Source organism: Gasterosteus aculeatus, chromosome 11, assembly GCF_964276395.1.
Source record: "Gasterosteus aculeatus chromosome 11, fGasAcu3.hap1.1, whole genome shotgun sequence".
Lineage (NCBI taxonomy): Eukaryota > Metazoa > Chordata > Actinopteri > Perciformes > Gasterosteidae > Gasterosteus > Gasterosteus aculeatus.
In genome coordinates, this window is record NC_135699.1 from 14,614,352 (window position 1) to 14,682,729 (window position 68,378).

The 68,378-nt window shown below is 46.2% G+C and overlaps 6 protein-coding genes and 1 pseudogene across 9 annotated transcripts in view; 4 read left to right on the forward strand and 3 right to left on the reverse strand.

Moving 5' to 3' along the window:
- Positions 1-2,263: 2,263 nt before the first annotated feature.
- LOC120827905 (uncharacterized) lies at positions 2,264-5,643 on the forward strand. Its single transcript, XM_040191072.2, has 3 exons — positions 2,264-2,442; positions 3,868-4,182; positions 4,263-5,643. The coding sequence occupies exons 1-3, from the start codon at positions 2,364-2,366 to the stop codon at positions 4,613-4,615; spliced, it is 747 nt and encodes a 248-aa protein (XP_040047006.2). The 5' UTR covers positions 2,264-2,363; the 3' UTR covers positions 4,616-5,643.
- Positions 5,644-11,754: 6,111 nt separating this feature from the next.
- On the forward strand, positions 11,755-15,880 carry LOC120827384 (ras-related protein Rap-1b pseudogene; annotated as a pseudogene). Its single transcript, XR_013451341.1, has one exon. The product of XR_013451341.1 is annotated as a ras-related protein Rap-1b pseudogene (transcript).
- Positions 15,881-16,853: 973 nt separating this feature from the next.
- On the reverse strand, positions 16,854-23,852 carry LOC120827381 (phosphoribosyl pyrophosphate synthase-associated protein 1). Of its 2 annotated transcripts, XM_040190225.2 has the most exons (11): positions 23,220-23,743; positions 22,986-23,038; positions 22,683-22,749; positions 22,430-22,602; positions 22,209-22,324; positions 22,066-22,121; positions 21,786-21,931; positions 20,937-20,978; positions 19,072-19,142; positions 18,731-18,877; positions 16,854-18,537 (listed from the first exon to the last, which is right to left on the reverse strand). In XM_040190225.2, exons 1-11 carry the CDS (start codon positions 23,300-23,302, stop codon positions 18,379-18,381), a joined length of 1,113 nt encoding a protein of 370 aa, XP_040046159.1. In that variant the 5' UTR covers positions 23,303-23,743; the 3' UTR covers positions 16,854-18,378. The 2 variants fall into 2 exon arrangements, with proteins under 2 accessions (XP_040046159.1, XP_040046160.1); XM_040190226.2 differs by lacking the exon at positions 20,937-20,978 and having other exon boundaries at positions 23,220-23,852.
- Positions 23,853-25,065: 1,213 nt separating this feature from the next.
- Positions 25,066-29,324, forward strand: akt1s1 (AKT1 substrate 1 (proline-rich)). The gene is made up of 7 exons (XM_040190227.2): positions 25,066-25,253; positions 25,734-25,825; positions 25,989-26,407; positions 26,499-26,754; positions 26,846-26,929; positions 27,027-27,202; positions 28,077-29,324. The coding sequence occupies exons 3-7, from the start codon at positions 26,033-26,035 to the stop codon at positions 28,212-28,214; spliced, it is 1,029 nt and encodes a 342-aa protein (XP_040046161.1). The 5' UTR covers positions 25,066-25,253; positions 25,734-25,825; positions 25,989-26,032; the 3' UTR covers positions 28,215-29,324.
- A 122-nt stretch (positions 29,325-29,446) lies between these two features.
- LOC120827383 (tripartite motif-containing protein 16-like protein) lies at positions 29,447-34,606 on the reverse strand. The gene is made up of 5 exons (XM_040190229.2): positions 34,466-34,606; positions 31,032-31,058; positions 30,831-30,896; positions 30,409-30,548; positions 29,447-30,195 (listed from the first exon to the last, which is right to left on the reverse strand). The coding sequence occupies exons 1-5, from the start codon at positions 34,518-34,520 to the stop codon at positions 29,785-29,787; spliced, it is 699 nt and encodes a 232-aa protein (XP_040046163.1). The 5' UTR covers positions 34,521-34,606; the 3' UTR covers positions 29,447-29,784.
- A 4,101-nt stretch (positions 34,607-38,707) lies between these two features.
- Positions 38,708-43,061, reverse strand: emc10 (ER membrane protein complex subunit 10). 2 transcript variants are annotated; one of them, XM_040191711.2, is made up of 8 exons: positions 42,855-43,061; positions 42,644-42,710; positions 42,138-42,250; positions 41,854-41,967; positions 41,038-41,222; positions 40,719-40,812; positions 39,749-39,846; positions 38,708-39,283 (listed from the first exon to the last, which is right to left on the reverse strand). In XM_040191711.2, exons 1-7 carry the CDS (start codon positions 42,945-42,947, stop codon positions 39,760-39,762), a joined length of 753 nt encoding a protein of 250 aa, XP_040047645.1. In that variant the 5' UTR covers positions 42,948-43,061; the 3' UTR covers positions 38,708-39,283; positions 39,749-39,759. The 2 variants fall into 2 exon arrangements, with proteins under 2 accessions (XP_040047645.1, XP_040047644.1); XM_040191710.2 differs by lacking the exon at positions 39,749-39,846 and having other exon boundaries at positions 42,855-43,007.
- Positions 43,062-57,852: 14,791 nt separating this feature from the next.
- The window catches only part of mybpc2a (myosin binding protein Ca), an 18,687-nt gene continuing 8,161 nt past the window's right edge, over positions 57,853-68,378 (forward strand). The window contains exons 1-13 of the mRNA XM_040191885.2: positions 57,853-57,856; positions 61,528-61,611; positions 61,705-61,853; positions 62,106-62,223; positions 62,390-62,438; positions 63,933-63,989; positions 64,070-64,242; positions 64,477-64,609; positions 65,677-65,801; positions 66,717-66,822; positions 66,965-67,134; positions 67,685-67,850; positions 68,237-68,343. Coding sequence (XP_040047819.2) covers positions 61,746-61,853; positions 62,106-62,223; positions 62,390-62,438; positions 63,933-63,989; positions 64,070-64,242; positions 64,477-64,609; positions 65,677-65,801; positions 66,717-66,822; positions 66,965-67,134; positions 67,685-67,850; positions 68,237-68,343 — 1,312 coding nt within the window. The 5' untranslated portion in view covers positions 57,853-57,856; positions 61,528-61,611; positions 61,705-61,745. The remainder of the gene's footprint in view (positions 57,857-61,527; positions 61,612-61,704; positions 61,854-62,105; positions 62,224-62,389; positions 62,439-63,932; positions 63,990-64,069; positions 64,243-64,476; positions 64,610-65,676; positions 65,802-66,716; positions 66,823-66,964; positions 67,135-67,684; positions 67,851-68,236; positions 68,344-68,378) is intronic.

Genomic DNA, 68,378 nt, shown 5'->3' on the forward strand with positions numbered 1-68,378 from the left:
TTTTCAGTCTTAATATTTTGGGCCTTGGCTCTGCCGGTTGTTTTGTGCCTCTCGGCTTGCAGCCCAAACAGATTTCATTATGGCACTGGAGGACAGAAAACCTCGGCAAGAGTAAGCCGTGTTTATGTGTCAGTGATGCACAAGAATCCTTTTCCTTCTTTGTTTTCTTGTATGTTTTTAAGCAATATCATGACTTTCTCTGAGCAAATGAGCAAAACGCTAAGAAAAATAAGTGTTTATTGAATCGCAGATAACCTCTCACCCTCTTTTGATGGAGAGATGAGTCATATTGCCACTTGGACAGATGTTGCTGCTGGCAGGGAACTACCAGCAGCAACATCGTGTCAAGAAACGTCTCCTACCACGTCTTTTTCTCTCTTGTGTCCCCTATTTCATTTCCTCAGGCCAGTAAGCCTTCTCGTCTACATGTTCTTATTTTTTTATCTTGTTCTTATTCCTTCTCCTTCACCTCTTAACCACTGCATTATCCACCAATATTTGCAATCTGACTCACATATTCTGCCTCTCTGTCTGAGCTTGTCTGTCTCTGCCTCGTCTGCCCACTTGTCTCTCGGGTGCAGTTTCTTTTCCCCTCACACTGTTTGGTTTGGTCTCTGCTTTACGAGGATTCACGGAAGCAGACGCCTAAGGACAAAGAACTATAATAAATACTGTATGTATCTGGGAAAGTGTAAAATGCAGGTTTCTCTGTTGAGAAACGAGAGGAAAATCAGAGGCGCTTAGCAGCATTGTAGCTAAAAGAGAGTAAAAATACTTTTAGTGAGTTCTTCTTTGTCCAAATGCTGCACCTGAAGCAAGTTTTATTTAAATACGACCAAAAGTTTTTCACTATCAAGTGTTGTTACTGTCACACAAAATTATGATCACTGTTCCTGCTCACTGCTCACTGTGGATCCCCTCGGCCGGGAAGGAGCTCTCTATGATTATCCACAAATTACGCAGTAGAAATTTTAACTGCTTTTACTTGTAGGGGCATGTCGGCACAACCTGCTCTGACTGAGAAGCTGTTGAAACACGTCTGCCCACATGTTATCCCACACCAGTTTTTGCATTAAAAAAAAGCATTTGTTGCATTTTATAGGCCTCGGGGACACTCTGAACAGATGAGTTTTCAGTCTGCGGCGGACGATGTGTTGAGTGCGCTCTCCCGCTGGGAAGCCAAGAAAACAAACATCTCCATAGAGATGTGTCTTTTAGTAGAGAGGGAAAAGCACTTTTAAACTCCTTACTTCTCCCTCTGCGGCCTGCTGCTCTCACAAGCTTTACATGATGAGTTATATCCCACAGAGGAGCTCAGCCAGCAGATATCGGACTGCTCATAGATAGATCACCTGCTTTACCCTGCCATAAATGTCCTGGGCAACCATTAATGGAACCGGGAGAGATGGTACTGCACTTGTAACGCTCTCATGTTGGTGCTCAATGTGCATTTATACCGTTCCATCAACACTCAGTTGCATTGAATTCGCAGCAGTGTCTTCCTGCATAACTCCTCCCTCTGCAAGGGGCTTTCAGATTTACGTAATAAATCAATAAAATACACACTGTCTTATTTTGATTGATTTACCGATGAATTGTTCAGACAACAGTCACCCAGTGAGTGCACAGTATTGAGGTGTGGTACACGTGGGGGCCTGTACCTGCACTCAAAGCACCTCACAAGAGAATCAACACTTAGTGGATGATTGACAGGAGTCGGTGTATCCGTGCAGTACAAGTCTAGTGGATTATTATCAAGAAGCATTGTGGCAAGACAGAGAGAAGCTGGAGCCTTAAATCACTGGTATAACTCTTTAAAGTGGGTTCATGGGAAATATTGTCAGTGTGTGATTTGGCTCTATGCAATATCTTGATTAAGTCTAAAGGGACTCACTTTGAACCTGTTTTACGTGTGCTATAACAGGAAACAGTTCTAAACGTTTTTTTTCAATCCCGTTGCGGACCAAAACAGTGCTGATCAGTTCATTTATATTTCATTGACACATCAATGAGAGCTTTTCATCGAGGCTCGCATTTCTCTCTTCTCGCTTCACTGCTCACGAACAAAATTACCTTTGGAGCCAAAAAATGAAATGAAATAAAAAGATGCATCAAGGCATAATCGAACAAAGGGTTATGAAGGTTCAAACCTACATTCGTAAATGAAAGTGGTGGATAGTGAGAATCCAGTGAAGCAGGCCAGAAAGTTTTTTTCTTGCTCCAACATTCCAATGGCACGTCTGCTCAAGTCAGGACCTGACGTCCCACGACCGAGAGCGCCTGAGGTCTGCTCAGTGTGCGTTCCTCTTCTCGGTTGTATCTTCAGCCTTTTGTCTGGTTCATCTCATTTGCTGTTGACTCCCATGCAGATGATGGGCTTCTCCTGCGACGTGACGACGCTGCGTGTTTCTAGATGGGTTTCCATCCTCGGGCTCATTGCTGGTGAGGTTTTTCTTTGTGCAGAAAGAAACCTTATCTATATATCTGTATCTTTAATATCTTTTCCTGTTTGAAGGATGTACAGCTTAAGCAGAGTCGTTGTGTAAAGGTTGTACGCTGTATTGTGTTTTAAGTACTTTGAGAGAAAAGTGAGACCTCGAGGTGTTTCAGTGTAAATCCTGATTCTTCAACCTTCTCTTGTTTGTGGGAAACCCCCTTTCCTGAATTTAACATGTGATATGTTGCTGAGGCTTGGATCAATAATACCATCACGCAGGTACAGTAGATATGTTGCTACAGCGACTTCACCATAACTAAGCCAAGCACGGTTCTTCCTGATAATAGTCCAACATGTGACCCGCTCTATTGTCTCTAGCTCTAGTTTCTTCCTGATCCCAGTCTTTTGCTAAGCTAAGCTAACTAGAGTGACATTGTGTTGGTAGTGATACATATACTAGTTTAATAACCATAACTTCAACCCTTTTTTTAAACGGTTTGGCTTGTTATAAACGTCAGATATGTATTTATAACACTGCATACTTATGAATAATGTTCGGTTTAATATCATTTTCGTATCAAAACACATGGTTATAATTACTCAGTCGTTTTTTGGGTTCGGAACAGATGAAACAAAGTGAGTTTTAGAGCTGCTGGTAGGTGGATTGATTAGCTGATGCTTTTATCCAAATCCGTACATTGCATTTTTAACCCACAGCTTTTACATTTGCTGGGGGAGCAGTTTGTAGTGCCCCCGGGGGGGGGGTTGAGTGTCTTGCTCCAACCAACCCTGCGGTTTCCCGCCGCACCTCACTCTCCTCCATGCGTCCCCGTCGCTCCTGATCCCAGGCTTTGTGCTAAGCTAAGCTACCTAGAGTGAGGTTACTCTTCTTTAAGGTTGCCACCCGTCCGCTAAAATACGGATTAGTCCCGTATTTGAGAATAAAATAGCGCGTCGCGGTTTGAATAAATACGGGACAGGGTTTGTCCCCTATTTTCCGAGTTGTTTTCAATGCAGCATCCCATGCAAATAATCCCCCCTCCCCCCCCTCACGTTGGGTGGCAACTCCATCCATCCATCCATTGTCAAACCGCTTATCCTGCATACAGGGTCACTGGGGGGGTTGAATCCATCCCAGCCAACTGCGGGCAATATGGGTGGCAACTTTACTCTTGTTATCTGGCTTTTGTCCCTAAAGTGATCATGTATATTGCCCAAAATGTCTCACTATTCTTAACCCAACCTCTAAATGAAAGGTATCAAAGGGACAAAAGGTCAGATCAGAATACGTTTTCCCACGACTAACATTAGTTTAACCCTGAACACAATATTGACCATTGAATAACAAACGATAACTATGTAGATAACACAATGTTAGCGGTAAATCCTCAGATTCTGTTTTCAGATTCTCTGTTTCTCTGATAACTCAGTGAGCCGCGGCCTGGAGCTGAAGACAATCCCCCACGTGGTGGCTACATGTGGAGAGAATCTGACGCTCCCGTGTGAAGTCAGCGCCTCAGACCAGTTGAATATCATCTCATTTTCCTGGCTGGCAAAGAACGAAAGTATGTGTCCTCACGAACACGGCCGACCCGATTCCGGGGCCGCGTGTGAAAGCGCCACTCAAGACCACAAACTCACGCTGACCCTCTATGACGTGATGCCGGTCCACCAGGGCAAATACTTCTGCAAAGTACGCGCCAACCACGGAGCAAAGTCCTCCACCACCATGGTCACGGTACAAGGTGAGCTGCAGCTCTTTCTTTCTCCCACGGGTGTCTTTTTGCCGCGTTCTTCCCTTCGTCTCAGTCCTTGTTCTTTACAGACTGCATGGGGACCCCCGGCTCCTCGATGAATGAGTCCCATGCCCAGTGCTGGTTCAGTGGAGTTTATCCCATTGGCTCCATCAGCTGGTCCCAGGGAGGCCTTCCGCTCACACAGCCAGCAAGCACACGGGAGGAGATGGACCCGCGTGGACGGTACACTGTCTCGAGCACGATAGAGGCAAGGAAAGGGGAGTCGAATGAGCCGTATAAGTGCTCGCTGTGGATCCCCTCGGCCGGGAAGGAGCTCTCTAGTCAGGAGCTGCCTTGGGTCGGGAAGCAGAGGTCCTCGGGAAGCGCGGTGCATCTGGCGTGGGCCTGCGCGGCGGTGGCAATGATGAAAAGTGTAATATGACGAACAGGGATGTGAGGCTGCACTTGTTGCTGAGATCTGCCATTTAGTGGGCATTTATTCCAAAGGGAAACCTTAAGCAACACGTGTTACTCAACTCATAACAGTGCTCGATTACAGCACATTATGATTTGTTATCAAGAAATATTTTTTTTAAATGTCGATACACAGTGTTGCAGAATGTCGCAGTAATCGTGAAACATTTTGAAAATGCTTTGAATATTGTCGTGATCATATTGTTCATTATTAGTACTTAGAGTCAAAGTAACTCTAAGCTGGTGTTCATATTGTTCCAAGCTCTTCAGTGTCGTGTGAAGTGTTAACAATTTAAGGGTAGACAGGGTGCGCTTGCAACCACAAGGTTGACGGTTCGGGCCCCGGCTGCCCCATGTTGTAGTGTCCCTGAGCAAGACACCTAACCCCTAACTGCTCCCTGGGCAAAAAAGTGTAAAAAGCCATGGGTATTAAACCTTCAGTTCCTCCAGGTGGCCAGAAGGAGGCAGTCCTCCCGTGCAGAACGGTCACTTTACTGCCTCTACGCACCTTATCCATTGTAAACGCTTCAAATGACTTTGGTCCGTTTTCTGAAAAATACAAACACTGTCGTAGATCATTACCCCCTTTTTTAAAATATGCTTTGTAGTTATGCTGCATACAAGTATTAAATGTGATGAATTTTATCCGTGAAAACGGAGACACATCGTTCATGTTTGTATGTTGTGTTCCTAAAAGTTAGGTTCCTCTTCCAGCTACATGTTGTGTGTCTGGAAAGAGTTGCACATCTGTTTACCGTACAGATATTTAGACCTTCAGGCCATCAGTCACGAAGAACGCAGTTTGTTTGTTGAACTATTTTGTGTTTGTAGCAAAGTTGCTGTTGTTGTAAGATGCTTTTGTATTTCAGTATTGAGTGTGTTGACATTTGCTTTGTGATGCAACATTTACATGACACCCAGGTTTTGGGTCAAACATTTATTGTACCAGTACCCATTTCTTTGTTTGTGAAACTGAAATAAACTCAAAAGACCAAATAGAGTCTCTCGCATTAGTGACAAAATGAAGGTAAGTTTTGCCAATCGGCATGTGAGAGAACAAGCGAGGACATGTGCAGGTCTTTTATTACACAATCACTTTCTCTCCCGTGTGTTTGCGTCACAGTAGAAACATGAACAGGAACAAAGCCACCAAGACAAACCTGAGATTAACCTCCAAGAGCAAATGCTCCTCCAAGCTGCTCGTGCTGCGCGCAGCCAAACACACAAGACCTCCTTCCCCCGGAGGCTTTGAGTAGGAGAACCGGGCTACCGGAGCGAGCGGCCCTGTGGAGGGACAGATGCACACGGCAGGTTAGCTAATAAGGACGGAACACAGAGGAGACACTCAATGATTCTCTCCAGTAGAGCAGCAACACCATTGGGATTGACTGCAGATCAACGGTGATTCAGCCGGGACACTGAAAAAAAACCCAAGTCTATGCTCGTTGAGGTTTATTACCAGCAGTATCAAAGCCGACCCAAATAACACTGTAGACTGTCAAAGAAAATCCAGATGTTTGAACTCCTTCAGCCTTCGGGACTACAAAGACAACGGTGTTGAGCTGATGAAACACTGTTGCCTTGGTGAACTTCAGCTGCTGAAGCCTTTCGTTGCCTTTATCTCTGCGTGCAGGTTTGGCAGGTACTGATGGTCGCACAGCCTTGAAAGTAGGAAGTGAACTATTATTACTAAATGCGAAGCAACTGGTTATTTTACTTATGCACCGCCTGTTTCCTCATAACCTGTCACTCAAACGTGACGTTCTCTGCTGTGATGCATAACAAGTGCAGCCCTCCTGACGAGAAAGGCCTTCATGGGACAAAGCTCGCGTGATTCCATCCGTTAAATACGAACAGGAAACCGAGTGCAGCTGAACAATTAAAAATGTGAGAAACACAAGTTGCACTCCCACGGCACGAATACCTGGGCAGCTTCCGTCTACGTGACGTGAATCCAGACGAGAGAGAAAGGTCTTCTGTCTGCAGAAATGTACGTGGAACTTGACAAACGGAACAACCTGAATCCTGTGTGCCATTCGCGCAGCAGACTGCATCCGCTAGTTACAAGAGGAGAAAGGAAGACATGAGGAACGTCTGCATATGTGCAACATGTCGTTCCCCTTTGTCCTCCCGCAGCCTTTGTTCTGTCGAACACAACAATGTCCAACTTTTCTCTTTTTCTAAACCCTGTTGCGCTTGTTAATGAACCCATTCAACAAAAAGTAGGAAAAAAAGAAATTCTCTTTTCATTTCATCTTCCAGCTGAAAGGCACCCGTATCATTATAGACAGATTATCTACCACACTGACACACGTTTATGTGGGAAGAACAAATCAGCAAAGGTGCCACACGAGCACAATCAAAACCATCCAGCATCACAAATTGAGCACTTATACAACCTGCCAATTTATTTATGTAAGCGGTTGTCGAGGCTCTGATCATCTGCATTTCTCCATCCGTGGATCTAAACGCACACTGCGTCCACAACGCTCACTGTACGCACTCACACGGTGTGCAGCGCGGGGGAAGATGTGGAAACCAGGAAGGAATCGTCTAGTAGTAAAACAGTTCCATTAACGTTTCCATCAAATTCAAAACATGTTTTATTTTAACTTTATTTGCAATATTTGCGCCTCAAGTTGATCCAGCCTGAGATGTGGTCTTTCACATCTTGACGTTGATGTATTTGTGCCGTTCTGGGTGTGAGGGGATTGTCAGTGGAAAGGTGAGTATATGCGGTTTGGAGCCCACATGTTTGGTACAGACCCGAGGAACCGAGGCTCCGTCGCCATGGGAACAGCTAATGATGAACCAAATAAACAAATCTACCTCTATGAAAATGAATGCAATCTTTTTTCATTTTAGCTTTTACTAATATTCAGCGGTGCAGGACACAGATAAGAATAAACACAGCAATCGAATGCTAGTCAAGTGCAACATTTAATTTCCCTTGGACTCTCATTAGTATTTTGAAAAGCCATAAATAAGTTTGTCTGTTACAAACATCGATATTTTATAACAATTATGCCTAAAGATACAACAGTTGATATCTTCTAATTGCAGTTGGCTGTTTTCCAATAATAATCATTAATCCTGATGACAAACAAAAGAAGGGAAAAGAATCTTATTATGTCTGATTAGGTTGCAGTATATTGGCTTGTTGTTTTGGTGTTGTTTATTTATCAACTATAACCACTACTTTTTATATTTCATCAAATGCATTGTTTTTATCATATTTCCTTTCATTGACATTTACTTTTTTACACCATGTTATAATGTGTGTGTGTGTGTGTGTGTGTGTGTGTGTGTGTGTGTGTGTGTGTGTGTGTGTGTGTGTGTGTGTGTGTGTGTGTGTCTGCGCTCTACACCTGATTGAGCCAAAGGTCAGGAGCTCCACAGAGGATCCAGGCTGAAGGTCACAGCTCAAACTAAAAAATAGATCACGTCATTGATTGTGTAAATTACACGAGCAATTTCTACTTGTGAATTATCATCATGAAAGTTTTTTTGTTGATGTCCCGTTTAATCTGGCGAGCTCAACGTCTGCTGCCAGCAGATGGAACCAGATGAGTCCCACAGCGTCACCGCGTCTTCTCAAACTCTTTCTTTGCGGTCAGATGTTCAAGATATTTAAAATGTACATTTTTTAATGTTTATTGAATTCCCATTTTGGCAGTAGCTACTTTTCTGGCTTGTTCTAGCTAAATAAATACAATTAGAATTCGGTTTACAAGCCTGTGTGTTTATTCAAAGCAGCAGCTATTCAGTATTATTACTTGATGGTGAAACATAATCATTGTTTTTTTTGTTCCGAAACATTGTAGAATAAAATGATAGGACAGAAATACCGTCTTCATCTCAGTCCAGGGGATTCGTATGTAACCTTGTTTGGTGCCCGGAGGTATAAAGTGGTTGAAGAAGGAGTAAACCTTGAAAAAGGCACAAACCAAAGTACTTAGATTAGATAATGTGTCTGGCTTGCACAGAGATGGAAAACAAAGAGACGTCTATGAAGTAATTCTCCCCGTGGGACTTAATACTCAATTTCCCCGAACGTAGCATGTTTGCATAAGTTGTCAATGATCTAATAACTTCACAGAACCGCCATCGTCTGTCTCCGTCACCAGCTCCCAGCACGATTTTTATGAAAATAAAACATCCATTTCAGGAAAGAACTGCACTGAAAAGGCAACGGGAGTCAAAGGTGGACTGAAGAAAATGGCAGACGAGTGTTACACGTCGTGTGCATGTGTGTTTTCAGAAATGTGAATTATTTCTGGCATCCACAGGCCACCGCGCAAACCGCTGCTGTCTCTTTAGGTCGGTCAAATTGATCCAGCTTATGCTTGTTTATCTATTCCTACATGGTTACCACCGGCCCCGGGGGCCCCGGACAGCTTGTTGTGCACCGGGAGGGGTGGAAATGTCAATGTGAGGAAAAACCCGCTGCTGTGACACTGTACAATAATGTCATGCAGGTGTATAAGAAACCAGGCTTCCATTTCATCGCAGGATTCTGTCTGGATGATTTTAAACACATGTAACTGCATATATGCGCCATTGAACCTACACAGGGGGCTTTCGGTGTGTCTTCTTGGAGCCGTTTAGGATCTTCTCATATCCATGTAGCTGATGGCTGAATCGGAGGAAAATGTCCGCTAAGAGACACATTTTTTTTTTTACAAACAAACAATTTTATTTCCCGTGGGATCATATTCAACACACGATTGCGTAAAACCAAGCGCCTACACCAACACGAGGGAGCAAAAACGAATGAGTAAGAGGAATGAGCAAAGCGTGCGTGACTGAGGTTTGACACCACCTTTAAAAACAATCCATGAACGTCAGCGGTTGCACAATGTGATTGAGCTCACTTCCTGTGACGGAATTTGAACGCAGATTAAAAAATAATTACGGTGGTACTCTAATTTATGTATATTAACATGTAGATTAGAAATGTAAATAAAGTAGAAACCTTCTGTGAACATCTGTGAGAAAACGAATGGAACCAGAGGACTGAATGTCGTTACTGTTTGACAAACCGAATACTCTTTACTTCTCTCTCTCTCTCTCTCTCTCTTTATCTCTACTCTCTCGCTCTCTCTTTATCTCTCTCAGGAGCAGGTTATCCTCCCCGCAGCTAGTTTTATGCTAATGCTACGCTCATTTGCATATGGCGCTCATGCTGTTTTAACTGGTAACGGAGATGGAACTCAAAAGAAGGGACATTTTTTCTTCCGTTACACGCGAGACTAAAATGTTACCAGCGTCTGAACCTCTGAACACGATTAAATTCCAATTTGGTGTCCGGAGAAAAAGTGTTGATTCTATTGAACGGTATCATAACAATTAGGCGTGACACCATTGTTGTTGGGCTGGTGGCGCTAATCGAAAAGCACAGAGTGGGGGGAAACCACTTGGTATGCCGTGCAGCCGCCTTGGTTCTCACCCGCTGGCGCTTTAGGTTTGGTTCGAGGATTTAAAAAATGATTTTTCACCAAGGTCAGTTCGCTGAACCCTCCACACCAACCGCCAATAATTACTTAGCAACCACAACTTGGCCCAGAGCGCTTTGGATTTTGCCACATGTTCATGCGCACGTGGGTGCGTCAAGTCCTGTGCTCAGCATACAGTTTGGGTGGGGATGTTTGTTTTGATCGCCTTTGCAAAAACAACGGGACGAGGACCAGATTTGAAAAAATGGGTCTTCGTCTGCTCTGCTGCAAGACGTTTGCGTCCAGGTTTTAGCTCAAAGGTGGTGACAGTGGGCCTGAAATGAAAAGCCTGCTTTATTAAATTATTATTTATTATAATAATAATTCTATAATTCATTTAATATAATAATAATACTTTTTTTAAATAATTTTTTTTTTTTTATGTTACTGCAAATTTAGAGAGTAAAATCTGCCACCATCATCAATGTGAGAGAAACGGGGTGTTGACCAGGTGTAGCAACAGTAACTAAGGGGGACGAGGTTTGGGTGTCCATTACTCACCCATCATTCTGAAACGTGAAGAGGAGTTAATTCGGACGTTTACCTTGTTTTTGTCACATCATAATCTGTTGACGTCAAGCTTTATTGGAGAGATAAAATAAATAAACGTGTTACATGACTGGCGTGGGTGTGCCCTAAAGGTTAATATCTTCATTTAGAATTAACTACAAGCACACACACACACACACACACACACACACACACACACACACATGCGCGCATGCACAGGCAGAACCTTTTAAACGAAAACAACTAATGCCTCCCCAATGGAAAGAACAGCTTCTGCTGCAGCGAGGTGACCACACTGCTGGCTGCATGTTGTTGCTTCAGCCCCCACCACCACCTCTTATCCAGGACATGGTGTCCCGGAGCCAAATGGCCAAATATCAGGGGACGTGTCGGCCAATTTAAGAGGGAGGAGGCGCTTGGAACGCGCGCACTCATTAGAGTGGCGTGCATGCGCGCGCTCTCAAAGTCACAAAGCCCCTGCATGAAAAGAACGGATCAGGAGAAATTAGTGGGCCGGTGTCAGGGAGCTTTCGTGGTCCGTGCACAAAAAGAAGGGTCTGTGCTTCACGGGATGAGCTCCGGATCGTGTAAATAGTCATTTGTGCTCCAGTGAATGGGAATAATAGCCCACTTAGGAAATCCACCTCACATTTCATCCGTCGGCAAACAAGCCGCGTGGTTCAGACTTGTTGTGTTCAAAAATGAAGAAACGCCGGACGGACAGAGGTCCTCGCTGATCGAAAGGTTAAAATCAAATGTATTTAATAAAGGAGATGGTGTTGTGGTAAAAAGAACATCTCCGCTGAGGAGCCGCTGGTCTCAGCGACCAACAGGCCCCAGGTCAGTCCTTTGACCATCCCTAGTGCCCGTCTGTCGCCTCCACCAGTGAACTCTAGAACAATGGTTCCTACAGGTATTTATACCAATGCTTAAAGGTGTGAAAGTCAGTGTCCACACCTCTGGGAGTGGTCTTCTGGTGAGTTCAATGTACTGTAACTCGGATTTCGAATGACCCTCAGTCAATATCAGTTGTTGTTCAAGTATTACATGCATGCATTCCAGTTGATTACATTACATCAAATACAATCATAACTACATTGGTATTATTCTATTACAGTTGCAGAATTACAGTAGTTTTACAATATTGTCATTACTTTATGGATTACACAGTTTCAGAATCATGGCTGTATTCTGGTGTGCACTATATGCATTTTCATTCATTTTATGAACTGGGTCGTATATTTGTTTCTAATATCCTACAGACTTCACCCCGGAGTGCGGTGCTTGAATTGGGCACTTGGCTCGGCCGCAAAGAGTAAATGACTTGGCAGCTTGGTGCAGCGTTTGGCGGGTCAGCGTCCGTATAACAGCTGCGTTTATTTACGTCGGCATGCTCGTGTTAACAGTTGGTACAAGCCCCTTTTTGCAAAAATGACAAAACTACAAGTGCCACATATTGACAGGATGGCCTGTCGCCCGAGTCACAACGCAACATGGATGCGTGATCGACAACTCGTTCCAACACACCCTGCTGAATACACACAACCCACACGGAGACACACATTGCTGACGAGCCCTTCTGTTGCTTTTTAGATCCTCGCAAACTAATATTTGCTGATCAAACACTGCTGAGGTAAAGGTTATCTTACGCACAATAAGGGGAAGCCTTTATTCTACAAAGATTATTCTTTAATTGGTGGGCAGCGCACAAACCGAGTCGGTTGCCCTCCACTGTGCCGAAATAATAATAAAAAAAAGCCTTGTACTCTGAGAACAATTTGTTCCAGCCTTTACCAGCCAACCATCATTAGAAAACTAGCACCTCGGAGCCAGTGAGGGGGGGGGGGGGGGGGGGGGGTGACCGGCAGCCCAGCTCGTGTCAGCGAAAATGAATGAAATAAAACATAACGAGTGAATATTGTCTGATGGAAGATAATTGAAATCAATCTCTCCCTGCAGAAATTTGGGACACCGTTGTGACAGTTTTAGATTGAGATTTTCATTTAATTGAAACAAATCAGTATTTTAGCAGACGATTAAATGATCGTGAAAGTGGTCGCCTGCAAGAGTCCACCGAAACTCATCATCCGGATGTGGTTTCTCATTATTTTGGTTTTTATAAACCTGCTACTTTCGTGTTTTGATTGAGTCCCGCAGCTCTTTTTTTTGCAGAGCTGTTTTCTGAGAAGAAAAAAATGGCACCAAATGGCAGCGGCGTGTTCTCCCATTGTTCTCTTAACCCCAAGTGACCAGTAAAACCAGTTGGAGCTGCTTTAAAAGACAAGGTTCCACTTGCACGTCCTGCACTTCCTTCCTTCACAGTGCACATTCACACAGTGGCACTGCACTGTGGCCTACGAGCCGCCATGCAGACCCCGTCCCTCTGTGTGTGACGAGAGACGGAGACACGTGGCTCAAGGGCCTTGAGCCTCGGTTCACGGACCAGCTCCGTCGAGAGGAGGAAGCAGAGGTCAGGGACACGTGACGTCCCGGATGCTGCTGCTGGCTGGCAGCTCGCGAAAAGGCGGCCGGGTGCGACGTCAGCAAAATGGGCTGGAATTGGGATTTATTTTCAAACAGAAACAACGTGTGCAGCATAGTTAGCGTCCTCCTGAGCGAACGGTTGGGTTCTAATGGGTGACTGCAGGTGGGGTCTTAGCAACAGTTGACAAACCGAGAGCGTGCGAGAGGAGACGATGTGCGTGTTATCAGTTTACTTTTCAACTAAGTGTGTCTGAAACGAATGGAAAGCATGAAGCTTTCCACACATTTGACAGCTCGGTGATGGAGAAAATGGTTTGAATTCATCTCGTCCTTCAGAGGCTCAGAACACCCGGACATGTGAGCAGTGCGTGGATTGACAATGAGGAACCTCCCTACGGGGGACGTGAAGCGAAATGGTTCAATATCTTAAGACAAGCTTAATTGTTCCGCCCAATTTGTTGTTTTTTACTTTCTTTTTTTCCTAAATTTGGGGCTTAAATGTGCCTGTGGTTATAAACTCTACCGTCCAGATTCCTCTTCACTTGACACAACCGTCTCCCCAAAAACTTTTAGCTTCTCTGCAGCTTTCCATCAAACCACCAGATCTTCAGATGGAGTCCGTTGATGTCTCTGCACATTCAACCAACTACTACAACGGTGATGTATTATGGAGATGAATGATTGATGGACGATTGGCTGTATTGATTATCCACCACCTCTCACTGGAGCAGAAGACTGTCTTTCACACACAGGTCTTTTTAGTAAAATCACTTCTCTCATCCATTTTTTTTACTCTTCTTGACTGGCACGAGCGTCTGTGATTGGCCGCTGCAACCTCAGGGAGAGCGAGACACTGCGCTCACCTGATTGGCTGACAGCAGAAAAGGGGGCAGGTGATGTGTAGAGATAAATAAAGAGCGGAGGCGTGCAGGGACGCTCACATGCATGTACAACCACCATCCAACTGAACCCCTGCTGACATCCAAACACTTCTCTGCTTCCACGGGCTGTTTTTGGAGAGAAACAAAAAATCATCATGTCCTTTGAGGTGAAGGAGAAGACCGAGGTGCGTCTCGTCTTTCTGGGGGCGGCTGGAGTTGGGAAGACGGCCCTGATCCAGCGCTTTCTCCAAGACACCTTTGAACCCAAGCACCGGCGCACGGTGGAGGAGCTGCACAGGAAGGAGTACGAGGTGGGGGGCGTCAAAGTCACCATCAACATCATGGACACCAGCGGCAGCTACTCCTTCCCCGCCATGCGCAAACTCTCCATCCAGAGCAGCGACGCCTTCGCCCTGGTCTACGCCGTGGACGACCCCGCATCCCTGGACGCGGTCAAGAGTCTGCGCGACGAGATCCTGGAGGTCAAAGAGGACAAGTACACGCCCATTGTTGTGATAGGCAACAAGGTGGACCGCCACGACGAGCGCCGGGTGTCCAGCGAGGACGCGCTGTCCACGGTGGCGCTGGAGTGGAACCACAGCTTCCTGGAGTCCTCCGCCAAGGACAACGTGAACGTGCGGGAGGCCTTCAGGGAGCTGCTCCAGCAGGCGAACCTGCCCAGCCGGTTCAGCCCGGCGCTGTGCCGGAGACGGGAGACCATCCCCAAGGAGAGCCCCAAAAGACCCCCTCTGAACAAGAACAACAGCTGCCTCATCGCGTAATGACGCGCGGCCGCTCGGAGGGCAGAGACAGAAAGGAGGGGGGGCGCACATACCAAGAGGCTGCTGAGAGACTCTGAGGAGAAACACGTCGGTCTGTCAAACTAATGCTACGGTGTTGCCATGACAACCAGATGCCCACAGAGAGGAGAGTTGAACCGTTCCAATGATGCAAATCATGAGACGATGCTCCAATAAACCGCGTCAGAGAGGAAGCAGCTGCATCATTTTCACTGAAATGTGTTTCGGGTTAGAAATGCGCAGCAGCTGTGAAGTGATGCGTGTTGGTGACAAAGTGTGTGTGTGTGTGTGTGTGTGTGTGTGTGTGTGTGTGTGTGTGTGTGTGTGTGTGTGTGTGTGTGTGTGTGGTTTGCTTTACGAGGTGAACAACAGAGAGACATCGTTCATCTTCTGAAAGCAGCGCTGCAAACATTGTGTTGTGAATTATTGTGTGTCACTTGGGGTTTATTGTACTGACATTTTTAAATACATACCTGCAGGTGGTGTCTTTTGGTCTTTGTGTGTCCGACTGATAAATCATTTTGTCCTAGCGGGAGAATTAAAATGTCATTTTCACAATAAAAGCACCAGAGACCAAGGAGATATTGGATCATCTTCTGGAGTGCTTATTTGAAATAAAAAAAATTAAAACCTTTGGTAATAACTTCAGTCACATTGATGCTCATCTTAGCCACTGTGAATGTTAATGTGGGCGGTTCTGAGCCGACCAAAAGGAAACGTGTGTGTTTTTATGTTGTGATTAAAATAAATGATCGGGGTATGTTTTAGAGTAAGTTATCGCAGCCCGAATAAAGAACAAAACAAGTCAGTTTGGAGCAGTAAGACATTTTTTATTGTTGTGTGCCGACAATTGTATAATAATTCATTCTGTGTTGGCAAATGGATCAACTTGTCCATTAAATGGCGTATTTGATGAAAGTGACACGGTGTTGTTATCTTGAGCGCTGGTCTGACCAGAAATGTAAGTTTTAAAAGTGCTGAGTCACTTTGCCAACATGTCTGTGATTGGTGTTCATTGTGATCAATGATCCCTTAATAAATGGGTAATCCTGGTGAAATAAAAGTAAATTATGGATTCATTGTATCGGTCTAACACGTCAATTCCCTGATCTGTGTTTTAATGAACGTTCGCAATACATCGAGACAAGGAAGCAGATATTTTGAAACAATATTTTTTAAAAAGACAAAAAGAGAACTGAGGAATCGATTCGTACTTCCTCAGTGTCTGAATCTAGTGACAAGAAAACGAGATACGCTGCTCAAACAGTCCCATGAATCATGTTTTGTCTTACGGTGTTTATGTTACACACAATTCAAATAACTGAGTTTATGAAAGTAAGAAATTCTCCACCTGCCAATAGACACAAAGGATCAGTTCATTTAGTGCATCACGCTTCCGTGTCCTCTAAAGAGCACTTCATGAGCCCAAAAGGCCAAACTGGCACAGAGAGGGCGACAAAAAAGGGTGCGCTTCCTCTTTCCAAAGCAGTTCAGCTACAAGGTGCATTGTCTCCACAGAGGGGGACGAGGAAGTCCGCTGCCCTCGTCCGATCCCTGGTTCCTCTTTGCGTCCCGTTTAAACTCGAAGCAGCACGAGAACACTTGGTTTGGGCACACGGACGGACGCAGATCGTCTCCTCACAGGCTTCAGGAGACAAATCGCTCCTCTATATTGGGGGGGGGATCGGTTACGTTCAGGGACCGCCCGAAGGCGGATTTGGTCTCTGCTCCTAGACTTGGTCAAAGCTCCTCAGTGTTGTTTAGGAACCTGGGGAGCTTAGAACAAGTGTAAGATCTCCGACCGTCACATCAGGGGTGTTGATTGATGACCACACACGCGTTGCTGCGCGTGGAACTGAAAAGGTAGGCCTTTAAAAATCCAAATGTCCAATCAGAAATAAGTATTTGACCGATTTAATTGGCATGTCAAGATTAATGTTCTGAATCTTTTCTACAATTCAATATGAGAAAGTTCCTCATGTACAAAATGCGGCACTTTTCAAACGGTTCCTTACGGAGTGGAGACGAGGCACAGCGAGAGGCAACGGTTTTATTTGAATTCACATTAACAAACGCTGCAGAGCTTCACAAAAAAACAGGACGGGACACGTCCCGCTCTCCGGGAGACGCACACGGGGACAAACGCCAACAGTACTGCTGAATGGAAGACACGTTTCTCCACAATTGGAACAAACCCTCATAAACACAAGAACAAATAATTGTGCACGCGCCCCTCAGAGGAGGAAGACACGCATTTCCTCCGCAGCATCACTTTTCAACGGGAAAATGCCACAGCAATCTGCACATGATGTTATCTGGGGTGAAGTGAGCGGCCAAAAGAAAAGATCAATCCATAGTTCCACTAAATCCGCTATATTCATAAATGCAACCGCGGCCGCTGCGATGGGGTTAAATACACGAGTCCAAACGGGTTGAGTGGTTTACTTTTGATAAGCTGCAGCTGGGAGAATTAAGTTTCCAGCAATGCAAGAGTAAACGAGCAAACCACAGGAGAACTGTGACGATGAGGAAAACCAAGCCGGAGGTTAAACAAAGCACTTTAAAAAAAAATTTAAAAACTGAAATCCACAAAAAAAAAATAAAAAAGACGACGAGCGGCTGTGTTCACCTCTCGTTTGTAGTTGATTGGCTACAACAAACAAACGGGACCATTTGGTATTTTATGCAATTCAGTCAGTGTACACATCGTCTATTTAATGATGAGCACTGTGTTCTGTCTAGTGCGGATCGAGGATATTATCAAAGGGTCAGTCCATCCAAAAAAATAAGCAAACAATAGTTTTAATGAGTCACTTATTGCTTCAGTACAAGTTAAACCTTTGATGCGTTTACATCTTAAATACCCACCGTTCCAAAAATATTAAAAGGTTCTCTGAATAACCCAAAGACCTCGTCGTTAAATACAATTTCAATTATTTGAGCCACACATTTGAAACATTACATTTTGATCATTTGCATCTGAAGTGAAATGACCTGAAACTCAAGTGTGTTGCGTTACAGCAGCAACCAGACAGGAACAGCAGCAGGAAACCAAAGCGATCCTTCGAGGTCATTCGACCAGTAAGTAGGAAGGAACTGACCCTAAAATATACAATATAAAATGACGATTCCTTCGTTTTTAACAGACCTAAAATGACCAAACACGTTGCAAAAACCGCTGCGTGAAAATGTAATTTAGGCATCAATGAGCTTTAGTCCCGTTCTCTTCCCCTTTGCAGCTGATGCTCAGTCATTAGTCACGCGGTACCTCAGATCACTGATTTAAATACAAAGCATCTATTGTTCAAGTTGGAGAAGCAGCGAGGCGAGAAGCGCTTTTCCAAATATGACAGAATGCATGAAAGCTGCGCGTTGTTTGTTTGCTCCTTCATCAAAAAGAACCAGACGCATTTCTCAACCTCTGCAACACCATTTCACACCTTTAGCTTTACTTCAATAAGTCGGGAGTGACTCTTACTATTCAAACGCGCTTCGATGAATTTGGCAAAACATGTAACCTGACACAAGCACACGGAAACACGGCGTTAGCGTGTTGACCCTCTAGTCGTCCACGGTGATGTTGCGGAACAAGTAGGCCATGGACTCCCCGTTGTGGATGCGGCGGATGGCCTCGGCCAGGATCATGCTGACGTCCACCGTCTTGATTTTGGGACACTGCAGCTTCTGCACCTCGTGGGGGACGGTGTTGGTCACCACCACCTGGGAGCGAGGGGGGAACAACAGTGGAGAAAGGTTGCTATAGCGACGGTTTTCTGAACAATTGATAAGTTAGACCGTAACGCAGCTCTAAACTCGTCCACTAGGAGGACGTATCAACTCTTTATTGTGCTTAAGTTAATTTTTTTTAAATACATTAAAAAAAAAGTAATAAAACACGCAGAGGCGTCTTCACCTCGTCGATGGCCGACTCCTCGATGAGGCGCGGCGCGTCGGCAGACAGAAGGCCGTGCGTGGCCATGATGTAGATCTTATAGGCTCCTCTCTCTTTCAGGATCTCGGCAGCTGCCACAAAGTCCCCCACATCATCTATGATGTCATCCTGGAAGAAGGAAGCAGAGACGAATGAAAAAACTCCAGTATTTTGCTATACTGAATAGAACATCTGTGTTTTATTGTCTGTGAATTAAACCGTCTTGTGACACAAAGAAAGTTTGATTAATTCTACCAAGATGAATGGAGCATGAATGAATGTTGTATTTCTAAAGCCGTCCTGCTGCAGAGGGGGAATCTTACCACAATGATGGCGATTCTCCCGCCCACGTCTCCGACCACCGTGATGGGAGGTTTCTCCTTGGCCATCATCACTGGGAAGGAAAAGCACCGCGGGTCACGTGAAGCAAAGGATCAGCGCACCGCTGTCAGATTGGGTAAATTGGGTTGAGAAAAGGTTTTTGCAATTTTGGAAAAAAAGAAAATTGGAAAAAGTAAATAGATTTGTAGAATTAGTCTAAGAAGTTCAAAACGGTTTCAATTATTTCCCCCCATTGTACCCCACCTACGCTTCAGCGGCTTAAGTCAAATGCCAAACTTAGTACTGCACATGCAAAATCAAATGAGGGTTTTCTACCCAGGATACCCAATCAGAGCAATGTAAACACACACACACACACACACACACACACACACACGCACACGCACACGCTGGGGCAGGCATATGGCAGCTGTCTGCATATGAACCAAAAGGGACCAGACATTATTGTTTCAGAGTGGCTGACGAGGCTTCTGCATGAACACACGCGCAGCGATGTTCTGGGGTCGGTCCTCAGTCGCACATCGCTGCTGGCAGACGCTACTTTTACATGCACACAACTCTCCGCCGCCGCCACCGTCCCACATGCCGACAACGAGAGATGCGGGCTGCATCCGCTGGACCGCCATCACGCATCACGCGACGACTTCACTGTTCCCATTTACACGGCGTCCTTTGTCACTGTGGGCGGATCCCCGTCCACCAATAACAACACAGCGGCATGATTTCCCTGAGACTTGTTTAGCGCACCAGGTGTCCAAACTGGATCTAGGACATTATTATATATACACATTTTAAAAAGTAGCAGCAATGGCAGCTTTGTTGTGCATGTAAATGTAGCTATTCAAGGAAAACAGTCCACCGGCAGACAATCAGGCAGTGAAGCTGATTGTGAAGGAAAAAAGGGTCCAGAGAAGCAGTCGGGGGGGAGGGCGGGGGGGGGGGCATGCCTCGCAGAGCCCTTTGCTGAATGCCGCGAGTCCCACAGCATCAGACAACCTGCCGCAGTCACATTCAGGCTTCAAGGCCCCATTTCCAAAGACAACAAGAGCCACGTTGTTGGCAGAGCACACACACGTGCTGCAAGACATCTTGTGCTTACAGCTCGCCGAGAAACGTTTGGTCAGATAACATGAAAGTGGTTTAGGGTAGAATATTAAATCAACGTTTCCCCAAGAGAGATAAATCGATTTTAAATCAGCAAATTTAAAACAATTTTATCGTTTTAAATACCATCAATAAAAGTACTATACTTGATTTTGAATTTAAATCTAATTCCTAAAACATTCCAAAATCCCAGACGTTAAGTTTCTTCTCACCAACTTTAAAAGCATGCTTCGTCATCACCATCATCACATGCAGTTAGGACCAAAAGGTTAACCAGCTTTTCAAGAGTGGGTTTGATATGGATGCACCATGTGTGGATTGGCAAGATGAGTACAGATAAAGGAAAACAACCAAAAAAGGATTAACCAAAACAAATGTCTGCCATGGTTCTGCTTGGATTAATGGCTTTTTTCAAATAGAAATCAGAACACCACAGAACCAAAAAAAAAGGGGGGGGGGGTTTGTCTTGTAGAACAACTTTCTGGAATCTTTGTACGGCGCAGAGAACGTGTGAGCTGCTTCTCCAAGAGCGGCGCGCGCCGGACGGACGGACTCCAATTGGAAAAGCAAACCGCCCGAGCACCAACATATATTTGTTTTTTCCTAAATTTCCCCAATCAAGAATCCAGACTGCGTTTCCACAAGACGAAAACAAAAACCCTTTTCACGCATGCACCAATCAAGGAGCCACTTGAAGAGGAATCATTTCAGAGTCAGATGGGAGTTACGTTTACGGCCGTACTTGGGAGCTCTATGCCGGGGAACGGAGCTTGTTGTTTGCCTGCTATTACCAACAAATAAACACCACGTTAACACAAAAATGCACAAATATTTGACATGACAAACACATGATGCCGAGACTTGGAAAATCCTCTTACGTCGCTGCGGAACAACTCCTGTCTTTGTTTTGTTTTTTTAAATCAATTATCTGTTGCTGTTCAGTAAGAGGATTTTTAAAGTCAAGGGTGAGAATAAAAACAAGAAATATTTTTGCTAAATTAAATGAACACTGTGCTCACAGTAATTTGCCAACGACACAATAATTCAATATTTCCATTGAGATTGCTTAACCGAGAATAAAACACAGCAGCTATGTTCAAAACTACACGTGTAACGTTAGTATTTCTCACCAAAGATAAATGACGCCGTGTGCCATGAAATGGCGCAGACTACGGGTCCGTGATATTTAGGCAGGTTAGGCGTTGCAGCCTGGATGCAGCATGAGTCAATGTAGTGGATCTTTGTAATTAAAACATGCAGCAACACAGGAAATCGGGTTTTTTGAAGTATGGTGGATGGTGAGAGTGAGGAACAGCAGAATCGTCAGCTCAAAACAGGTCAGCACAGAAAGAAGCCGTGTTGGTTTGTCGCCAGGACGGACACGTGTGAATGAACTGAGCACGGAGTTGTTAAACTAGCAGGAATAATCAGAAATGTCGGCCTCGATTTGACCGCGGTATCACACACGAAAAGCGATCCAAACCGTCAGAGAAAATTTAGCAGGGAAACGTTTGCTGTAATAAACATCAACCTGCCAAAAAAAAAAAAAAAAAAAGCCAGAGGTGGTCAGAATGTGTGTTTTTGTTCTTACGCGGGAGCTCCAGACCGGTGTGTCCCGTGGTGTTGCGCACACACGGCGGCGAGTGTCTTCCGTCGGCCATGTCGGACTCCGAGCACTGGGCCTCGCCGTGGATCACGGCCAGGCCCAGACGCAGGCGCTCAGCGTAGGACTGGGCCCTGGACACAAGCAGACACAGCACACGCATTGCAAACAACATCCGGCGTCGAATAAAGCCCACACGGCGGCCATGTTAAGACCATTGAAATGTTATTTTAACACGGAGGTGATGATTAGGTTTAGCCATCGCTACCTCTTGGCTGCCGACGGGGACTTTGCCACGATGATGGCGTTTCTGTAATCAGGAATCTGACAAAGACAAAGCCAAACGTCAATGTCACGTCAGGTTGATGTGGTCACCACGACTGCAGTCAAACAGTCCGCCGCGCTCGTCACCTCTTCTTGGATGTACTGAATCAAGAAAGGAGAAGCACGCAAATTGTCCACGGGAAAGCTGAAGAAGCCCTGGATCTCCTTCTGGTGCAGGTCCATGGTGATGATGTGCGTCAGTCCTTGGGGGAACAAAAGGAATATTAAATCAAACGAATCCCTGCAAAGACGAGGTAAGAAACAAAGCACACAGATCGCAGGTAGAGAGTTGTGTTGTTCCCCCGTACCTGCTTTCGCCAGCATCGAAGCCAACAACTTGCTCACTATTGAGCCCCTCTTCCTCATCTTGCACTGTTTGCTGTACGGGAAGTAAGGAATGACTCCAATGATGTTCTTTGCACAAGACGTCTTGAGCGCGTAGGCCATGACCAGCAGCTCCATGATCGCCGTGTTGACATCCCTGGTAAAGTTGGGGGGGGGCAGACATTTAGACTTTATAGTGATACAAGATCCTTGCCAGAAGGTCTCACTGAAGCTCACCTGGGTATGGTCTGGATGATGAAGATCGTTTGTCCTCGGACGGATTCTTTCACATCCACTCTGGTTTCTATTGTGATGGAAAGAATTCGGTCACGCTGGGGGGGGGGGGCTCAGCTCTTCTGGTGGTCCGCGTGGCAGCTGGCCGTTCAGTTAATTACTCAAAATCAAAACCAGTTAACGGTTTTACTTACTTTTTACCAGCTAAGTGACTCGATAGAAGAATTAAGATAGGTCTACTTTCCCGCTTTGCGTTACGCGCCGTACACTACGCGCATCCACAGCGGGTTGAAGCGCTCCACTCACCCCGGTTTGACTCCTGGAAGACCACCGACTTCCCCAGTTCGACTCCCAGCCGCCTGTGAAGGGAGCGCACATGTAACGCACCCGATCGGGACATTTAATGATTCATTCGTTCGTGTAATGAATCATTAAAGAAGAGCTGCATCTTTGTGGTTGAAATTCACTTGTTTTAAGTCGCTTTGGATAAAAGAGTCAACTAAATTACACGTAACGTAAAAAAGACTCAGCTGTGCTTACTCTGTTATCTTCTTGGCCAACTCCGTGCACGCTACAGAGGAGTTTGCGGAAAAGACGCGATATCCACTTTTAGCGATATTCATTCTTGCACCTGTGGTGGTTTACGCCGCAGACACCCGCAGCCTCGGCACCTTAAATCGATCCGCCAGCACGTTTGTTTCCCACTTTCTTCTTATGGCGCTGCCGTAAGCTAACTAGCCAGTAAGCTAGCTAGCTAGCTCGCTGGCTAGCTCTCTGATTTAGCAGTCAACTAGCCGCTGGGCGAGATAACCACACAAAATACCCTCAGGTGTGTGTGTGTGACGTAGACTAAGCCACCGCACAGCTACAAAGGCCTTTTCAATTGCGGTCCTACTTCCTCCAATTTGTCCAGATGTTTGCGGACAAACGGCTGATAACCGTTGGTAATGTAGCACCAGAGGCGTCCAATGAGGCGCTCGTCTTCTTCTGCTTATTTAATTCAGCTGCAGTCTTCAAACGTTTACGGTGCACGGCGCCACCTACCGCCCCGGGGAGTGTGGTTTCTAGAAAGTTCAGGAATAAAAATAAAGATGATTATTCTTGCTTCTATTAATAATATTAATAGTAAAAAGGGAGGCATGGGGCTTTCCGCTTCAATTTCTGTTTGCAACCAAAGTAGTGACCCTTTGGTGACTTTTAGAAACAATGCATTTTCACATGGTCTTTACTTTTACTTTTCAGAACTGGAGGTAGCAGCCTTGTTGTTTGGTCCTAATTCAAAGTATTAGACAGATTAAACCTTCGACCTCACAAGGACATTAGATGGAAACGTTATTAGGATTCATATCTGTTAGATTCATATCTGTTAGAAAAAACAGATGATGTATAATCCTGCAATCTGCAATCCAAACACTGGATGCCACTAAAACGTCACACAGGAAGGAAGGCAGGTAGCTGTAAGCATAGTCCGACAGGTACTTCCTGGACAACGGAACAATCGGAAGTCATGAATCTCATAATTCGATATTTAAGAAGTTTGAACTTCCGCTGACGCAACCCTCTCTTTAAACTGCTCTGGATGGGCCAAGTGGAGGTTTAGGTGGGGTTTACACGTGCACGAGAACGAGGCGAGCACGAGCCCGCCCACAAGGCTCGGTTACGTGAGCAACGTGCGTTGGATTGGATGTCGGCAAACAGGTGACGCAAGAGCTGCATGAAGTTAGTCAGCCAAGTAAACAAAACCGGATAGGACTTTATTAGCCTTCAAATAAAATAAATAAAGACGAGCACGTGATGCATTCAGTATACTTTACGTTCAATTGCGTCCACATGTTTAAATGTATTAAAAAAGGGCATTGAACACAAAATAAATAAATATACATTCACAGATTATGTTGAATGTGATCCGGTCTATAATATTGATTAAGTGAACATTTTTACAGATCCCTAAAATGTTCTATACTTTATTTCGTTGTTAGAAGGAAACATGTACTGTAAATCAATTTTTTGTAAATCTAAACATGTTAAAAAAATAACAGGATTGATTGCGTAGACATTTTCTTGTTCAGCTAAAATTGTGAACCACTGACCAGCTGGGCTCTGACTAATTTACACTCATCTAGATTATCACTGTCACTACCTGTACTAAACTATTTATTTATCTTTATTTCCTAGCATTTTTGCCATTTATTGAACTACATGTAGTTATTTTCCTGGAAGCTTTTCTGGAAAAAAAAGATCATACATTAAAGACCCATTGCATAATACCGTTGTGTGTACCTTGTGGAAACAGAAGAAACCACATTTGACTGTCCTTTATGAAAAATAAAAAACAAACATGAACCGATATACATTCCATTGACTTTCTTTACGTAGCGCTGCGCGGGTGACACGACCTTTATTTTGAAAGTCTCCGCCGGAACGGCCGCTTCGCGTTGCTGCAGGCTTGCTGCTTGTGGAGAGCCTGGCTGGGGGAGAGAACCGTGGGAGAATGTGGAATACCTCTGACAAAAAAAACAAGTAAAGTTTATGATTGATAAACATCGGGCGGCGTGGACGCAAGACACCGAACAGGTAGGCGAGCGGCTCACCTCGCTTCCGTCATTTGTTCTTTTTTTGCCGGTCTCGGCTCCTGTTAAACGCCGAAAAATGGAGGTGAAAATGTGGTCCCAGTCATGAGGAGGCTGCACACAACACTGAATAAACAACGGGAGCAGCAGCAGCAGCAACAACAGCGACAACAACAACAGCTGCAGGCAGCGACGGCGACCGTGCAGGACGAGTCCGCGGCATGCGGAGCAAACGGAGACAGGAAGCGATGCGGGGACACGTCCAGAGGACAGACCCGCCGTGCGGCTGCAGCACTTAGCTCGGATCGCCCTAAAGAGGGACAATGCGACACAGTAGTTTGAGCAGGGCTAAAGGTTCAACGTCTCAAATCACGGGTTCTTATCTTACATAAGGAGCTAAATCACTTCTAATGATGCGTATCACGGTGTGAAACGGCACATGGGACATGTTCGTCAACACTTTGTTCTTTTATTTTTTTTGCAGGTATCACCAGCAGCTTGGCAACATCTCTTCTCTCCCCTGGCTCGTGTGAGGACGGATAGTCACATCTGTAGTCGCCCGGTGCCTCCTTCCTGGTAGATCATTCGTTTTTCCCTTCACAAAACTAACACCGGCAGCGCAGGAGAAAGACGACTTCCGCTTGAGTTCAGCGGCCCACAAATCCGACCTTATCCGAGCTTCTGATAAGCTTCTAAACCTTCCAACGTCTTCATCGGCATTACTCGCTCCTCTCATCAGGTCGTTACCGTTTCAAACATCTGTAAAGACTCCTCCGCACCGCCATGGCCTCCGTCACCCAGTCCTCCGAGCCGGAGATCCCAGACAACCACAGAGAGAGCTGGCTGGCGCTGCTCTCCGCCGCCGAATCGTACTGCCAGAAGTCGGGCAGCGATCTGGCCATACTCACGGCGTGCAAGAAGTCCCGTCCCCCGGCCGGAGGCGGGACCAGGAGATGGGAGGGCAGCGGCGTCTTCCCGAAGGAGTGCGATTTCTCCTACAGCGCGTGGGGTCAGGGCTTTCTGGCCGAGTCCGCGCGCCGCTACATGGACGACATCGGCGTGTTGCACTCCACGACCATGCTGACGGCCCAGAAGCACACGCGCCAGGCCGGGACCAAACTGGTGGTCGACCTGACCTCTGACCCCGGGACCAGAGGGGTGAGTGACCTGCCCGTGCTGCATGCTTCCCCGCGACATTTCCCCAGCGCGAGAAGTTCCCGTTCATTTCATTTTTGCCTTGTTGTTCCAGAGCTTCACGGGCGACGGCGTGGTGGGCGGAGTCAGTCCCAATGACAGGCTGTACTCCCAAAGCTACCCGTCAATCTACAGCTCGGCCGCTGCGACGGGGCCGGGCGGCGGGCAGAACTCCGAGGCGGAGCGGGAGAAGTGCGTCCGGGAGGCCGAGGAGAGCAGACAGAGGTCCGGCATCGCCGACCTGGAAGAGGAGGACGAGGACGAAGAGGAGGACATGGACGAGAGGAGGCCTTACGGGAACGAAAGTGCCGGTGAGGAGCCGCCCGGTCGATCCGCGCGCGCGTCACAGTGCCACGCCAGTGCGTACGTTTCTGACGGGCTTTTCTCGCCGCTTTGCTCCAGGTGTCTTCTCCATGGACGAGGACTCTCTGTCTCGGGACTGCGAGCCGTTCTTTGAGTCCGACGGGGAGGAGGAGAGCACCGACGGTAGGGGGGCAGGGGGCAGGGGGGGGGTGAAGGCAGTCGCACGTTAGATCCACACCAGTGCACCAAACCCAATGCTCTTTTCCCACCTGCCTGCCAGGCTCCATGAGCGAGGACGCCCCGCCGCCGCCGCCGCGCGGCATGGCCATGGGCCAGGCCTCGCTGGCGTCCCGCCACGCCCACTCCTTGGCCATGGCGCGCTCCCTGCCCGTGTCGGTGCCCGTGTGGGGCTGCGGAGGAACCAGAGGTCAAGGGGAGAACAACAGCGGGGAGCGGGTGAGCGCGCACGCCGAGGAGGTTAAAATGCTGGGCGGGTCAGCGGGTCGGCCGGCCGTCTTTGGGCTCAACTTCCTTTCTTTGAATGGGGGAGGGAGGAGGGGGGGGGGTGGAGGTGGATCACCATGGTAACCTGTTCAGCTTTGGAAGTTAACTTAACAGAAGTTATCACATTACATGTCATTTAGCGGACGCTTTTATCCAAAGCGACGTACAATAAGTGCATTCAACCATAGGGTACAAACTCAGCGTCACAACATCACGTAAGAATGCAAAGTATACAGTCAGGGCTGTAAGTATTTGGACTCTGACACCATTTTTCTTTACGTAGCTCCGAAAGATTGGAACTGAAGCCGTCAATATTTGGTTGAAATTTAGACTTTCAGCTTCAATTCAATAGATACAACGAAAACCGAATTACAGGCTTTTTTTCCAAAGTCGTCCCATATTTTACGAGGCTCGGAAGTAATTGGACCGTTGTTTGCCGATGGACCAGCTTCCAATCCTCCTCAGGTAAAGGAAATATAAAGGGAAAGAGTTGGGGATTAAGCAAGCTGTTTATGTTTTATTTCTCACGCTGTTAGTGGACCAAGGCGGACGCTATTCAGTCCTCCGTATCCTGATGCGCCAACTAATGACCGCAACCCCTGCATTAGTCCGTGTGACCATAACGGTGTGCGTAACAATTGCGCAAGGTTATGACAGGCCGATATTTTCCACAAGCAGTCAGCGTAACGACCGCTGACACAAGATTCGGTCGAGATTTGGTCCTTTTTTAACCGCCTGGTATGTGAAAGCCTGCACGCTACGACCACACGCCAGCGGTGGCGTCCCCTCCTGATCCACGTTAACCTGCAGCGTGTTCCTCCTTCAGATGGGCGTTGCGGACCTGGACCACATCGCCGCCAGCATGAAGGCCCTGTTGGCCCCCCGAGCCACGGACGGGACCGAGATGTTCGGGGCCCTGCCTCGGCCCCGCCTCAACACGGGGGACTTCTCCCTCAAGCACTGAGCGAGCAGGGGGGGGGGGGCAGTGGAGGGCAGGAGGAAGGGATAGAGGGGCGAGGTGAAGGTCGTCCTGACCAAGGAGAGGTTGGGATGTGAAACAGCGTTAACGCTTAGCGGCTCCGTTTATTTCCCTCGAAGCGAAATGTACACGCACTTGCTTTTGAGGGAAAAGAAACGTTGTGAACACTATTACCATTTTCCACATGACACCACCCGTCACTACACACGCCACAGTACACAACACTACATCCGGATTGGCCGCCAGGACGTGTGTGTGTAGCGCCTCACGTTACGGAGCATCAAGGGCACTAAAACGGTGGATCTGAAACTTGAATCGGCTCAAAGAAACGGTTTTAACATCGCTATTTTTTTTTTTTTTTTTTTTGCGAGAAGTTTGGAGCTGCACTTGGGAGATGCTTAGCTTAGCTTATTTTATCTTAGCTTAGCATGGATTGGGAGCAAAGGGAAACACCTAGCCGGGATTCTATGATGTTGAAAACACCTCTAAAAAAATCACATTAAATTATTCTTTTGGCACACACGTTTAAAAGTGTTGGTTCAGAGAGAGCCAGACTAGCGGTTAGCCTGGCTTCCGGTCCTTATGCTAAGCTAAGCATCTGCCTGCAGTTTTAGCATTAGCACAGGAGCCGGTGATCCGTCGGGGTCACATGGGCGTCTCGCCTGCCTGCTGCTATAGTTCACTGAGGAAATTTACAGGCTGTTTATTTATATTTTACACCCCCCACAAAAATACAACATATTCCTTAATATGAACCAAAGGAGTTGTTGACTTGACACGAACCTTGTGGCTTTTCCAAATGTTATTGGAGGACGCGGCACCGCCTCCTAACACGCCTAACATGTACTTTTATTTTTGCCAATGAATGACTGATAGAATGATTGTAAATCAACACTGCGTTAACGGTTGCTCCAGTTATCTTGTTAAAATGACTGATTTTGAATGAGAAAGCGACTGTACGAGAGCGGGAGATACAGAGAGTGATGGGTTGGTTTTAAAGAAACAAATGTCCGTCTCTGACATTTTCAAAACAGATAAATGTTCCGTTAAGTACTTTAATGTTTGAAATAAAGGAGCGACACCAAGAGAAAGAAAGACTCGTCGTATCTTTGTTCGGCGGTGTGATGTCATCAAAGGCCTCTAGAGGGCCTCACTACTCCACTGAGGGAAGGAAAGGAGTTGATTTGCATGATCGTGCAGAAATAATGTAATGCCAGTCATATTACATAATAGTTTATTGACTACATTAAGCACATATAAAAAGATGCCTTAGTTAAACAAGCACACCAGTACATGCGTTTTATAAAATCATACATGAGCTATTGTAAACTGAGTTGAATAAAACCAATAAATACACACAGGATGGTAAATAAAAGGAGAAGCCGCCTTTGTCTACAGTATGAGATGAACAAGCTTCCTTCATGCAACCACAGAAAGCAAATGTCACAACGTGCTTCCATTGTTCCCCAAACTTCTCAAACTCTCCACCTCCCTCCTGACCCCCCCAGATTTACACCATAAACCGCCTCGCCTCCGCGCTCGACTCTTTGCTCCGTCACTGATCCTTTTTCCGCAGAAGGCAGAACGAATTTGTGCCGACCCAGAACGCGGGGAAGATCTTCTCCTGAATGTTGGCCTTGAACTTGTGAATCAGCTGGACCTCCTTCTCCCCCTCGCCCTCCACCACCAGGAGCTTGATGATGCCGGCGGGCTGGTCCACGTAGACGCCCATGGTGGAGGACAGGGGGAGCTGGACGTCCACGTTGTCGCTGTTGTGCCACACCTGGTAGCAGGAGCCGGACCAGCCGGCGCCCCACGAGCTGTTGTTCTCCCCGAGGCCGCATGAACCCCGGGCGTCCGGGCCCTTCCGCGGAGCGCTCTCCAACACCACGCCGATCACCACCCAGCCGTCGTAGTCCACCTCCCAGTACCCCCGGTAGCCCATCAGGCCTTCTTTACACAGCACCTGGAGGAAGGCAGGAGGAACACAGCAGGGAATGAGCCGCAGCTCGAGTCCCAACGTTTAAGGGGATGTGGATTTGGGTTTCTGGAGGTCAGTTTATAACAGATTTATATATTTATAATTGTATATAAAAATGTATGAAATGTATTGCTTTAGGTAGCGAGCCACATGTTGGCCGTGACTCTTTCCTCTGACCAATGTAGCGTGTGTGTGTACCTGTGGGGAGTGCTCATATCTCTCGGGCCTGGTGGGATACGGGCAGACGGCATCGGAGGTGCGGGCCACTTTGGATCCCCCCTCTGAAATCCACAACAGCTTCTGTGCAGTTCTTTCATCCAGAGAGAACGGGAGCCAATCTGAGAGGAGGAAGGCGAGGGAGGAAGCGGTTGAGAGGCAGCAAGGATGTGACCCGCGAGGAGGAAGGAGGCCAGGAGGTCCGTCCGCACAAATCAGTAAAGTGTTATTTACAAAAAGAAGAGCACAAAATACATAACAATCACACCAACTTTTGTCATTCTCGCTTGTAAAAATGAATTTAAGAAAAAGACGATTCAGCTTTCTTCTTTACACACTCTTCATCCCCCCTACAATTTAATTTAATTTGGCATATTTCATTTTGTTTGTAAAAAATACCGCACATTTCATGAAGTCAGCCCTGGTGGTGGGTTCGGGGATATTTGGCTCATATGGAGGCGGCTGATTCTCTGAGGCGACAGATGGGAGAGATAACAAAATGAATAGAAGGAAATACTTGGTGGTCGAGTGGATAATCACATTTACATTACGCCTTCCACCTCCATGTAATGGGTCTCTTCATCCCACAAACAGTTGATATTTACCTTCTGCTGCGCGGCTGTTTTTCCTTCCTGCGAAAGAGAAAATAAAAGTTCCTTCAGCTGCATTTATGTGAAGAGACGGTGTATGCCGATGTATTTATTTAGTATTTATGGATACGTATTCTCTCTAAAAGGCAAAATAAAATAAAAGCTACCATAACAGGGATAATAGTAAAGTTGTACAACCTAAATACAATAGAATACATTTCTAAAGCCAAAGAGAATCTGTGTACCGCTCTATGTACACAGACTATATTCACGGCTTCAGATGAACTTGCTCAACGCGTTTCTTTAATAACCAGCACTGTTCAAGGTGGCGCCGGCCGTGTCTGTGAGCGCGCTTTAAATCTTCTCATCTTTCTCCGTCGCCTCCCTCCATCGACGCTCCTGTCGGGCTGCCATTCTCCACACGGAGGAGATCACACAGCAGCATGCGGGCTCAGCTCTGACTCATCAAGTCTTAGGTTTCAGCTCAAGGAATCCGCAGGCCAGATCCTCCTTGTGAGCGGGACACACATCACGGCCTGCTGACAGCAGAGAGTCTTATTCTGGGGACATCTGTGCACCGTGCCGTTACTTCACAGGGCCTGTTTGTCTCCCCCGGGGGGTGGAGGAGGGTGGTGGTGTAATCTCTTTTTGTCTGTTCCTCCTCCAGCCCAATACTGGCCGCCCAGGTCAATATTGGTCCCCCCTACCCCCCCCCCCAGCTTTAGTAAGTCATTCTCGCTGAAGTCGCGCTTTCTCACAGATAACCAACTCATGGTTCGGGCTGTTACATCACCATTATGTGCTGTGTCCTTTGCTTTTGGCAAAATTAGAAATAACAGCTTAAATTTTCTTGCTTCCATATAAGGACGCTTCCTATACGACGTATTCCTAACCACTCGTTCAGAATAGCCATTCATTGAGGCTCACCCGGCGTTGCATATTTGTATGGTTGCATCATAAAAGCAAATGGAAGATGGCTATATGTCTTTATAAAAGGGGCAGGATTTAATGGCCTCTTGTGGTGCGGTCACAGATAACTCAACACCCCTCTCCTCACGCCTCCATTTCCAACGCCGCGGTAACGTGAGCCGCCGGGTGCAAAACCGTGGTAACACCCGGTGGCCGTGCTCGCCGATCATTCATACTGAAATAAAACTATCAACAGGCAAACGAAGCCGGGCAGCGGCGGGCCGTGCCGCGGGTTTGACCTCTGCGGCTTGTTACCGCCGCTTCACAATCAAAGAACGCTGGTTAGGGTTGAAGGCAACGGTTTGTCCATTCTACGAGGCTACGAGGGTTTCAGGTTCATATACGCAGATGAGAACTGAGCAGTGAACGCTACATTCCTTGCGATGCCGCTGAAGCGTGAGAGTCGGCGCTTTCAGGTGGGATGATTTATCCCACGACATGTGTTAGCCTGAGGAAACCCAGCCTCAGCGACCCTCAGCCAGCACAGCGACCGGGAGGACGGACTCAAGGCCGCTTTAACATCTGCAGTCGTCCGATGTGATCGAGTGGGCCGCCATTCCTTTCCCTGCGGTCCTTCTAATTGTGGCTAACGTTTTGCGAGGGGGCCGGCGTTGATGCTTTTGGCTGTCAAGGCCGAGATCCTTGGCTCCTCCATTAAAGTCGGGAATACCATACTGTCATTCAAAATCCTGAATGGGACCATAAGCAAACAATTCCAGAAAAAGACTGAGCATGGAGGATTATTTATTGGACCCACACGGAGGCTTGCAGTCTAAATACGGAGCAGGTTGGAGTTTGGACATTGTCCTCATGTTCAGCAGCGAGAAGAAGCATTTGGCAGGACAGAGAGGGACGGTAATGGAGCCCTTCGGGAACGCTGGTGACAGGTCACACAATTCGTCTCGTCGTACATAAAGGAACGCAGCAGGTGAGCCGGGATGAAAAAGAGAAGCCTTGTGGAACATCGCTGGGTTCACTCGGGCTACAGGACTCACTGACGCTAGATGGATGTATAAAATCAACAGTCACTGTGACCTTGTGTAGACCTGGATGGAGATATGAGCCTGGCAGTGAATCTGGGGATGGAGGGTGGGTGGTGTTGGAGAGAGGCCAGCTCTGAGGAGGCTACGCCCTGACGGATGCCCGTCCACGCACAGCGGGATCAACAGGAAAAGCCCCGAGGAGATCAACAGATCACGGTAATAGACACGAAGGAAGCAACGAGGGGTGAGGGGTGAGGCATTGAAATAGTATATATAAAAGACACCCTCAGAATTCAGTCGAACATATTGAAGCTGTTGGGAGACCAAACAAAGGAACCAGGTCGGATTAGAGTTTAACTTCCAAAGACTCGAAGTGAGACGGGTTTCTACGTGGATTCACATCAAAGCCAAAAGGTCAAACGCTGGTTCTCAATGAGGGCTGTTCGGTTTAGACGCCGGTTTTAGATCGTTTTACCTCCCCAAATTCCCATCTCAGTGGGACAGAGCAACATTATCTGTGCAGATCAGGTTCACAGGATCCCACTGAGACGGCAAGATCGGAAAATAGTAAAAGATGCGGTGGCGGGAGAGAGATGAGCATCCTTGGCCGCGGTCCCATCTCATCCATCGGGTTCCTGTCAAGACGCTCTGCGGGAAGCCCTGCGCATGTGATGTGGAGACGCCAAGTGAGAAAAGCACATGGAGCGACAGAGCGGTCAAGGATTCTGGGAAGAGTAATTCAAGAGAAAAGATATTTTAAAAGGGCTGGAACAAAAACAAAAGCTGGCTGATCTATAAAATGTGAGTCCTGCTGCAGTTATGGAAGCTGTCATGGACCAGGAAACACCAAGCTTGGGTTCTAAGTACGCCAGAAAGGAGCAAGGGAGCGACAACACCTGCAGCCGTGGAAAAGATGAGAAAGGCGTCTCGATTGGGGGAAGAAACGAGACAGACGTAGAAGTGCTGAAGTTGCAGATGAGGCTTTGACATTAAGAGGAATTTTGTAGGAGACAGCACAAGCTCAGAAGAAACCATATACGTCGCTGAAGAGAGTCGATCCTGCACCGCGTCAACATGACTAATGATCAAGAGAAAAATGCTAGGATCCAAAGTGAGGTGCTGCCTTACAGCGATGGTCTGGACTCACATTAAAATTGAACCCCACATGATGAAAACTGGTAATGAAAACAAGTGATAAATAAGTTTGATAGCATAGTGGGATGTCTCTGTAGTTAATGCACATTTATTTGCTCTCAGTGTGAAATCTGGACATTTGCAAATACAGTACAGAAAAATAAAGACCCAACGTTTTTGATTGTCGGTGCAGAATAAACGAGAAAGAAATACAACTACGACTTGCCGGTTCTTTGTTTGACATATTACCAACAACTGTCATTTAGTTTTCAATGATAAGAGACAATCGGGTGTTGCTTTCACTCTGCTTTTATGTCCCTCGCGGGTCCCCGTACAGAGACCCAGGTGAGGACGGCTTCTTACCTGCTTTCCTGGGCACAGGCATGATTCCCTTTGTGGTCGCAGCGCCGTTTGGCATCAAATGGGGAGGTCCAGTGATAGTGAGGGGCTGCGCCTCTGGAGGGTCCCTCTTATTGACTTCAAAATGAGGAAGGGCGGGAGGGTCGGGGAGGAGGACGGGGGGATGAGAAGCGGTTGTCCAAAGGGATGGTCCTGTCACATGACACTGCAGATCATTTCTCAGAGAGTTGGAGACGAGCAGATACCCGGTATATCTCAAGAATGCCTTTCCATGTACACACACACATGGGCCGAGTATGTGCGCGAGGCACACAATCCACGTCTGGCAGGCACATTCAACAAATTTGACTTATGGAGAGATGATTTCGCAGCTCTGTGGGGTTCAAAGGTGGAGTGCACGTATTTCACATTCGTTGCAGTATCTTTACTTATGCTTTGTTTTGTGACCTTTGCAACACGATGACCTCTGACCCAAGAATGAGCGGCCACTGAAAAACGCAACTTAAAGGGACCCCGACACAACTTATAGCTTTGCGTTTCTGCGAGGGGCGGCCAGTATGTAAGATGGCAGTCAGCGGCTCGCCGGAGAGCTGTCGTCAATATCAGAAGCCATCAATCAGCAGCTGCTGCAAATGCAATCTAGCCGAGAGGTTGAAGCTGAGAGTTGTGAAGGGCTGCTGTGGTCAGAGCTTGAGAAAATACACCAAAAAAAACAGAACCTAAAAGTGTGAGCCAGAATGGCACCTTTTAATTATCATTAATAATGAATGTGTATCCAGGCTGCAGAGGGAGGATCAGTCAGCTGCTGACTGCTGAGACAGGGAGAGTTCAATGATTTAGTCTTTAATAGAGACGTTGTAAATGGACTCATGTGTCCAGATCCGAGTTAAGGACAAACATATTGTAGTCAACAGCAACTTTGGAACTTTAACAAGCTGGCAGAGGAGGTGTGAGAGGAGTCGGTCTTAGCGACGAGGGAATGCGTGGCTGCAGAGTGTTTCCTTCACTGATGCGTCCTAATGGATGAAAGTTAAGACAGCGTCCAACTGCAATCAGAAGAAGAATTTTAATGAAGTGTAAGTCCCAGCTTAGCTCCTACTCCTATAATACCAGATACGCCCTGTGAGGCATGAAAACACATTTCAACACCTGCCGCTTACTGCTGTCAGTGAGAGAGCCTAAATAGTTCCCCGACCCGTGTTTGTGTTTAGCCCAACATCATACAGTCAATGACCCAGTGTACATTACCCCCCAGCCGGGCCACTGAGCCCCCTATCGCGTTGCCTGATTACATGTTAACATGGTGGTGCTGTGGTGACATGTGAAGCATGATTGGGCGGAGTAAGTGTGAGGCTGTAATCCGTGGAGGCTGTTCAGGGGACGTCTCCTTGAAGTTGCCTCTGATCGACAAGGCAGGTGCTGCCCCCCCCCCCCCCCCCCCCTTACCCACACTGTTGTTTTCCTCCTATTGTGTTCAACGGCGAGTCGAGCCCCAGAAAAACCTGATGAAAATTCGCTCTTATTGCAAATAATGAGAGTGACATTTGAATAACCTTTCTCCCTTTCTTTCTTTGTTTTTTTATTTTGCGAAAAAACGTTTAATAATCACCTTTGCATTTAGATTTAACATTTAGATTTAGATTTAACATTAAGATTTACATTTAACATTTAGATTTACATTTACATGTAACATTTAGATCTACAGTTAACATTTAGATTTACATTTAACATTTAGATTTACATTTACATTTAACATTTAACATTTACATTTACATTTAACATTTAGATATAACATTTAACATTTACATTTAGCATTTAGATTTAACATTTACATTTAGATTTACATTTTACATTTATATTATTTAACAACTTTGTGTTACTACCAAACATTATCCTTGGAAAAGTTATTGCATGAAATTACATGAATTTCTCTCTAAATGTTTGAAAAAGTGACATATGAATATTGTCGTGCTTTTTTGCTCATATGATAATGCGAAATGTAGCTAAACTGTGCAGGATTTTAGAACATGCGATATTTTACAAACGACGCCCCATAGATGTTTGGAGGATAAATGGATCTTTGGTGAAACGTTTAACAAGTCATAGATATTAAGTGACTCGCTTTCTTTTGAAGGCTCCCAAATCCCAAATGTAGTGAACTATTGATTTTATTTAACAATGAGTTGATTAAAATGTTGACCTAACGTTGACTCTATTGCATCATTAATAAAGTCAGCATGGTTAAAGTGTCCAGATTGCCAGGTTTGATAACGACAGGTGGCTTTAGGGGAACGTAAACGTTGTAGCTGCTCCTAAATCACAATGTGCTGTAAGAGGTGGGATGAAGTCACGTGGTACCGGTTTGGGTAACGGCCGCCATGTGAGCGCTATCGCTAACCTACCTTCAGCTCCTCCCCCTCAGCCATCATGTTTACTGCTGCATCATCCATCTGTTTATCATCCTCACCATCATGCACATGTGGCAACGTAGGGACTACACATCTGGCTCCTGATGTTGCACCCAAATGGACATAAATGATGACACGGAGAATGAAAACAGGGCTGGAGAGAGAAGTTTAAACCACCCGAATGGTCGGGCTCTGATTCCGACGTCGTCTGACCCCCTCCCCCAATGAGACAGCTGCTGTGTACACACGAACCATGTGTACGTCAACGACTCAGACTTGCTTCAAAGATACGCATGAACCTGAACGCATTGCCTGGTTCACCGGCGAAGCACAGGGAGAAGCTGACAGAATGGTGGGTTCTAGAGATGTTCCTCCTAAACAAACTCGGTTTAATACTATAATCTGTCATTAGTTCCATTTTACTCCCCATTCTGTTATTTATAGCTGCGTGTTACTTCAGCCTAGTTTGTTCTCCACTTGTTGAAAGCAACATGTGTTTACTGTACGCGGAGGCCTCAGCAGACCGCAAACACACATGACTCCATTCCTCCATTCACCACAATCATGTGTCTCCGTGTCCCCCGGCCGGCGGACAGGAGGTGGACATACATCACGGCCGCTGCTGATCGGCCTTCCATGATCCATCAGTGCTGCTGCTGCTGCTGCTCAAAGCAGAGGAGCGGAGATGGTTGAAGAAGAAGAAGCTGCTCGGTTTGGTGAGATCCCAGCGCATCGTGTTACTGTCATGAGATCACATGAAGAAACCCCTCTGCCCCCCCCGACCCCCCCCGACCCCGCATGACAAGCAGATCTCTTTACAAACTGATGACTTTATTCTCACTCTCCCGTTTCCCTCAGCTGTTCGAATCACCCATTTTTCACGTCTTACAGCAAAAGCAGGATAATCCTCGTCCCTCGCGGTTCGACGCGGGACCAGAGACGGCCGAGTGATGGACAGCCACGAGGAAGAGGACGGCCCGCGTTGACACATGGACATCATGTTTTATGAAGCCGGTTTGGAACGGAGAACCTTCCTGACTATAAATATAACAGACAGGCCGCAGCAAGACGGATTGAAGACTCAAGGTCTCTTTGGCTCCTAAAGCTGGAGCCGGGATTCGAGAAGGACGGGGGGGGGGGACTTTAGTTTGAACTGTCGGCTTTTGAAGCCATTCAGGTTTACTTTTATCCTGTTATTCAAGTCGGCTCCTCTGTCACAGGCACGAGGCTCAGTCCTAGTTTATTCTTTTCTTTGTTCATTTTTTTGTATTTTCTTTCATTTGATGATTTGCATACTTTGATTTCCAACGCAGATGGTTTTGGTTCCTGGCTTCAAAAGTGAAAAAAACACCATCATGTAACACTTAACGTATAAATCAAGGAAATATTTCCGTTTGATTACACAAGCAAAGCAATGCGATAAAGTCCTGGACGCGTGAGATTTAACACAGTCTTTGAATTTAAAACTGATTATTGTATTCAAGGAATTCTAAAGCCATCAGAGGATGTTGGATAATACTCGGGTTTGAGATAAAAGCAGCTTGAAATGGTGAATACGAATGATAATATGAACCCTTTGAAAGATTATGGTTACTTAGTTTAAGTAAACGGCATTAACTGAGTGGATACTTGTTCAGATTCAGCAGCAGCTGCTTTTATTTAAGGATTAAAGCACCGAGTGGAGGCTCTGGTTTCCTCCAGCAGTGAGGAAACACGTCGGGAACTGGAATAACAAATATTTATCTAGTTTAGTTCTTACCAGTTAATGCCAGTGGAAGGAACGCAGACTTTAATCGTTGTGTATTCCCATTAAAAATGAAATAAACAGTGAAAGGAACACTTTCATGACACTTTATTGTATTTATTACCAGGAGTACCCTTATTCAAAAAAGATTATTTTACAACATGTAGTCTCATAAATGGTTTTCCTTCTCTAATCACTTCTACTGCTGCCTATCATATGAATATTTCATTTAGTTTTATATGACTTAAATTGTTACAGCTAAATCCTCTGAGTAAAACAGGACTACGAGTCTAAAACTCTCCGATCTGAGATGTAGAGAGAACGCAGGTCAAGTAATAAATACTTTATTTTCACATTAGTATTAAAAATGTTGACTCTTGCAGGGCACAGTTTCTCCTTTGTGCTGTACAATTTTAAGTGTGTTTGACAGACATTTATTTATCCTACTTAAATAACGTTATGTACAGCAGTTCAAATCGGCTCAACAGAACTATTGTTCAGGAAATGTTCCACAATTTAAAAAAAAAAGAAAGAAAAGAAAGCAGAAGCTGTTTTGCTTGTTAATCATCGGCCACCTCCATTGGCTGCTCCGCCTCCGGCTCCTCCACCCGATTGGTCCTGAGCGCCAGACATCATGAGGAACAGAACGAGGGGCACGATGTACATCCACTAGAGAAGACGAGAAGAAAAAAAAGAAGAGGGGAAGTAAAGACGACAAGTTGTTTTAAAAGGCAACAATTCTCGACTTGGATTACAGAGATCTGTCCCAGATTGGTCTCCCCAGATTAGGTTCTATTTAGTTTCTGAACAGAAGAAACGTTAAAAGTGGGTGAGAAACTAAAGAATAAAGAGGAAATCTCAATGTTAAAACCGAACACACGCGCATAATGTTCACAATAACTTAAAATTTGGATTTCTGGATGGTTTAGCGTGGAGGCATCCTTCAGAAAACAATTAGGCTTTTTCAGACATTGGAATGTATTTGGCACGCACGCTGGGGGAGTGAGGGGGGGGACCCATCAAAGAAGGAAAAACAAAGTGGAGGCTTTGTTAGTCGTGTAGGAGTTAAGTAGATAAGTTGACAGAGGAGGAGAAGGAGGAGGAAAGAACAAGCCACAAGTAAGGAAACAGTACTTCAGTGGGAATCAGCTCTGCTCTCTGCCTCCCCCTGCTGGGGGCTGTGCTGAGTTGGAGACCATGAGGAAGATTGCCCCTCCCAGAATCAAATACCACTGGAACACAGCACAGCATCGAGTCAACACACTGGCACTGGATGTCGCACACACGGTCAACAGAGGTCACTGAACACGGCCGGGTACACAGGACGAGCGCGGCCGTCGCTCGGGGGAGACGCGCGACTGACAGCTGTCACAAAAAGGACTCGCACGGTACTAAAGACTCAACTCCAACTCTGAGAGCGGAATGATCTCTGCCGACTATGACAGCAGTGGTGCAGGCGTAGTCGTAGAGGGAGGCTCGGGCTGGTGTGGCAGCCTGGTGGAGAAGCCGGAAACCTAAAAGAGGGGTGCGGGACGGGGCGGGGGCCAGTTACAAACAGACTCTGGTACCGTTTGTTTGTGGCATGAAAGCAATCCAGAAGAGCCTGTATTCTGAATAGAGATCACTTGGTAGCCATGGTAACGTACACACCAGGGGTCTCTAACCAAGCAGCTTGTGAGCCACCGTTAGTAACACAAAGTTAGTAACACAAAGTGACTTCAAAAACCTGTCTGAATTCCTATACAATGACATTCTCGGGCATCTCAGAAGTTATTCTGCTCGCGGGTTTGCTTAAACCACCGATGTCCCAAACAGTAGACAATGTTTGCAGACCTTTATAAAAGGACCCCAAAAATACTACCGACAATTGAGACAAAAACTACAGCAACTTCATGGGACTTTCCGGTGTTTTGTTGCGCTCCAATCGCCTGTTGTTTTCATCCTGAAAAATGGATCTCGCCAATGCAGCAACAGAGGCTCCGTTTGGCTGATGTGAACCTTCGAGTAGCTTGCAACGCCTTTTTCGACCATTTTTTATTTCAATTTAGGTTTTAGGGAGGTGCCCTCGGTGCCCTTTTCAGCAGTTTCTAGTAAGAGTACTTACATATTTAGCAAAGAACGATTTCTGCTCTTGTGGATTCTTCCCTTTCTTCTCAGATTCTTGTTCCATTCGTTCCAGGAAGAAAGCCGTCTCAGGTCTGGAAGAAAGTTGGCAATTATAATAATTCAAACAAACCCTAAAACATATAATGCAGTATGCAGAGACTTGAGGAAATCCGATATGCCACTGCGAATAGGACTGAATCAGACATTGGAGACAACTTCCAAAGAAGGAATTCACTAATGCAGATTAAGGGTATTTTCTACCACAAGCAGTCAAGCTTCATCAAGCATTTGAGACGAGTTCATCATTAATCACTGACCCCGGTGCATTGACAGGAGCCACGATGCTGAGCGTGGTGTTAAAAACCTCAAGGTCAACTTCGTCTTCGACCTCAGTGCCCCTGCAGGCTCCTGGTAGCGTCACTATGGAAACACCAACGAGGTAACCAGAGACGTCTGTGTGGAGGGAGATGACGTCGCTCAGATGGGACTCAACCATGGCGCACTGAGGAGCGGGATGAAGGTTCATGTTAGTTACACCATGTTGAGTAAGTTTGCATCACTCACATGGATATGATAACATTTCATAGGCAGTATTACATTTTGGAAACTCCTCAGAGAATATCTATTCATGCATGTCCTTGTTTTGTGCAGGGATGTAGCTCAATCAATTTTTAATTCCCCTCTCCAGGAACAATGTTCATCTGGAGCCAAATCTTTACCTAACCTTTAATACCTGAAACATTTAGGGATGCAGTTAATTACATTACTTTGGAAACTATTTTTGATCTCTAATAACCAGTAATAAAACTATAAAAGCTTAAAAATCTAGATTTGTCTGTTATAAACTTGTAAGAAAAGAAACATGCCCAAATACGTAATGTCATAACAAAAGTACAAACTACAGTAAACTAAAAATAAAATATAAAAATAGCATTTTTTAACGATTAAGACCTTGAAACACCATTATTTGATAACATCGCATTGATTGCATATTTCTACATAGAGCCGATAGATTCTTACTGATGACGCTTTACACATACCATGTATCTCTAGGTTCCCAAATACAGGCTTGTTGAGCAATCTTTAGTTTATTCTGAGCACGTTTTCCTGTTGAGAATAAGTGAAATACATACGGCTCTGACAAACGCTGTGAGGTAACCTTCCAGCTGGCGCTCCGTCTGCCGGTCGGCCTGCAGCAGCACGCGGGGCACGCGGATTCTGTACAGCCCGTCCACTGCCGCCACTTCCTGAGGATCCAAAACAGATCGGATCACAGTCAAAACTACTTTGCACGACCTCCGGCTCCCTGAGCAAGGGTTCGATGTCCGTTACTCAGATGCGTTTATCTGGCAAATGTGAAATAATTGGCATTGACAAAACGAACTAGAGCATCCCTGTATGTGCACTTTGTGCAGACCTTCAGTTTGGCTCTGTCCTCCTCCGACAGGTGACTGGGCGCGAGGGAGACGCCGGGCTCCCTTCCGGCCTTCAGCATCAGCGCTCCACGGACTCGGAACTGCGCTACATCATCTGAAACAATGCGGACATCGATTGCTGAACGGCCCCTTTTTCACTGCAGATATTTTGACATAAGAATGGGGGACGTCTCGGTTTATTTAATGACATTATTGAGGAGCAGCGTTCCACTTATGGGAAGTGTTGCTGATTGTAGATGACATGTAACGTTACGTTAACGCAGATGTGCATTCGTTCATGTTATCACTTTCCCCTGTGCTTTTCCTGCTATGATACACAGAGTCTTATTTTGAATGTTCACATTAAGAGATTCCACTGACAGACTTTTGAATGGAGTTGTCTCTTTCCACTCTGGTATGGTCAACGCTGGTAGCACAAGCCTGCTTAGCTAAACAGCATTAGCAATCATTTACTATACTGTAAATCATAATAACATCGCATACTCACCAACTTCAAATGAGTGTTCAAGTGGTACGGAGAAACCACCAAATTCAGTGTCCATGCCATCGCCAACCTGGTTATTAAAATAGAAGATATAACGTTAGTAGCGTTAGCAATCACCGGGTCAAAGCTAATGCTAATTTGTTAGCTAGCAGGTGCAATTTCCGCTTAACGGCAGTCAAATTCTTGCGTTAAATTAATATGATTTCATACTTACTCTTCTTCCATTATTACAACCTACAAAAGTCGTACATAATGCAAACAAAACAGTAGAAACAACTGTGATTTTACATGGCAGTGGACCGGCCATTTTTGACAGAAATAAGCACCGGAAGACAAAGCGTGTAACGCGTTTCACCGACTTGAGCACTTCCGGAGGAATTTTCAAAATAGAGGTCTTTAAAAGACGTCACATGTAAATTTACTGATTTGGAAGCTGATTAGTTGCCACAGTGTAATTAACAACGTATTTCAAAATAGCGTATATACATTTCCTTTTTTAAGATTAGCATTATACATTGTTCGACTTTCAACCAAGTTACAACAAACTTGTCTCAAGCTAACGGGTCTATTTAGCATATCCGGAGCTATTTAAGTTATGTGCTGACCTAGATTGTTTATGCATAGCTTACACTCATTATATTCCAAATGACTTGTCATTTTCTGAGCGTATTCATGCTGTCAGCTGTTATTGCCGGTATTACGGCACAGGGACAGTTTTAGGCTTTCAATTAGTATTTTTAGCATTTTGGCCATTAGGCTACTGCTTTTTTTCGGTCGGTTTTGAACCAGATCCGTATGTGTGTTGCTGTTTTAGAACCTGTCAGCAACATGGTCTTATCCTTTTTTCTTCTTTCATCTGTTGGCTGAAACAAAGAAGACTGTGACAGGAAGAATAATTTACCTACGTTGAGTTGTTGAATTCCCAAAAAGTTTGCGCTAAAATCTATTTGACCTAGTATATATTTTTGGACAGCCGTGTCTCTGTATACTTAGAGCGCCATCTGTCAAATATGCGGCTCAATATATTTAAACCGAAACACAATATGTCAGAGATACCCCGTCACTCTCCTTGACATTACCAACAAGGTGAGGGTTGATGACGTCCATCACCCCTTGGTTCTGCATGTGACACATTAAGGGCCAGCAGAGGCTGCTAGCAGACCAGAAAAGACCCCGATCCTGCCTCTCGCTTCCTCTCACCCCCACCCCTCCAAAAACCTCTAAAAGTGCCACTTCAACAGCTGAATAATACATATTAATGTCCTTTGATGAAGAGTGTTGTTCGCGTTTGTAAATTCTTCGGTCAGCATTCTATGTTCTACGGTAGACTGTGTTTTATTTACTTTAAATGTCCCTTTACAGCAGAAAAGAAATATTGTCAAACAGAGCAGAAAACTGCTGCTGCACTTATCTCAAGACCGAGATCAGCATCTTATTTTCACAGTGTGCTTTCGGCTGCGCGGACTGCTGCTGCTGCACAAATGACCTTGGTGAGATCGTTTGGAGAATGGTAGCACATATATAACCCAATACAAAAAAAATAGCTTGGATTCTATTTGTTTAACTGATGAGAGACATATTATAATATTATAGCTTGTTAACCCTGGATAAATGCATGCATGTAGTATTAAACATGTGTATGTGTCCCCATTAACACATCAAAGTCTAAATGAATGGTTTAACGATTCCAGATGATATGAGGTAATGTGGAAAAGGTATTAATAAGGGCCAGAAATGTACTCCTTACACATCCCATAGAAAAGGTCTATTTCACATTTCACTTGTTTGTTGTCTGAGGGGAATCTTTGACCGTTGCTTGTTTCAGTGGCTGTTTGATCACTTGCCCCTGACTCCAAAAACCTGTCTGAGTTTTCTTCAACATGCTGACACATCTTCTGTACTCCAGTATGTCTGGAAGGGTTGTGATATAAGCAGGCTAATCATGGGTTTAAAATGCTGACCATTCAATGGCAACGACTGAATATTAACGTTAATATATTAAATTATGAATATTAAATTAATATTTTATTTTATTCCTCGTCCACTGTCGTCCTGTCTGCAGTTACGCACCAACCGCCAAGTCAAATTCCTTGTATGTCTGATATATTATGGCAATAAATGTTTCCTGATTCCTGATGAAGAGTCGTATTTGAATGCAGACGTACTCACATGAAATATATTTACAATGTAAATGTACAAAATCCTGCTAGAATGAGCTGCACGAAGTTTGAAGCTTTTGGCAATCACGCCTCCATTTGATTTGAATTCCTCGGGGTCACAATTCAATTCTTGTTTTAATTGTTTACTAAATTGAGGATCTCCTCTCCTCCACTGTCCATAAATAAAACGCATAAGATTATTGGGTTTTTATATTTAAAAAAATGCCATCTACTGATGCTATCATGTACAAAGGAAAAAGGTCATCATTTATTTATTCTAAACTTGGAAAAATCATTTTTCACAATAATGTTTTTAGTATTTCTCAATTTCCGGTGCCTTCAACATAAGTTCAAGTTACATGAGAAACAAAAATGTTACATTAACAACAATGATGAACTCTCCGAATTTTTACCTCTTAGACACTTGCAACTACAAAAATAACTTCCACATAAAACTCCACTGTGAAACTGGTATTTTAGTACAAAGCCTGAATGTTAGCTGTCCATTGGTGGCAATATGTAGGATCTTCTGTGTAAAAAGCCTCGGAAGCTTGGAAGGTGTGAATAGAGTATCTTGATTCTCACATGAATTGATTTTCCCTCCCTCCCCAGCATGTCCGGGTCTCACTCCCCCCGTCAGGGGTTTCGTATAAGACTCGAACCCAGAGAGACAGAAGAAGCAGCAGGACGTTTCTGCCAGATGTGAGTGATGTGTTTTATTTCTCCATTCTCATTCCGAGGCTCAGGAGTTCTGCTGACTTGCAACGAGTGAAAGGCATCCATCATTTTTAACTGTAACGCATCAAAGCGCTGAGAAGAAGTTTGGAATTCATTTGAATCCTTTTAAAGTTCAAAAGGTCAAGACTTAATACGCAAAACCACTTCGTTGTCACGTCGTATCGTCTGTGCTGAAATATGCACGAATCACAATGTGGCTCACTGACATATTGACACTTGAGGTCAAATCAGCGCTCCGCGGTGCCTCACGTCTGCATTAGGATACACAAATGATCATGGGTGTCACCGCTTGGGACTATAATTGTTTTTGATTCGCTTTTAGCGGCGCTGTTGTGCCGTTACTGTCTGTATGAAGCACTTTGTTTCTCTCAGGGCTTCTGCTCAGTGTGAAAAGAAGGGGGGGGCGGTGGGGGTCTCTGCGCGGAGCATATGGCGACTGAGGCGTGTGGCTCCCCTGGGCGCTGCCTTTGAAACTGTGCAGGCCTGTATCCATTCCCCATTACTGGGACGGCACATTATTCTCTGTCAGCGCCCAAAACAACGGTGTCACCTTTACTATTCTTAGTGAAATATGTATAAAATATATAAAGCATGCAGAGCTTTATGAAAACGGAGAGGCACCGCCGCGTGTGCGCTGTTAAAAGATGGAGAATTGGGAAAAAATGCTGAGTCAATTTAAATGTGTTTATAAATTAGAATGTTTGGAGTTGACAACCTTGTATTGAAAGAAACACGTAACATCCAGAGAGAGACTAAAACACTCAAAACAACTAGAAAGAGACACGACATAACTGCAAAGAGACATATTTCAACTAGAAAGAAACATAGAAGAGCAAAGAGACACAAAACAACTAGTAAAGTAAATTATCGAATCAAGATCTGTGCTGAATGAATAAACTTCTGGCCTTAATCAGAACAACTATAAAAAAATCTTGCTTTTTTTTTGCAGAAATCCCGATTTACCATTTAGGTTTGTGTTTTGTTATATCGTCTTTGACTACCACAATCAATTAAAACAAATCTGTTTAAATGTGTCACTTAGCTGAAGCCAAACACAAACCGCTTTGGACACAAAGTACTGACTGCTTTCGTCTGGAGTGAGTATCAGAGAGGGGAAAGCCGCTGGGAAGGTGGAGAGACCCGGCTTCACGTGGCTTAACGTTTACTTCGCTGAGGCTTAACTAATGCAAGCGTTAAATTACTGTGATGTCATCTTTTTTTTTACAGCGGATCACTGGTTCATAAAGGACACCTATAGTTAGTCTCCTAGATCCACCTTAATTCCCCAGTGATTTCAACCTATTCAAAGTATGAACCCGAACCGATGAGCTGTGAGTGCTTATAATAGACTTATCAAACACCGTTTAGCTTAAAGTGGTGAAATGTGAAGACATTCAGTGCGTCTGCCACGCTCAAAGACCTTTTACGTCCTGTTCGAACAGCCCTCCATAATCTCACTCCGGGATGTTTCCTTCTCCTTGAACATCCGAATCTCAGTTTGCACGTCGGCCTCAAATTCTCACAGAATGTTAATTGTTATGGCCAAGGTTACGGCCTCCTCTGCAGTTTTGGGAGCAAGGAAGCGAGTGCGGAATTCAAGCTTGACTGGCGACTGAAAGCGAAGAGAAAAGCTGCTCGAACTTAACGCCGATTATCACGCGTGTTTGGAATCAGAGGAAGACGGAATAAAGGCCGTGCGCGTACAACATTTACTCAGGTGGTCCGTACATCTCTGCAGGAGTTCGAAAGGTCAGTGACCTCCTTCCACAGTCTTTGACCTTGTGCCTCCAGCCCCATAAAACACTCGCTGTTGACAACTGCAGGCGTCTGAGAACCAACGGGATCGTCAGAGGCGAGAGGAGGATGCTTTGCTCTCCCTTTTTATTCGCTTTCATCCTCTTCAGATCAGGAGAATATGAAAGTTATTGCAGTCGGGACCTTGTTTTCCTTTCTTTTAAAAAAAAAAAACAGGGTTTGTATTAATGGTTTCAAGCTTCATTATTCTATTCATATTTGAATATTTTTACGGAATCATTAGTCAATCTGCTCTGTGCTATCGACAAAGAGATGCTAAGCGAACAGTCATTGGACGCTGCTCCTTCGTCCATTCGTACAGCCGCTTGGTTCGTACGTGCACTACGTTTCAGTGGAGGAGACTATTTAAGAAACTATCAATAAAGCATCCACAGTTGCTCAGAGCTGACACAGCCGAATATGAAGCGCTTGTGACGTAACTGTTCTGATGCGTCCGTCTGATCTTTCAGTCCTGCGCGGCGAGGATCTCCATCCCTTCGCAAAAAAAAGGAAAAGACCCATTCAGTAACTGTGAGAGCAGAACGTAACACGTGAAGAGACCTTCACCACGTCTGAGTGAAGCTCGAAACATATCTGGGCTTATTCCAAATCAATCAAATAGTCAGTTCGGTTGGTTCCGGCTGCAGGGACTAACTGGCGGGTTCCCTCGAGGGCCGGACTCTTCTTCACCGCTCCGGAGGGGCTTTCACCGCCATCGGTGTGTCTTCCTTCTGCTCCTCAAAGCTCTGCGGCTCCTGCCGAAGGTTTCGAGTGACAGCCTTTCTGTCACTCTCTTCCCTCCTTGTTCCACTTGTCGAGGGGGGGGGATGAAGTCACTGACAGCGGTGGTGTGCTGTTTGGGGAGGTTGGGGGGGGGAGGTTGGGGGGGAGGTTAGGGGGGGGGGGGGTTGATGAGGTGATAAAAAGGGGATGAGGGAGGAAATGCAGGCAGATCCACAGACAAGAGAGGGAGGAAGACGCTTTGAGAGGAATCACTGTAAACAGACAGAGACATGCCTGAGCCCCAGAAGCCAGGTAAGCCGGCCCAACCTGCAGGGTTTAATTACAGAAAAAAGAAAAGTGTTAGCTTACGATGGAGCGGGAATGAATTACAAAAAGAAAATAACAAACAAATGTCAACAAAATTATTTTGAACCTTCTTTGGATAAATATCCTTACAAACGAGACTCGTGATTATTTATTTATTTGCAGCCACCTGCGATAAAGTAACGCTAACATGATAACAAGATGCTTTATTTGTTCCTAATATGTATGCCTGCAAACGGAAGATCTTCTTTCTTCTTTCGACAAATAAGGACAGAGATGCAAATGCAGATAGCAGCGTGTGAATGTCAAGTAGTCACATCATAAGAGATTATCATAAATATACAAACCAGTTGAGACAGAATAGAAGAGAAACCCTGATGGTGATAATGTGTTTGTATCATAGGCCGTTGAAACCAGCACCGCACGATGCTTTATGTTGCTCACTTCATTAGAATATAAATGCATTTCTAAACAAAACCGACGGAAAGGAAAGTAAACCCCTCGTTTCCCTCACCGACAGCTGCTGCCGTCTCACCGTAAACACGTGAGATGGCAGCAGGGCGGCACGGCCTAACCGGCCCGATGCCACGGCGCCACGTGGGACGTGAGAGCGAACGCAGGTCGTAGTGTCGGTGTCGACCCGGGGCGGATGCGTCCCACTGTCAGCGGTGACCTCACAGCGCCGTGAATCAGCGTCCGAGGCAACGAAGGCAGCAGAGGAGCGGGGAGCGGCTAAGAAGCCAAGAGACGAGGGGGGGCTGTGATTGGTAAAAGCGCCTGTGCCGAGTCAGGTGTAACTACCTGGCATCGTATCTCTGCACCTCAGGCACCTAATCTATCTGAGCCCGATTGGCTCCGTTATTCTGTTGTGCTGCCTCCGACGCCGGCATCCATCTCGCCCCATCGATCTGCGGCACGTTTCGCACACGTTGCCGCTGCCGCGTGGAAGAAAGTCACATTTCTTTTTCGCATTTCGGATTTTAGTCGAGGTGTGTCGCCTCCTCCGTCACGGGCCGCTCGCAGAACCGCGTCGGCGTTGACGTGCGATGGGACAGATCGCGACAGATTTTGTGCCGGATCTGACATTTCTTTCCCCCTCCGGAGGGCTTTTCATTCTCAGTAATTCCACCCTCGTCATATCTTACCGATGTGCCGCCAATCCGGCGTCCTGACATCACAGCTATCACCTTCCCGCACCACATAGCTCCTCTTGTTCTTGTGTTTCCACCCATCCCCTATCCCTGGCCCTCTCTTGAACTTCCTCACACCCCTCTGCCCCTGTCCATCAGCTGGTCACAGCTCATTTGACCGCCCCCCCCACACCCCGCCTGCCCTGCCTGCCCTGCCCGCCCGTGGCATCTTGCTCTCTGGCCTGGGTACTCAAGAAGGGCCCGTGGATCAGGGAGAAGCACGCGTCCCAATAAACAGCCACGAGAATAGTTCCTATAGTGTCGAAGCCGCGGGCTCATGTATAAACGAGGAGTTGGGAGGGGGGACACCTTTGGGCTCGGAGGTGTGTGTCCGCTTTGTTGGCTCCTGGTTGACCCGTTCAGATAGACGGGAGCCGCCCTCTCAGACCTCTCAGAACCGGGCCGGACTCGCAGTGACTTTGAGGCTGGGAAACAAACAGCCAGACTTCGGGTTTCTTTCACACAGATCTAAGAGATCTGGGAATAAAGATATTCTGGGCGGCCTGAGTGGAAAACGTTATTCGCGGGATCGTTTGTGTTTCTTTGCAACATGAGGTGTATCTCCATGGAAACCGTTATCGACTAAGCCGTTTGTCTTGGCGATCAACCACGGGAAACATAAGCGACATTTCCTAGATGTAGATATTCGCGTGTGTGACTCAGGATTTTATTCCTCTGTCAGACCCCAGACGGTTTGCAACAGATGGATCTCGCCGCTCATCTGCGGTCTCACTATCAGCTCGAGTCTGTGGAAAAGCTGTCTGAAGTATGTTTGTGAAATCGAGCCCGCTGACCATCTTGGTGTCCGCCTTGTTGTTTTTTGGAGAGCAACAGTTGTTCGCTGGAAGGTCAACCCTCCGCCCTCTGGCTGCAGGCTAGAGAGATCCTGCTACCCCCCTCCCCCCCCCAAAGCAGCGTGTATCACCACTGGTCCAGTGTAGCATTACCTCATACCGAGGCTATCATCGAGCTCCCACAGGTCTGCCCCCGCTGCTTGATGGATCACTGGCAGATGCGCAGTCAAAAGTGTATCATTAACGACGTCTCTCTCTGTGTTGTGCGGCGGATACACAGCCAGAACGTGCTATGGTGTCTTCTCAAAGCCTCCTCTGTGATCTCAGAGAGGCCCATTTGGAGCGCAGTGTGCGTCGACGCTAGCCGGAAGACAAAGGGAAATGAATGGAAAGCCGAAGTGGATGACAGTTTAATACGGCGTTTAGAGGCGCCTTTGTTTACCGAACACCACAGATTCCTCATCCCTAAATTAGAGCTGCATTTGGCAAGTTGTTTTCTCGCGTTGAGACGGCTTCATTCACGTAATAACAATTCATTAAAATCGTTGGGAAAGTCTACAGCGTCGCCATGAAATCTAATCTACTGTTCCCTACCACTTTTATTCCTCATCCAAACCCATTACCCCGTCCTCGTCTCTCTCTCCTCCCTTGTTCATCCATAAATCTTCCTCCTCACGCGTGGCACTGAGGGGGAACGGGGGGGTTTGGGGAGGGAGGAATTCAAACAAGCCATAATTCTTATCATTGTCACTTTAACCCAATGTTATAAACAGCCATTCAATCCCTCACATCCCCCCCTCCCCCCCTCTCCCCCCTCAGCCCCGCGCGTCTAATCCCTCAGTCCTCCGCCACAACGGGCTCCGACCGCCGCGGCCCGCATAGGCCGAATGACACCGGGATGTCAACACCGCTAAAGGTTTACCAACTGGGCTGGACGGTCATCACCAGTGGCATTCGTCTTTGTAGAGAGGCCTCCGCAGAGCTCCGTGACAGTGACGCTAAACCCAATAGACTTTAGGTCCCTCCTGCTGGAATGAAATCTAAAATGAAATTGATTCGTAATTCATCGGAATAATAAAAAGACAAAAGAACAACTGCCGCAGTTTGGTGTCCTTTGGGCACATGTTCCCATTGATGATTTTTCTGGATTACTCGATATATCGTTTGTTCTATAAATAGATTGAAAGCATCCAGAGACTCAGATTACTACCACAGAGGGATGAAAGAAAAGTACCACATCTTAGAGGGCGGAGGCAGAGTTTGTGGGACAGATCCTCACACTTCATCATTTCAACCCAATGAATTATTTTAAAAAATGGTCTCAGGTGACACATTTGACTATAATCTGTTATGAATTTGTTACATTTTTTGATGGAAAGAAATGGATTTTAATTTAATTAAATTTATTACAAGATTGAAGCTGGCTGAAGGTGTTTAAGCTACATTTAAACAAGTTGACGAGAAAAAGAATCCCTTAAAATATTTAAAATATAAAAAATGATCCAGCCAATGACACAAAGTAGGTCAACCAAATGTGCAGAGACGTCTTCAGTGTCTTTTGGAGCTCTAAAAGCAGAGCAGGTTTATTAGACACAACTTATGTGTCTTGCTTCTCTCCTATTACTTACATCAGAAACCTAAACTTACAGGGAAACAAACTTTTCTGCAGAGAAAAAGCTCATGTCCCTTTTAGGTCCGCCTTACTTCATGAGGGGACGCTCCACTCAGCCCACGATAATCAGTCAGATCATCAAGACTGTAAAACCAACCGGGCAGATGATGGAGGAGGAGAGAGGGACGAGGCTTAAGTGCAGCACTACTCTGCCGTCAGCGCCATATTTCATCCTCGTCGTAAAACGGGGGAAACCCGCCATGCACGCCGGCATGGGCTATTTGAATATTAATCTTCTCCACATGCTCTACTGTCAATAGTCCCCCATTTTGATGATGTGAACATTGCGTAAATACAGCTTGGTCGTGTGTCATCACGGGGATAATGATAAAATGAGCTTTTAAAGTGAGGGGACGGTGCTTTTAAAGCACCGGGGGATTTCCTGTTAGAATATATAGAAATTGAAGTGGATTTGAGTCGAGTGACTAAAATCATCAGCTGAGTTTAATCTCTGCCGTTTTTGTTGTTGTTCATCTTGAAACAAAATTTTGAAACTAAACCATATTGAGGGACTGTAATTTAATATATAGAAATATAAGAAACATGAAATCCAATGCAGCCGTAAGCTCCAAAAATGTGGAGTCTACATTTCCCACAATGCAACTCGATAGCAGGATTTCTTTTTAAAATGTCCTCTCTTGACAGCCAAGTCAAGATAACCCCGATGACTGCAACGGGGTTATTTTTACCGGCTAGCTTGCTCCACAGAAATCCAAGACATTTTACAGTCATTTTTATGAGCCGCTAATCTTTATGTGTGAGAATAATCTCTCTCACACCTTTTCTTCTTCCGTTTACTTTAACAGGAAAAAGGGAAAAGAGAAACAAGCAAGGGAAAATGTTTGAGAATGAACTTTTAAAGACTTTACACGCCGCTGAGATTTTTGTAGCTTAGCACGACCAGTTAAGACGCTCAGATGTTTTCGTGGGTTGAAACAGATTTATTTGGCGACGTGTACCTCGAGGCTTCCCTTCGTTCTGCTTTTAAGAGTTGCCATCTGCTGACAAGCAAACAGCAAACATCTGAGGGAAATATTCACGGCACAAGTGAAACTCACGATGCAAACCTGCCGCTATTCGCATGCGCGCGCCAACATCTGGACTCCCGCCACGTGGCGGCAGCGTGAGCTCAAAGTGGCACCTGTGGCCGGCACGGTTGCCGGAGGTGAGTAGTGTGTAACAGAGTATGAGGCCGCTCTCCCGTCAGCCGCCATGGCTCGATGTCGTAAGTGACTTAACGCACCTCCGCAGTCCTTCAACGTCAAGCTGCAGGAGAAACGAAAAACCAGCGTTAAAGAAAACCGCCGCTCAGCATAAAAAAAAAAACACTTTCAAACAAACAAACGCCCGTGAGGAATTGTGCCCTTTTTTGGCTTCGCTCAGCGATGAGAGGGAACGATTTAGAGATTCTAATGTTCGGCTCGGCCCGACTCCTTTGGCTTAACCGACTGAACAGGAGACGAAAGTAGCAAAGGAAGACAGAGAAATGTCAAGAGAGATTAACAAAGCGCATTCCACAGAGGCTACCCTTCAAAAGCGAAACGGGAGGAGAGAGCGAGCGCAGAGTAGAGAAAGGGGAAAGGAGAGAGAGAGAGAGAGAGAGAGAGAGCCCCGTGGAGAGGCTGAGCAAAGACATGTAAATCTACTCTTTGTTTTTCAGTAGAAAGAGTTGCTGAGGCTTGTTTTCCAGCATGTGACAAAACAATCCTCAAGAAACATCATACAGACTGTTGGTTCTCATTGTAATAATCTCACAATCATAACTGAATGAATGAATTAACTGCACACTATGACATATAAGTGCAACCTAAAGAAAGAGAATGATCCGATGATGGAAATCGTACTGTTACAGGTGGCTTGAGCCACTGTGGCACGAAATGAGCCATGGAGCGCTATGGGCTCAGCAGCAGGAGAGAGACGCAGAGACCAGCGGGTGAACATGGCGGAGCTTTTAGCGGCTGAAGACACAGACATTTCCCACACGAGTCGGTGGGGACCAAAAATAGAGCTAAAAGAGGAAGGAATCCATCAGGAGACCACGACTCCAAACGAACGGTGACGTCGGCTTCTGCTGTGAGTCAGAGAAAATGCAGTTAAGATAATTAGGGCTGATTCTGCAATCAGACCGGAACGTAGCGTTTAAAAGCACTTTTTGAATAAAACATGTCCAACGTTGGAATCCAGTGCAATATGTATAAATCATTCCGTGCTATTTAGTGGACCATTAAATTACAAGATTTGAGAATGCGAACATCTTTTAGTGTCTTTAAATCAATTCCCCAACCAGAGCTGTTTTAGGGCTCTGCTCCTTGAAAACCAACACATGTGCTTGTTTCAAACACATAAATCCAAACTTTGGTATCGTCACTTAATCTTTATTAGTAAATGCCAGAGTCATATTTTATAGCATTGAAGCCTTTGAGTTTAAAGCTATATAAGTGGTACTTGTGTAATAAAAACGGTCTATAATTGCAAGGGGAAGGGGAATTATTGGAGGAAGAATTGACTCTGGCAGGGTCAGCAAAAAACGAGCAAACAAAATGATCTTTCAGCACGCATGCCACATAAATAAATGAATGTCTCATCTCCCTAACAACCCAATCCTCAGGCTCTTAACGTGAGGCTTCATGCCATCCGCGACCCCCATCGGCCTCGCTCACTCTTCTTGGGCCTCCACGTTTCAGTTCTCCACCTCATGTGCTCACCATTTACTTTTCTATTTTTTCCTCCTCAGAAGAAAGGCGGATTCGGATTAAAGTAGGACAAAGAAACGGTGGGATAAAAAAAAAAAAGAAGAGAAAAGTGCTGAGAGTAGGGATTTGCATTAAGCGGAGAGGAAAAAAAGCAACGGAGACCGCAGGAGACATTACCCATTTAGCAGATACCTGGAAGACGGGGGAGACGGACAGCTGTAGAGGGAGATGACGTGCACCAGGGAAGCATGCACGGTAATGAGAGCGAGGATGGATCCGCGTGTTCATCAGCTGTACATTACCCTCGGCGCCGGGGGAGGGGCGCCGCTGTCTTGGTTTAGGCTTAGCAGATTTTCCCAGGACGAACAGACGGATAAAAGAAGAAAAGGAGAGGAGCTAAGGAAGTGGGCTGAAGGAAAAGCTCTTTTTTTCCCTTCTTCTAAACTCACCCGTTATCAAGTTAAATAACAAAGTGGGAGCTTCAGTAGAGAAAAATCTCACACCTTCCCCAATTGAGATTCTGTGGATCGGATCCGCCCAAATTAAATGAGCGAATGGAACTGATGAAACCAGACTCCTGCCCTTTCAGTCCCGGACCATATAACTTCCCGTCCTTTTCCTATCATGCTGGTTATTTATAGCGACGCTAGCGGCGTTTCTTTATGGCTGGAAGTCGGTCAGACGGTCCGTCAGTCCATCACTTTGGTCCAGACAGAAATATCCTTGGACTAATGGGCAGGTTGTAATGGAACTCTGCTCAAACATCCACGTTACCCCGACGATAAAGCCCTCGATGGTCCTGGGACTTCTCCTCCAGCACCAAGGCTCAGATGTGCGGTTCTTAAACACAAACATTAAGGCCCGATGAAAGATGGACTCATTATGGTTTGGCTTTTCTTTGCCATCCTTTTGCATCACGTTCATTGTCACACCCGCCTTTCATTGACATCGGGCCATAAAGAGCGGCTTTAAAGGCTTTGTCAAATCATTTGCTCTCCGTGGTATTTTGAGGTTGCATAATACTTGGCATTTCTTTCCTCCCATCATCTGCATGCAATCTTTCACTTGGGACACGGAGAACCTCACACTATTTATTAGGCAAAACGGAGCTCTAGAGAGTTAAAAGCTCTTAAATTAGATATGCGAGGGTCATGCTGATGACATCTACAAACTCCCTGTTTAATCATCCGCTGAGAAGGCGGCAGTAACATAGAGAGTGGAAATGATTTTGCGGAAGCTCTGCTGCACTGAAAGTGTTGCAGGAAGTAATGTAGGGAAATGAGATTGTTCAGAATATTCATACGTTGCCTGAGAGACACAAAGACCGCTATAGTTAACCTTGGTATCATATCTTTTCAAGTTAGTGGGTAAAGAAAGAGGTGCAATATGACGTCAACTATTTTTTTTGCTGGTGTGACCAATATATTTGTAATAATCATGATTGGTTCTTGAGTTTTTGGATTGATTTGTGTAATTGCAGGATTTTGCGTCGGACAGATATAACGGTTTAAATTTAAATTTCTTACATTATTCCACCGCTTACACCATTTAAAATGTTTCAGAGCGCCAATAACTTAAATTACAATAACAAACCACATCCACTGACAGCAAATGAGGCGCCGACCGAGTGTCCACACAATGACCCCTGGGACCGTCTGCTGTGTTCTGCCAAGTGATGCCAGTCAGAAATCAAACCCTGTTTGTAAACACTTTGATAGATTTACAGCAGGGGGGCCCCGATCGATGCCCCACCGGGGGGGCCGAAGGGAGGTTTCACGGCGTGATGCGTCACCGGGTCCCCTCTGGGATTGAGGTGCTGAGTGCTGAGAGCGGCCTTAACGGATCGCTGCCTGGAAAACAAACCTTATCCAGAATAGAAGTGTTACCCCCTCCCTCCCCCCCTCTCACCCCCTCCCTCGCCCAGCAGGCACACTGTGCCAACCTGGAACACACACGGGGGGCCAAGGCCGGGCCGGACCCTGATACTTTAGACCCACTGCTAAAAGGCCCCGTGGGGCACTTTTTCTTTTTCGGCATGTCATCGGCGGTTCGGAGGGGGGACGGACTTCGGGACGATGTCCTCACTCATTCCTGTGGCTTGTCCCTCTTTAAAACACACTTTGCTCCGTCCAAACCTTTCAGCATCGGCCCCAAACGAGGCCACGGACCCGCGGAGCGGATGAAAGAGGACGGCCGGGACGTGAGCGCTGGCAGAGCTGCATTGTTACCGTGCAGCAGTCGGCCGGAGTTTGTCCGGCGGACAGAAACTTACCGCCTAATCTGCCATCTCATTGGACGCCCTTGAGCTTTTAAAGTAACCCAGATATGGGATCCTGGCACTTTGATGTACTTATCCCAGCAAAAAGCATTCTTGTCTCCAGGCCCACATTTCATTTCATTTTGTTATGCCCAATTATTCCTCATGATCTCTGTTTCTTTAAACCATTTCTCGTCTGAAGCATGCGCTGCAATGCGTTGATATCCAATATTCTCTCTCTTGCCAGAGGGAATCCTACAGACATCAAGAAGAGGTGCAGAACGCGAGGTTCCCCTGTGCTGATGCTTCTCAGCATGTCGTTATGTCACTGAAATTAACGTATTTACTAAGAGTTGTGTGTTTTTAAAGGCGCTTGATTTCTAAACACGATGCATATTATTTCATATTCATAGAGCGCGGAACAAGTGCCCTCAGTTATGTGTCTAAATGGGTATTAGTTGCTGTCTCCTTAGGGTTCAGAGCACAAGACGCAACCCTTTGGATAGCGTAGAGTCTCAGCTCCGGAAGCCATGACCCAAACCCTGCGCTCTGATGTATGATATGAAATAATGAGGATGCACAATTCATTTCTTCCATAATTTGCCTTTAATTGCAGCCGCCAAGGGCGATGAGACGGCAGCAGCCCCTGCTGGTGAGTTCCTCCATGGCATCTAATCTGAGCCCACAAGCTGTGCTCCGGAAATCCAATTTACTTCTGAGTCACGCACACAATAATCAAGCTATTATAGAGATAAACCACAATAACCACAGAGAACTGACGCTTCTTATTTTTTTATTAAAATGTTACGATAGGGATTGTTACATTTTCTAATAAATGTTTCTTCTTTCTCTTTTTTTTTCAGTCCAGAAGGGTAAGAAAACCCCCTCAGTGTGCGTCTGTAACTGCCTGTGGATATAAGAACTGCAGATGAAACAAACACAGAAGCAGTGTACGTCTGTGGGGAGTGTGCGGACATGCATGATGCCACACTCGCACACGCGCACACGCGCACACACCAACCACACGATCACGGCTCACTGTTTCAGCAAATTCATTTTATTCGCACTGAGGAATTGAGATTATTTTGAGCACCAGAGATGCTAATTAAATTTGGTGTTAGGAGCCGAATAGGTGTTTAATTTATATAAATATACTGTATCGGTGTGTGTGTGTGCGTGTGTGTGTGTCTGTATTTGACATTCCTATTTAAGCTTGAATATTCTTAAATCTTCACATAAATACACTCAATGCAAATTATTCTTTCGAATGTCTTTCTGGAATTGTTAGCATTCCTCATTTAAACCTCAACTCATATAAATTATTGGTTATTGAAAAAAAACGCTCTTTTTCTTTCAAGTAAGCATCAATCGGATGCGTTAACAAACCCAAATCCTTGTGTTGGAAGAGGAATCTGCTGCAATATATTTCAATCGTTGCTTCAATATCAGACTTCACATTTGAATTGCAACGGCAGCAATAATTCCATTGATCTGAAAGTCAACAAATTTAACTGAACTAAACGGCTACGTGTGAGAACTATAACTGTGTGTGGGGGGGAGCAGCCGCACGCCACGTGCACTGGACGCGTAGGTCGGGTGCAAACGTGCACCGTGCGGCAGCTGTAACGCTGCACGTTTTTCGCAGGCTGCGGCATACAATGCATATTTATGGAGATTTCCTCTGCCAGTGGCACGCATTCAGAAATAAGTAATGAGTCCCCCGAGAGTGTAAAAACCTACTTTGTTGTACATTTGTGTGTAGAGTCTATTCATGCACAGTTTTCCGTTCACCTCGTTGGATAAAACGTCAATTCATATCATGGAGCAACTGCAACAGAGGATGGAGTAAGAGAGTTGTACTCGTGTTTTTGTGTGTTTCTGTGTGTGTGTTTCATTATTTGTTTAACTTGAAGGTGTACGTAGAGCAGGACGTTGTCCTAATAATGCTTCTCGCCGCCTCAGCGTCTTTCATGTTAAATGCTTATAAAAGCAACTGATTTGTACCCTGAATCCTCATTGTTTATGGAATATTATCCATTGTATTGAGCAGAATATTACCAGAAAACTTACTTAAGTTACATCAAACTGTGTCAGTAGAACGGGACCTCGCTTAACCCAAATACCTCAATCTCATTTGGATCCATTGTGAATCAGGAATCCCACATCACGTTTTAGATAATAACCAAAAATGGAATTTTCAAATGCATCAGATGAATTCTTCATAGCTTGCTTATTGCAGTTTGCCAAAAGGCAGCGCAGAAGATTTCTGGACAAGCAAGATGCAATAATAATCACAAAATATGTCTTTATTTATGTTTATGTTTCCGACAAAAGTGACAAAGTGCATCACAGCGAGAAAAAAAAGGGCCGGAAGAGAATGAGACGACGACTATTCAAAGACGCAACTTAAAAGCACTTCAAGTCACATCAGATAAACTGTCAGATGAAGCAATGAAATAAAATACAAATATAGCAGAGAAGTCCATGACAGCAAGATTGCTTCCACCAAAGCACCCGAGAGAACGTTTTGACAGCATTTTGGTGTGAAATGAACAATTGAGGTCTGGTTTGTAAAAAGTGACGTATCCTGCCTTTATTTACTGGGGTATGTATCATATGAGAGTGTGTGTGTGTGTGTGTGTGTGTTCTTTATATGCTGTACATGCACATGAGCCTGTGTTTTAGTTGCTGCATGCTCTTTACCAGGAGGTGATCCAATGATAAGTGAATGATATGCTAAATAAATAACACAGTACCTTACATTCTATAATGTATAGAAGACCAGAGATGGATTTATGTTACCGTTATAGTGTAGTAAAACCCATATTTGATAGGATTTTATTCCTGTCCATACATTCCGGATCATTTTCAATCATTTCTTTTGGAATATTAATTATAAATAAAATAGAGACAGTGTTCAGTTGGTAAATAACTAAATAATCAATTCAGATTAAAGGATTTTAGTCAGTAAAGCTCACAAGAGAATTGGACAAATGAGGGATTATCATGGTTGTAAAAATAACCGCATAACACAACCAGCCACGTAGCTACTGAGACTGGGTTAGTTAATGTTCAAATGCCAGATTTTAGCGCACTCATTTTCAAAACCACACTTAAAGCTGATGATGATGAGAACTTTTGTAATTCAAAATTGAAATTGATAATTATTTGCCACACACACACACATCCCGAGCTTCCCTTCCTATGTCCCAAGGACAGAGTCTGGAGTTATTTCACTGTGAAACCCTGATCCAGAACCAAGCAACTGTCCAATGAACCCGTGTAGGAGTGTAAACACTCGCCGCGTCCCGTGGGTGCCATTCCAGTATCCGCTTCACCCACTTTGCATTCTCACCGAAACCTTTTAAATCATCCCGGACATCCGAACCTGGATCCGCCCGCAGGGGCACTTTTGATTAAAAGACCAAATTAACTGAGCCCGTAAAAAGAGAGAGAGAGAGAGAGAGAGGGAGAGAGTTTATGGAGGCCTATGACCTCACGTGACACAGCTCTCGTCCAACGGGCCCCCACCCGAGGCTCATCTCTCTCTACTCTGGTGTTACCTGCCGCTCGTCCATAAACCTTCTCTAATGGCACCAAGAAGAGAAAGTCCAAACCAGGAAGTGAGAGAAACCAAGCAGAATATATACAGTTAACGGCACTCAGCACACCTACAGGGTTTTTTTGAACTTGATTGCTAAAGACACATCTCATTAACAGTTGTTGTTTTTTTTGGGGGGGGGGGAGAAAACAGGATTCGTACATCAGACCCAGAGAAGCAAAGATGTGTTTTTTGGAGTGTGAGAGCAGTCGATTTAACGTGTGAGTGTTCCTCTCCTGAAGTCGAGGGTTTCATCGGGCCAATTAACGCCTGTGTTCAACAGCCCCCCTCCGGCGCAGCGTCGCCTCCTGGTAGGAGTAGGAGGAGGAGGTAGGAGAAATGAACACGTCGGCGACGCTACCAGCGTACATAACTGACGGGCAAACACCTCACAGGGGTTTCATCAATTTACCCGCCAAAGAAACAAGCGAACAGATGAAAGGGCCCCTCGCGTTGCGCCTCGGCCTCGGCTGCAGACTGCAGGTCGTCAACCCTAATGTGATGCCTTCAGAGGCGATTTGAGGAGCTTCTTTATTCCCTGGGGCCGGTCTGGTACAGGCGAGGTGGGGGGGGGGGGCGCCGTTGTCATTCATCAGAGGGTCCCAAAGGGTTTACCCAGTGTAACGGCAAAGGAATTACACGCTGAGTGGTTTTGACACACGGAAAGACTGTTGCTTAGTTTTACTGCTTAATGACCGTATAGACTGAATAAATCGCTATGCTCAGCGGGGGGGAGGAGGGAAGGGGGGAAGGAGGGAACTGGGGAAGGAGGGAATGGGGGGGCTTAGTGGTTTGAGACTTGAGAATTATTCCTACTAGGTCTTCATCGAATAGATTTCACTGTAAAAGTCCCACGATCAAGAGGACTAGTGATTAAGGTCTTCTGTCTACGATCAAACGTCCTTAACACGCCGCTTTGTGCTGCATTGACCACCTTCACAGAGCGCGTGCCAGCGGAGGATCAACAGCTGTCCCAGCCCAGCGGCGTTTTCGTGGAGAGGCCGCAGAGCGCCACAGCGACCAAAGGTCCTGCCAAGAAAGTCTGCCACTTTCCTGATGCAATACGGTCAGCTGACCTGTTCAAATTCCTCACCGTCTTTCGTTTGCGGCTCCTCGCAGGCAAGGACATTACGTTTGTGGCTAAAGTGGACTCCTCCAACATGGCGAAGAAGCCGACCATGAAATGGGTGAAGGGGAAGTGGCTCGACTTGGGCAGCAAAGCTGGGAAGCACGTGCAGTTCAAAGAGGTGTACGACAGGAACACCAAGGTGCGTGTCGATGGATTCCCACGACGTTTTTGTGTGCCGGAGACGTTCGTGGTCCCCAGTGGATGAAGCCATTTGATTGTGGTGATCCTTTTAACTCAAATCAAGTACCATCATAAGATAATATTACCAAATACGTTCACCCTGATGGAATTATCTTCAATGGACCGGACTGTACATTGGGCAACCCCTTGATACTTCACTTCTTTTGCATCCCATCGTCCCTCTCTGTCTCCCTCCGTCTCCCTCCGTCAGATCTACACCTACGAGATGAGCATCATCAAAGTAGTGGACGGAGACGCGGGCGGCTACCGCTGCGAGGTCACCGCCAAGGACAAGAGCGACAGCTGCACATTCGAAGTCTCCGTGGAAGGTGGGTCTTCCTGTCATGGAGCGGCCTGCGAGCGAGGTCGCCGGGCCCTTTGTGTCGCTCTCGCCGCTTGGCGCCTCCTGCCGTGTGAACGAACCCCCGGCCGAGGCCTCTCACCCGTCTCTCTCTCACCCGTCTCTCTCTCTGCTCTCCTTCTGTCTGCTTTCAGCTGCGGCAGGGGAGCAGCAGGACAACATCTTGGAGGCGTTTAAGCGATCGTGAGTGTCGGCGTAGGCGAGGGCCCCGCTCAACGCGTCTCCCCCCCGCCGCCGCCGTCACACCGGCTCACTCATGCTCCGCCGTCGGCAGCCGTCGCCGCCCGTGTGTCTGTCGCAGACTTTGCACGAGTCTGTCCGTCTGCCGCCTCGACGCGACGAGTGTCGCCTTGGTGCTTTCGGGTTGTTCCCCCTCGGCGCGGCGCCTCGTGTGTTTCATCACACGTCTCTGTGACAGCTTCTGAAGGCCGCTTGACAGATTTCCCTTCAAATCTATTTCGGTATCTGTCTGTGCGAAGCGTATCTGTGTATGCCGCGTTTAATGGGTTTTCTTTTATTATTTATTTCAGCAGCTCAGGCTGTTTACAGTATGCGCGTCCTGTGTGATCGTAAATCAGCCGACACTTTCACAACAAGGTCTCGAGGCTCCATTTTTGTAGTCTGTGATTAAAGATATCGTTTTCTCCCCTCGTTGGAGGGGCAGGAAGGCAAAGGCAAGTTGAGAGGCGCCACATGCAAAAGGCAGCATCATATTTAGTTTAGACACACACAAAAAAATATATATGAGTGCCATAAATACTGTAGAATACTGTATAATAATGTATAATTAGTGCAATTGATACAGGGATGCTCGTCTCAGGTAGACGTAGATAGGAAATAGTTATTATTTGCATCAACACATCTCTAAACCACGGTGCGTCGGCGTCACCGACACTGTTTGCGTTTCACTTTTAGTTTTCACGGCGAGCATCGAGTTCCTGCTGCGGCGGCTTCGGTGAAGTGTTTCTAATAATACGTACGAGCGAGAAATGAGCGCGTTGTGCTTTACTCTCATTGCACATTCTCGCAACATGCAAGAGAGCTCATTACAGTAACCCCCCCCCCCCCACGCATCCCCATTTTCACGTGAACGCAACCGCTTTGGAAAAGTCAACTTTGGATTGAGAAACACTGCAGTTAAACACGTTTTGGTTTTGAGGGCAATGTTATATTTACTTGCTAAAGGGATTGTCAGGGAAGGTCCGATGCCGCTCTGTCACTGATGAATATTCCCCACACTTCCAAATAAAAACAAGTACAGCCAAGTGTCAAACTATTCGCTCGCCGATGTTTGTGTTTGAATATGAGTATTTGCTTACAGCTTATTTGTCTCCCGCTCACATGTGCTCGTCTGTTGTGATTTTCTGTCTGTCACTTGAGGGCATGATGGTAACTTGTAGTCCTCATCAAACGCTCCGATCAATGTTCTCACTCACGATCTGAACACTGGGTGAGAAAAGGGGCTCCAGCCACTCATTCACTACATCCGGACTCCACCATGCGCCGTCGTATTTGCTCATGTTGTCTTTATAACGCGTCTGTGTATTTATAGCTCTGTTTAAAAGGAGATTATATTATAATGAATGTTTTTTTTTAATAGTGCTCATTCTTCTTCTGCCCAATTCAATAAATAGCCCCGGCTTGTATCAGCCTGGATGTCTATTCTTTACATTTCAGCGGAGATGCAGGTGAGGATGCTGGTGAACTGGACTTCAGTGCCCTGCTCAAGAAAAGGTACCACCGTCGACTTCAGCCACAGACACGTACAATGACTCCTGAATTTGTATCTCTCCAACGGTGCGATTCTCCCACAGGGAGAAGAAGCAAAAAGTCGTAGAAGAAGTAGAAGTGGATGTGTTCGTCATCCTGAAGGACGCCAAGCCCTGCGACTACGAGCGAATCGCCTTTGAGTACGGCATCACGGACCTGAGGGGGTTGTTGAAGAGGCTGAAGAAGATGAAGAAGGTGGAGCCCAAGAAGAGTGAAGGTGAGGAGCCCAAAAAAACCCCACCAGAGGTGCCACGAGGCAAATAAAAAGGCTGCGAGGCGACAGGCGGGAAACAGGAGCAGTTTGACGCGGCGGACTGTAAATACCTGCTCCGTTTAAAGGCCTCTGGGAGGGGGGGGGGGGGGGGGGGGGGGGGGGGGGGGTGTAGCATGTGCGTGTCGCGGCTCGGCCGTTATGGATCGTTTGGCTGCTAACCGGATTCCTTCTTGTCAGCTTTCCTGCGCAAGCTGGATGCGGCCTACTCGGTGGATAAGGGCAAGAAGATCCATCTCTCGGTGGAAGTGGCCGACCCCAACATCCCCGTCAGGTGGCTCAAAAACGGACAGGAAATCAAACCGTCGGCAAAGTAAGCAAATAACCGCTTTGCGCCGGATGGAGCGTGTTTGTTGATGCGACAAAAACTGCAGTACAAAGTTTCATGTTTCATTCCGATGACTTGGACGGCGCCTCACAGCGCACAGAGGAACAGAGGGGTGATTAATGGGGACATTTGGGACATGGGACACACGTGGTTTGGACACACCGGGGAGGTGCAGGTGATGGGAATCAGGAGGACACAATCAGGGGACCTGGGAGGACAATCACAGGAAGTGAGTAACTTACAGCGGGTTTCCAAGGAGCGATGAGTCACAGTTATTGTTGTTGAAATCTTTTGGGAGAATTTTTTCTGAGTCACATCAGATTTAAACGTTAGTTCTCGAGCCTCTTCAGCCTGCTGAGCTCTCCTCGGTGTCTCTGGCCCTCCACTTTGCTCTTTCCTCTCCATCAAAGACTTCTTCTGCTGTTTTATTCAAGAGGGTACAGCTGTTTTTTCAATGGCTCCACCATCTGCCATTTTGAGTTCCTTGAAAGTAAGTCCCTCTTCCTGTTTGACGACAGTCACTATGATGCACAGAACATTTCTTCTTTCTCCTTTTCCTTCTCTTGATATCTGGTGAACGATTTATTTGACGCATTCCGCGTGACAGAATCTGAAAGTGCACAGAGGGAGATAAAACGTCAGATCCGTCTTTTCACAATTGGGATTCTTTGATACGCTGTAACTGATATTGATGCGGAAGCGACAAAAGTAATACAAAGCATGGTTGAACCCTGGTTGGGTTTAGCAGAAGAGGGTTAAAGCCGTGTTTTAGGACACCCAGCTCACCATTACGTGGGTTTACGTGCACATTGATTACAAGGCTCATGTATAAATTACATTTCATTCCGAATGCTGTGTGAGAACTGCCTGAAGTGCGCCTGAAGGTCTCTGCACCCTTTCTTTCGCTCTGTAATTCTGACTCACTCTTGCGTCTTTGGGCCTCTCGCCATCTGATTGGCTGGAAACACCATTTTATTACTTTCTCTTTCTCTCATCCTCTTTGTCCCTCTCCCCGTCCCTCCCCGTCCCTCCCCCGTCCCCCCGTCATCCAGGTATGTGTTTGAAAGCGTGGGCAACAAGCGGACGCTCACTATCAACAAGTGCAACCAGTCTGATGACGCAGCGTACGAGTGCGTGGTGGGGGAGGAGAAGTCCTTCACCGAGGTTTTCGTCAAAGGTTTGTGAGTCACGGCCCTTCGGAGGAATCCTTCCCGCCGCTCCAGCAAACGCTGTCATTCGAGTGGAGCGTGCGTCTGTTTGTCGTCACCCTGTCGTCTGCTCACTCCTCCCTAATGAGGGGGATCATTGTTTCGTTATCGTCGAGCCGTACGTATCGTCATCATGGCGTATTTATGAGACGCACCGCTTATCCTCAAAGGGTTCGCGGGGGCCTCGAGCCGACTCTTTATATTATATTGGGTTATTTTAATAAGTGCACTCCGGTTTACTGTACATCTCATGGGTCTCTTTCTCCGTCGGTCGTGTCTGTGAGGGATTTTTAATAGATGCAAGTGAGTCAACTGCTTCGGCATTAACCCGTGCTTCACTGCGCGTCCTGCTCTCACATCGTCAGAGGCCGAACCAAAGGTGAAGGTAAACAGCCGAGGCCAGCAGAGCATCCTCTGTACATAAACATCCCGCGTACCACACAGATACCAAACTACCCGGATCCCAGCTGAGCTTCACTCCAACAAGGGCGCTGAGCTAAAACTATCGCTGAACAGTCTGGTTCTGGATTCTATCATTTAAATGAAATCTACATACATCACTAGATAACATAACAGGTAAAATTGTCATCATGCACAACGATAAACAACCATGAGGATTCACCTCCCATATTGGCCATGTGAAGTTATTTCTGCCTCGCTATGACTGGAATGTATAGCCATCCAATACCTTATCAAGAGTTAAGACTTGAGGTGCGTGTTGGAATCTAACCGGGCTCCAGAAATCATTTCTCGCTCCCTCGGGCTCGTTTCATCGTCCTCTGATGCTCCCGCTCGGGGTCACTCGGTCGATTTCCTGTGGATGGACTCTGTTTATGGCTTAAGTTCCTCAGACTTGGACTCAAAGCTTTGTTTTTTGTCTTTAGAGCCTCCAGTCACCATCACCAAGCCGCTGGACGACGCTCACACCGTGGCGGGACAGAAGGTGGAGTTCGAGGTGGAGGTGTCCGAGGAAGGAGCCAACGTCAAATGGTGAGAGAGTCAATCAGTTCATTTGGAAATGGCATACAATTTAAAAATCCCCGTATAAATGAGTAAACATAGTCAGTTTAAGAAAAGTGAGTTTTCAGTTCTTCTCCCTCATCCCTTGTAACGTTCGTGTTGGTCTCCTCAGGATGAAGGACGGAGTTGAGCTGAACAAAGAAACAGCAGGTTCAAGGTACAGGTTTAAAAAGGACGGGAAGAGACACATCCTGATTGTGAATGAAGCTACCAAGGACGACATCGGAACGTATCACGCGCTCACCAACGGCGGGGAGTCGAAGGCGGAACTGGAGGTTGAAGGTACCGGTTCCTCAACAGCAAGTTTGTTAGCGAGTATTTCAGACGTGGCTGTGTGTACACGTGTACAGCACACGTTGACGTTCTCCATCCTGACAAGCATGGGACGCGTTAAATTAGCCATCGCTCATCAGATGATTGATATTGCTTCATTGATCCCTCGTTATCAGTAGTTCATCACGTTATCCGTCGTGGTAATTTGCTTCAGCACCGTCTCACCCCTCAGACATCGGGCCGTCTAACTCGTTCCAGTGAAAGCCAGACGAGTCCCTCAAATTGATTAAGTCGTGTTGAAATATCTCTCCTCGGTGGACACGCCTCCTCAGCACATCAGCATCCATGTGGTCAGTATGGACGACCTACAACGTGATGGACGAGTAGCTCGTTATTCCCAGAATGCATTCAGTTCACGAGGCATTTTAAAAGAATGGTTCAAAACCCGTGGTGATATTTCAGTGTTCAGTCAGTGTGTTAAACATGACGTTCCCTTCGGCCATCAGCAGTAATCGACAGCGTTGTCACTGATCCACGCCGTTGCCTGTCTTCGCTTCAGATAAGGAACTGGAGGTTCTGCAGAGCATCGCCGACCTGACCGTGAAGGCTGCCGAACAGGCCGTGTTCAAATGCGAAGTGTCTGATGAAAATGCAACGGGCAAATGGCTCAAGGACGGCGTGGAAGTGCAGCCCAGCGATCGCGTCAAGATCACACACTTTGGAAGGTATCAAGTCAACGTCTGGATGCACGCACGCAGACTCGACTACGATCATGCTCACGCCACACGGCTTTGCAAACTATTACCAGAGGGTTTTATTTGACCCATTTTTTAGGATAGCCTGCAATCTTTACACTCACACACACACACACACTCAACTGCACATGGTGCATACTCCTGGGGTCTGGGTCTTTTCTCAGTAATCCTTCCATCAAAGCCCGCGGCAGGAGATACGCCGACACAACGGCGGTCATACAAGGTGAAAGCCATTTAGTATTCTCACAGTTTTCATCACTCTGCGATATGGAGTGTGTTGCTACGGCAACAGTCTAATGGATAATCGCTGGTCGCGAGCGTCGCCTCCTCGGTAACATCTGGCGACGCACCCACAGGACCCACAAGCTGATGATCGACGACGTGGCGCCCTCGGACGCTGGAGATTATTCGTTTGTCCCCGACGGCTACGCGTTGTCTCTCTCTGCAAAGCTCAACTTCCTGGGTGAGAGCGCCACGCAAACCCGGAATGCAAAACAG

Excerpts from the sequence above, each read along its gene's own strand:
- LOC120827905 (XM_040191072.2), top strand. The coding sequence starts at position 2,364 with ATGCAGATGATGGGCTTCTCCTGCGACGTGACGACGCTGCGTGTTTCT. Across the intron at positions 2,443-3,867 it reads CATCCTCGGGCTCATTGCTG|TGAGCCGCGGCCTGGAGCTG; the intron begins GTGAGGTTTTTC and ends CTGATAACTCAG. Across the intron at positions 4,183-4,262 it reads CACCATGGTCACGGTACAAG|ACTGCATGGGGACCCCCGGC; the intron begins GTGAGCTGCAGC and ends TGTTCTTTACAG.
- LOC120827381 (XM_040190225.2), bottom strand. The coding sequence starts at position 23,302 with ATGAATATCGCTAAAAGTGGATATCGCGTCTTTTCCGCAAACTCCTCT. Across the intron at positions 22,325-22,429 it reads TTCGATGCTGGCGAAAGCAG|GACTGACGCACATCATCACC; the intron begins GTACGGGGGAAC and ends TGTTCCCCCAAG. Across the intron at positions 19,143-20,936 it reads CCCCGGCATAGAGCTCCCAA|TGATGATGGCCAAGGAGAAA; the intron begins GTACGGCCGTAA and ends TTTCCTTCCCAG.
- akt1s1 (XM_040190227.2), top strand. The coding sequence starts at position 26,033 with ATGGCCTCCGTCACCCAGTCCTCCGAGCCGGAGATCCCAGACAACCAC. Across the intron at positions 26,930-27,026 it reads GGAGGAGGAGAGCACCGACG|GCTCCATGAGCGAGGACGCC; the intron begins GTAGGGGGGCAG and ends CCTGCCTGCCAG. Across the intron at positions 27,203-28,076 it reads AGAACAACAGCGGGGAGCGG|ATGGGCGTTGCGGACCTGGA; the intron begins GTGAGCGCGCAC and ends TTCCTCCTTCAG.
- LOC120827383 (XM_040190229.2), bottom strand. The coding sequence starts at position 34,520 with ATGCCAAACGGCGCTGCGACCACAAAGGGAATCATGCCTGTGCCCAGG. Across the intron at positions 31,059-34,465 it reads GCCTGTGCCCAGGAAAGCAG|GAAGGAAAAACAGCCGCGCA; the intron begins GTAAGAAGCCGT and ends TCTCTTTCGCAG. Across the intron at positions 30,897-31,031 it reads AAACAGCCGCGCAGCAGAAG|AGAATCAGCCGCCTCCATAT; the intron begins GTAAATATCAAC and ends CTGTCGCCTCAG.
- emc10 (XM_040191710.2), bottom strand. The coding sequence starts at position 42,947 with ATGGCCGGTCCACTGCCATGTAAAATCACAGTTGTTTCTACTGTTTTG. Across the intron at positions 42,711-42,854 it reads GTTGTAATAATGGAAGAAGA|GTTGGCGATGGCATGGACAC; the intron begins GTAAGTATGAAA and ends TTTAATAACCAG. Across the intron at positions 39,284-40,718 it reads AATCGTTCTTTGCTAAATAT|TGGATGTACATCGTGCCCCT; the intron begins GTAAGTACTCTT and ends CGTCTTCTCTAG.